At 42.1% G+C, this 72,089-nt stretch overlaps 2 long non-coding RNA genes across 2 annotated transcripts; one reads left to right on the forward strand and one right to left on the reverse strand.

The window, feature by feature from the left end:
• Positions 1–20,655: 20,655 nt before the first annotated feature.
• LOC141579753 (uncharacterized) lies at positions 20,656–26,541 on the reverse strand. Its single transcript, XR_012511675.1, has 3 exons — positions 26,414–26,541; positions 25,851–25,915; positions 20,656–25,736 (listed from the first exon to the last, which is right to left on the reverse strand). It is a non-coding gene; the product is annotated as an uncharacterized LOC141579753 (long non-coding RNA).
• A 5,445-nt stretch (positions 26,542–31,986) lies between these two features.
• Positions 31,987–42,887, forward strand: LOC141579752 (uncharacterized). The gene is made up of 5 exons (XR_012511673.1): positions 31,987–32,120; positions 35,357–35,461; positions 36,767–36,957; positions 37,227–37,303; positions 41,452–42,887. It is a non-coding gene; the product is annotated as an uncharacterized LOC141579752 (long non-coding RNA).
• Positions 42,888–72,089: the final 29,202 nt, after the last annotated feature.

Consider the following 72,089-nt stretch of genomic DNA (forward strand, 5'->3'; position numbering starts at 1 on the left):
AAGTGGGTTTTGGACATGTCTCAGTACCTGTCATCACGGGCTCATATCTTCCATGACATATGGACATTTTAAGATCTGCAAACAAACATACTAGGCAATAAAAGGGCTGTCTGTGAGCTCAGAGTGGCAAATGGAAAATTCTGGGGGATTTTCAAAGTTCTCACATTAAAGGAGATGGGGACACACATCATTCCTTTTTAGTCGGAGCCAACACCAATTTCCGAGGAAAACGGCGTGAACCTCCTAACTCCTTTTATGCTCTCGCCACCCCCACCCGCCCTTCTCTTTTTCTGTGAAATGTAAGTGAATACAGCTTTCCCTGGAAGTGAGCCCTAAGGCTGAATTCTATGCTGCTTATTTGAAACGATTTAAAACAAATATTTTTGTGAGCCTTGGATCCTCAAATTGGGAAGGACTGTTTATAAACAGATAACTGAGATGGTTGATGACATCGTTGGCTTGAAAAATGTAAGCCTTTCTTCAATCCGGCCCCTGAAATAGTATTTGTAAATGATGAATTCATGTATAAAGGAACAATTTCCTGTAAATCAATGTACCTTACTTTAGATTTCAGTTTAACACACACACACACAAAAACAAAAACAAAAAAAACCCCTGTCCTTGGAAAACAAATGGCATATAAACTGTTCTTAATCTTCGTAGGAAAAAGCCATATGTTATTTGGAGTGACTTAGCTGGACTTTCAATTCCTTCTCATTGGAAACCTGTATTTCTCAACAATGTTCCAATTAAGCTAACATAGCAGAGCGACTCAGGGATACCTGTGTTGATGGCAGATGAACACAGGCTGGTCCTTTGGGCTCGCTCACGTACGGTGCTCCCTAATAAGCGAAGAACGACAGATGCTTTTAATGACCCCATTGCCATGAAATGGCTTTTGGTTTTTCCAGTTTGGGACCTTCTCAGAGCTATTTCAGTTATTAAAGAGAAGAAAAATAAACAAAGGCTGCTCGCCATGACTGATGACAGACATGGCGGAGCCAGGGCACAGGAGAGAAAGCCCTATTTCAGTTTCAGCCACACAGTCTGAGGCAACGGAGTTAAAACTAGACGCACTTCTGAGGCGTGTTGGAATAGCAGGTTGCCTCTCTGAGAGGGCTTTTGTAAAAGTGTTGTATGGCTCTGCTTGTCTTTTAAAAGAGGATATGGGCAAAAACATTATCTTCTCTAAAGGGTACTTTTCCTGCAGAAATCAAATTCCTCACTCCATAAAACTCAGGCATTAGGGAGGTACATTGTTGTTTCCCGCATCCCGGGGATTCTGTACCATTTGGGAGGAGCCTGAATGCACCCCAGGGAGCATTCTGACTTCAGAGCACACAGTTTCATCCTAGGAGTGGCCGTCGTTTGCAGAGTTCCCAGGGGCCTGGAGAGCTGCAAGGATCCTGGAATTAGGAGAGGGAGGGCCCAAACTACCGAGCAGAGCGGTGTCTTCCGTTTGTTAGGAGGAAACAGAGCAAGGTGAGCAATGAAATTCAGGTTGCTGCTCTTGACCTGCATGTTTCCATCTTCCAGAAGCACTGGCTCTGCGGTCATTTCCTGGGAATGTTTGATACTAAGAAACACCTTTCTCCTGTAATGTAAATAGGATGACGGCCTGGACTAAGGTTTTGACACTGGTTTCTTTAATATCACATCCTAGCCAGAAGGTCCTGTTCCATGACCATTTATGTGACGTTTGGCAAGTACTTTTATTAAGTCCTTATTTTTGCCTCCAACAAAGTGATGACAATATTTTCTGCCCCAAATAACCTGAAGAAAGTCTTGTTAAAATAAGTGTGAATGTTTATATAAATTACTTCTCCTTGCATCAAAATAAATAAACACAAGAAACTTTATAGGATTTTTTTTTCAGCAACATGAATCCCAAGACAAGCATAATTGTAGCACCACGATTTCACAGTGCTCTATGGTTTATAAGCCATTTTTTACATACACTAATTCATTTGATATTTGCAAAAATACTAGAAGACAAACCAAGTAGATGCTATTTTTCTGTTTCATAAATTAAGAAAGAAGTAGAAAGGTTAAAGGATTTTCTATTTTAGGTCACACAATCCGGAAAAGGAGACTTAAAACCCTTGATTTATAATTTTCAATGTCTTTTACTCCTCTTAGGTGCCAGAGATTTTTTATCAGTTCACTAAATTTGTCTTTACTGTATAAGCCATGTTGCTTAAAATCCCATTACTCTGATTTTTCAAGGATTGCAGTGTTAGTGTAGAAATAAAACTGTGACCAGTCTGTTGGGTTGTGAGTCTAGGTGTGAAAGATTTGACAGTGTGGGAAAACTCAACCTAGATGCAAACCAACTGACTTAATAGAGAGTTAGGGGATTTCTATTTCCAAGTTTATGATGGAATGAAGTATTAGTAGCTAACTATTTTTTTTCTATGCAGACAGTGTTGAATTTTTTACCTAAATTACCCTTTAATAATTCCTGAGTCTGTTTGTACAATAAGCCCACTCTTCTGGCCTCAACGTTTGGTCTCAGTATAGACAGAGCTGTGCAGAGTCCTTTCCTGGGAGTCACGGGCAGAGGGAGACCCAGTCTTCTCCAGTGGATAGGTCTGTAATGGGTATATTTCTGGAGCCATGGTTCTCATCATCTGGATTCCAGCGCAGAAGACTACAGAGATTGAGAAAGGAAAGAGGGGAGAGGTGGGGAGAAAGAAAGAGACAGAGGGAGAGAGACAGAGACAGAGACAAAGATAAAGAGAAATCTGAAGTAAGGCTTTGGGAGAAGAGACAAGAATCAGAGGTGGTCCTGACAGATTTCCAAAGCCTGGTTCCAGGGCCTTCCTGGGGACGTGTGGTATCCCTGCCCTTGGATCTGGGAGACAGCCCTGAAGCCTTATTAATATATGAACTTGGATTTAATGTGCTTAACATCACCTTTCAATCCAACTGAAACAATTGTTCTCAGGCAGAGCATTTCACATTCAGCGCTTTAATCGACGCCATGCGTCATAAACACAGTGAAGCATTGATGTAATTATGTGAAGGACAGAATGGAAATTACAAGGAGGAAATGCGGTCTGGTGGCTGGGTTGGCAAACTAAATGTCAGGAGTTTTGTGTCTGTTTTTGACACGACTCTGAGGAGACACTCAGTCTCAGACTCTCCGCTGTCACCTCCAGAACCCAAGAGACTAGGTCTGAGTCCTACTTAGATGAACATAGCTGCTGATACTCTGGGACCCTCCTGCGGGTAAGAAGATGCCCCGACAGAGTGAAAGGTCAGTTTCACAGTTGCCCAAACTTCCTTGTCTACAAAGCAGAACAGTGTAAGTCATGCTTGATGGGGCCAGTTTCAATTATGGGAATCAAAGTCAAGCTACTTTTTAATCTTGTGACATGGCTACCAGCTCAACCCAGAGGAAATACGGTGTGGTGGGGCAGACGGTTTTTCCCGGGTATTTGAGTAGAGAGACAAGTGCTTGTTTTTGTTTTCTGCTTTGTTTTAAATTCTGCCTTTCTGTTTCCATGGGGCAGTCACTAGTCTTTCCAAACCATGATGTGGCAACACTCTTTAGTCCCAAATCTTTATGTTTTCTATTAGGATTTCTGATTGGCTTTAAAAACCATTGCACAATCCTGCTTACATATGACGTGATTGTCTATGAGGAAAATCCCCCCCAAAGTAAAATATTTACATGTAAATTTTTTTTTAAAAAATGTGCAGGATCTGTATCCTGAGAGTTATAAAATGCTGATAAAAGAAATCCAAAGATACCTAAATTCAATGGAAAGTTATACTGTGCTCATTGATGGGAAAATCTAATATAGTAAAGCTATCAATTCTCCCTAAATTGATTTACAGGTTCAATGTAATTCCTATCAAAATACTAGCAAAGTTTTTGTAGACATAGATGACCTTATTCTAAACTTATGATGCAAACCCTAGAATAGGTATCTTGACAAAGAAGATTAAAGACAGAAGAACTACTGGACCCCTTATTAAGGCTCACCGTAGAGCGATAGGGGTCAAGACAATGTGGTATGACAGATGGACAGTGGAACAGAACAGAAAACCAGATACAGACCCACGTAAATGTGCTCCTTTGATTTCTTTGAGAAGAGTTCAAAACCAGTTCAACACAGGAGAGCCATTTCAAGAAGTGTTGTCGGAGCGATCGGACATCTGTAGGTTAAAAAACTGAACCTCAACATAAATCTCACACGTTATACAAAAATTAATTCCAAGTGACTTAAAAATGAAGTGTAAAATTGTAAAGATTTTAGGAAAAAAAAACGGAGGAGAAAAAGCTTCAGGATCTAAAGATAGGCCAAAAGTTCTTAGTCTTGGTGCCAAAAGCATGATTCGTAAAAATAAAACTGATAAAATGGGCTTCATCAAAATTTAAAAGTTTTGCTCTGTGAAAGACCCTGTAGGGAGGAAAACACAGGGTACAGACTAGGAAAGGATATTTGCAAACCACATGTTGACAAAGGACTAGTATCCTGACTGTATAAAGTACTCTTAAAACTCAGTGGCGAAAAAACAAATAACTCAGTTAGAAAATATGCAAAAGACAGGAGCAGACACTTCACCACAGGGGGTTTACGGGCAAGTGCACGTATGGCAAGATAGGCAGCATCGGTAGCTATTAGGGAAATGAAAATTAAAACCCAAATGAGGTATCACTACATGCCTACCAGAATGGCTAAAATTAAAAAAAAAAAAAGTGACAAAACCCAATGACGGAGATGAGGCTGGGTCATCTGGACATTACTGGTGGGAATTTTAAATGAGGAGCCACTCTGGAAAACAGTTTGGCAGTTCCTTATAAAATGAAATATTCAATTACCATTTGACCCAGCAATCGCAGCCTTTGGCCTTTATCCCTGAGAAGTGCAATCTATTTTCATACCCAAACCCATACATGAATGTTTATAGCAGCTTGATTTGTAATAACCCCACAGGGGAAACAACCCAAGTGCTCTTCGGTAAGAAAATGGATAAACAAATGGTGGTGCGTCCGCACCATGGACTGCTTACTACTCAGCCGTAAGAAGGAACAGACCATCGACTCCCACGGCAGCTGGGTAAATCTCAAGGAAATTATGCTGAGGGGAAAGAAACCCAATATCCCAAAAGGTTACATGCTAAATTAGTTTTACGTTGCTGCTACAACAGATTACCACTAATTTAGTGGCTTAACCAGCACAAATTTATTATCTTATAGCTCAGGCAGTTAAGAATCCAAAATCAGGGTTTAAAACTTTAAAAAAGTCGAAGTATTGGCAGGGTTGGTTCCTTCCAGAGACTCTATGGGAAAATCCATTTCCTTGACTTTTTTAGCTTCTAGAGAATGTCTACATCCCTTGGCTTGTGGCCCTTTCCTTGTATCCCCCCAACCTCTGCCTCCATCATCACCCCTCCTATTACTGTATCCCTGACCTCTTGCCTCCCTCTTACCAGAACTTTTATGATTATACTGGACTCATGCAGATAATCCATGATAACCTCCCACTCTCAAGATCCTTAACACAATCACATCTGCGAAGTATCTTACAGTGTGTCAGCTAATGTATTCACAGGTTCAAGGAATTAGGATATGAACATCTTTGGGAGACCATTATTCAGCCCTTCACATACACTGCTTGATTTGATTTATACAAAATTTTTTAAGTGAAAAAAAAATCACAGAACTGGAGAACTGATTAGTGGTTGCTAGGGTGAAGGGGAGAGGGTTGCGGTTAAAGGGGCAACACGAAGGATGTAATTTGACTTCTCCGTATCTTGACTGTGGTGGGACAGACACATCTACACATAAGTAAATTGCACGGAACTAAATATGCACACAAACACAAATAAGTATAAATAAAACTGGGACAACTTGAACAAGATAGGTGCATTGCATTGATGTTAATGTTCTGGTTGTGATATTGTCCTGTATGGCTTTTGCAAGATGTTATGACTGAGGGAAACTAGGTAAAGGTTGTGTGGAATCTCTTTGTGTTTCTTGTAACTGCAAGTCAATCTATGATTATCTCAAAATAGAAACTTTAAAAAAGCAAAACAAAAACCCCAGAAAGTCAGAGTTATTATTCTAGAAATGTAATAATACGTTAGGTTGGATCCCAGACCCCGCTGGTAGTCAGAATTATTTGGGATGGGGACGGTTATAAGAATACAGACTCCTTGACTCCATCTCACACCTACTTGATTAGAATTTTGCAGGATAAAAGCCAGGAATCTCCATCCTTAAAAACTTTCCAAATTATTTGTTATCAACTAGGTTTAGAAAGCACTGTATTGTATGATATATTGCTTTTCGTCAAACGGTTTTGCCTGTGGTACTTTTTGTTTATATAAAATTTCAAGAAGCATGTAGGTCCTTCGAAACAAGATGATAGTAAAAGACTAGACAGTCTCTCCACGTATATTCTTCAGGTGGAGTTCTGAGTGAGATTAAGGAAAAACTGAGTAAGAATGGGAGAAACTTGAGTTTAACAATTGTCAGTTTGACAATTCATGTCTGAATTAACCTGCGAGAAAGAGGGTGCTTTTGAGATTCTCTCTATCAGGGAGGAGGCTGTTCTTTGGAGGAGCCCCCTAGCAGGGTAGAGGTGACAGGTGTGACATAAAAAGGGGACATACTGATTGGAGATACTCTGCCTGCTGCTTTGGATGTGCAGTTTGCTTTAAAAATGGATAATCCAGTGGGGAGGGTATAGCTCAGTGATAGAGTGAATGTTTAGCACGTATGAGGTCCTGGGTTCAATCCCCAGTACCTCCATTAGTAAATAAATAAACAAACCTAATTACCTACACCCCCCAAAAAACAAAACAAAACAAAATTTTTAAAGAAGAAAAAAATATATATATAAAAGAACAACAACTACAAAATGGAGAAATCTTATGTTACTGTGCATGATTGAACATCTTAATTGTAGCTTTGAGAGTCAGGATATGATGAGAACCTTCATTTTAAGTAGCCAAATTGGTGGGAAAACCAAAATGGCCAGATACAGAGACTGGAGAAGAGACTAGATTAAATGGCAATTCAAAGGGAAAAGGTAACTTAAAAGTGTGTGAGTTGAAAAAAAATTTTTTTGAGTGCATTTGGGTGGGAGCCAATAGAAATGCCTCTTAAAAGATAATGTATCTACTGGGCTTGTCTGACATAAATAGGAGTTGTACAAATCAAGGGGCGAACCCTCCCATCTGTGAGCTGACACTAGGCCAGTTCAATTAATTGAGAAATTATTAATCTGGAAACTTTCCCTAAAGAGCAGGGCCTGTGTCCCATTCACAAATTTAATTAAAAAAAAAAAAAAAAACCCTAACCTGATGGAAGTAAATTAAGACACACAGGCAGTTAAAACGAGATGCTGTGGAAGGAGACAGTGTATCACGTTCCTACACAAGAAGCTTGGGTGTTGACTGATGACCAGCCCTAAGCCAGCTGTTACTCTCCTGGGTGCTGTTCACGTCCCCACTCCTCTCAGCATAAGAGAGGTCTAAGATCCGAGATCAACACAGCCAAGATCTGGAACTTCACCAGAAAAATTTGTGCAATGGGATTATATATCCTGTTACCCACCTTGCGCAGCATTTACCCAATGTTTCCAAGGATGGATAGAACAAGTCTTATCAGAGTGACCCCGTTCCTGCCTAAATCCCTCTGTGTGCAGAGGCAGCCAGCTCTGCACAGAGAACATGCTCTCCCTTGCCCGTCAGATGCTCATCACTTAGTGAACAGGCTCCCTGCTTTGGTACCATTTTCCTAGAGCTGTGGCCTCTGCAGGTAGCACTGTAATCACCGGCCATGTAGGGAAAGAAACCAAGACTTCTGCCAGCAATACTTGTGAAGAGATTCAGTGACATTACATAATACTTATTGTGGGAACTTAATGGGTTCTGGGACCTTAGTCTACCGTAATAGGTCAGCCACAGGGTATGTAATATTTCTAATGTTCTTTTTATTAATAAAATTTTCTTATAATATGCTGTAGCCAGAGTTCTTGAGGAGGAAGCTGTTGTTAGTTTATTGGGCTATTGAAGAAAATGGAGACGGTGTTTGGGTGGGAGCCAGCGGAAGGGCATGCCTCTTGAAAGGTAAGGTAAGACTACTGGGCATCGCTAAGGGAAGCGGGTGAGTACGAATGGAGATGATAGTCTGCAGTCCGTGAGCAGACCCTGTCACAGTCAGTGCAGGGCTAGGGAGGCCTTCGGAGGCTGGGGAGGAAGCAGTCTTCTCACAGTGGAGCCTGGGCCTGGAACCTGCGCATTTTAGAGAGCGACTGTCTCTGGGGGGCAAATATGATGCTCTTGATTCTAGCCCTTGACAACGAATGAATCCAGACTTCAGCAACAGAAATGCGACTTCCTTGGCCAGGGTCATCTCACTCTCCGCCCCGTGCTCTTCCAAGCCCTCCCTTGGACATTCTCAACACAATTGTTTGCACCAAATCACTTGTCTAGCCCCGAAACACTGCCAGAATCCAGCATCTCAAACTCTAATGCCTAGTCTGTAATGCCTTCTAGTTTTTTTTAGTATTTCTTCACATAACTCTCTGGATCAGACCCCCCTGATCTTTGGGGCGTGTGCCTTTTGTGCACTGCTCACTGGCACACTCACGTCAGAACATGCTAGAGTGGAGGGGTGAACCTCTAGTCAGTTAGCTGGAAGGGGTAAATGGCTCAGGGACGGTTGAATCTGTCTACAATTTCCTACAGGTGAGAAACTCATACAATACTGTACTTAAAATTCCGATACCATTCTCCGCGGGAGCTTAATAAACATTTTGGGAGCTAAGCCAACACGACTCTCCCATACCTGCCCTTTCAAATCAAAGGGATAAAGGCCAAGATTGTCCCTCTACAGTTTTATTGTTAGCTTTTCTTTTCCTGGGTCAGGGACTTTCCTTTGGCCTAAGAAGCTCAACCCGATACCATCACCCCAGGCTCACTTTTCCTGACCAACATCCGTACCTGGCCCCTTGGGTGTGAGATAACCTTTGATCGATTCAGTGAAAACTTGGCTGCGATCTGAAACACTTGTGAATACAAGGATTGTATCCCATCCACCTGGCCTTTTTACTATAGGATTAATGTGTTGAAATAAGGCTGGAGATCCCATGACAAAGATCAGATTTACCATAAACACCGTAATTTATTCCTCCCTGGAGACTTCTCATAGACCGGGTATTCTGTTGCTCCGGTGTTTTCATTCCATGTCAGTAGCAGAGGCAGAAAATTAAACGGAGTCTCAGTGACACCTCCAGTCCCCAGCTAGTTCTCACCTCCAACTCCATACTGCCAGTAAATGGCTGGGTTACGTATCACTACTGTAGCCAGGAGCGCCTGAGGGTAGATACTTGTATTCTGAAGGTACTTGCATTTCCAAATGTTTCTGTCAGATCTTCTTTGTAAATCCTTTATGGAACAGCCCTGTGAGGGGGTGTGAGGAACATGTCTTTTGAAGGATGGAATATCACCCTTTGGGTGTACAATGTCTCCACGGGTGTAATGGTATGCACTTGGGGACACATGCTTTCCAAATCTGATCATGGCATTCTCTCTGGGATTTGTCACTCTAGCTTATGTGAGGTCCGCGTTGATGGCACCCATGAAAGATACACAGTACCAGACCAGAGGGTGGAGCCCAGGCCACGGCGAGGCCACCACACCTGGCCTGCTTTACTCAGACTGCCTCGCACCGCTCCTTGCCCAAACCTTCTGGGCCTCGGCCTGCCCCTAGTGCCCTCACACACGTGCCATTTTCCCACTTCTCTTTTTCTCTTGTATCATTTCGTCTTCACTTTGCCCTTTTACCAATGTGAATTACACCACCTTAGCCCCCAAGTGCCAGATCCTCCCCACCATCAACACGCCATTCAGGTTCTGCTTCCTCATTCATCCAACACTCGCTTATTGGCTACCTAGTAAGTACCAATTGCCGTGCTGGGTTTGGGCTTCCCAGTGGTGAACAAACAGATGTGCCCTCTGCCCTGAGGAGCTTATAGCCTCTGGAGGGAGGCAAACAGTTACCTGGAAAAGCAAACAAATAAGCAACAAGTAATGAGCAAGGAGACAGAACAATAAGGAGCACCTACTTAGAGAAGGTGATGACATTTAAGCTAAGACCTGAAAAATAAGGAGAAATCAGGTGTCCTTTGGGAGTGAGTGTGGAGACAGGCACCTGGCGGAAGCATGTGAGGTGATCCGATGTGTGCTTTAAAAAGCTGCACATCGACCACAGGTGGAGGGGGGACCGGAGTTACAGCGGGGAGGCCAGCAGGTGGGTGCAGAAGTAGCCCGGAGGGAAAACGACGGAGGAGACGTGGCAGTGAAAGGGGCGAGACATGACCATGTAGGATTGGATACAAGATGTGGCAAATGAAGAGGAGCCAAGGATGGGTCATTCCACCCACTTCAGCTCCTACTTGCTCTTTCAGACTAGTGCCAGGCACCCAGTAAAGATCACAGCCTGCTCCCTTTCTGTTTTCTTTGAAGACTTAACCATTCCAAACGCCCCTTGTTTGGCAGTAACTCAGGTAATACTCTGTGACATCTCTTCCATTGTTTTAATCAAAGATCCTGGAACACACCATCAGATAAATACTGAAAAGTGTAATATTCGCCATCGTAGGACACAGCCTGCATGGCTCTTTGAGGAAATAATTCTTTCTGTGAGAGCAAGGCCATAATGACAAAAAGGAAGCATCAATTATTATTTCTATTTACAATTTTAATATTATCTGGTATTCTGTGCTTGATTAATTACACACTCCGTTTCCAGGGTAATGTCAATTCTGGACTCTTTTCCGACGGTTCGGGGCATTTCTCAGGCATAACTCTTACTCATGATCGTAGATCAGAAAGCACATGGCAGAACTGCACTGGTGGGGGCTTCTGAGGTCAAGCTGGAGCTGTGTGTCTTGAACAGACGCCACTTTGCAAGTGGTCGATCACTTGTTGGAGGTCGGGGGGAGGAGAGGGACAGATCGGGTACTAAAGGAGGAAGCTGAGTGCAGATTGGTGGCCACCATCTGGAGGTCAGGTTGCTCAGCTGTGCTCTTCTGCACAACCAGGGGAGGTCTGAGAGCCAAAAGAGGCTGGGTGATCAAGCAGCATAGAGAGCGTTCTGAGTGAGGTCCCGCAAGGACAAGTCTTGAGCCTGGAGATTTTTAAGCAGGAAAGTTTGGAAGAACCACATGTGGGTGACACACTGGAGGGGCTGGGATGAGACAGACACTGAGCTGAAGAAATGTGGGAAAGCCCCAGCTGTCAGTCATCAATATTGGGGGTAATTTTTTTTTTAACTGAAATATAGTTGATTTACAGTGTTGTGATACTTTCTGATGTACAGCACAGTGATTCAGTTATCCCTATATGATACCCCTTACGTGTGGAATCTAAAACATAAAAGCAAAAATAACCAAACAAACGATGGGGGAGTCTTTCGTTAAGAAAAAGATTGTCTTCATATAAAATCTTCTACTGTATAAACATGTGCAGAAAGTTGTGAAATCAACTTTTAAACATTCTGCCGCACCTAAAATAGCCAAACAACAAACACAGGTTATTCAGTTTTTCCACTTTGGAAAAAGAAACACGGCATCAGTTCAGCCCCTGATCTCAGCCTGCGATCACCGGCTCCCTCTGCCCGAGACGGGGCCGTGAATGAGTGGCTTTGCTGCGGGCCGTTCCGGCCTCAGCAAGCGCTCCAGCCTGCCGCCCGCTGCGGCAAAGAGCGTGTCTAAGCCACCGCGGCTGAATCAGCGGACAGCCAGCGCAGCTGAACCGAGTTAGCTGTGGCAGGGCGGGCCGAGTAAGCCCCACGGCGGGGACAGCCACTCAGGCTCCGCCCCCTGTCCGGCGCTGGCAGCCCCCAAACCAGTGAGAGCGACTGTGCTTTGCTGCCCTTATCCAGTTCACCCCCAGGACAGACGTATGCCCCTTTATTTTTTCAAGTACTAAAATGAAAATCAGTATTGCCCGTCAAAACCCTTAGTCCCCAGAGGTACATGTACTGGGCTATCATTTTCCTGCACATGTTGGAAAGAAACCAAAGTGATCAGGGGACCTTCCTGAGTTAGGAGTTTCCTAATGATAACAGTCAGTTACAATAGTAAAACGATTTTTTTTTAACCAGTCTATTTGTAGGATTCCCTTTTCTTATTATGTTGATACATTTTTTTTTTTTACAACGGAGACTGCCAAGAAAATTCATTACTGTAAATTCAGTTCTTTACTCTAAAGCATTATTTATGTGTTTTTCCTGGCAAACTCACCGAATGTTGATCACCTCTATTCTTTAAGTTTCAAAAGGAAATACTTTTGTTTCTCCCATGGCTTTTGTAAAAGTGATATTGTGATGGATCCTCAGGCTGGATTTCGGTTTGAGTAGCTGTTGCTTTTCTGTCCAGATGAGTTTCCAGAATTGGCATTCCTTTTAAGTTTCTTACAGGAACCATCCAATCAGGGTGCTGTTTGGGCTGAAGTTGTATAAGACTGAAACCATATAACAGATCATTAACCTGGGCAGGTGTGGCTGCTCTGGGACTTGTGAGCTGTTATAAAATAAGAAAAAAATGCTTCTGGGGGAGTGGATATGGCTCCCTGGCAGAGTGCATGCTTAGCATGCACGAGGTCCTGCAGTCAATCCCTAGAACCTCCATTAAAAAAATTTAATTTAATTTAAAAAAGAAAAAGAGCCTATGCATATTAAAAAAGAGGCCCTTCGAAAGAAAGAAAAGAAAGAAGAAAGAAAGAAAGAGAGAGAGAGAGAGAGAGAAAGAAAGAAAGAAAGAAAGAAAGAAAGAAAGAATGAAAGAAAGAAAGAAAGAAAGAAAGAAAGAAAGAAAGAAAGAAAGAAAGAAAGAAAGAAAGAAAGAAAGAAAGAAAGAAAACAAAGCTTCTGACTCCCATGCTAGGGCTCGCCCACATTTTACTTCTCTTAGGGACCAGGTGGCAGTCAGGAGTCCGTGACCGGGACGGTGCTCTGCACCACGGCTCCTGCAGTGTCACGTGCACCTGCAGGGCGGCACTGGTGCCCTTGAAGGTGGACGTGTTCTCACGTGTTTGTCTCGCCGTGAGGGTTGAGGCAATATGGCAGAAGGACAGCGCTGGGCTCAAATCCCTTTGGGTCACATTTTAGTCCTGAGACACAGATTGAGCCGCATCACCTCTCTGAGTCTCCCTTTTCTCCCTTGTTAAAAAGGTGAGAGTAATACTGTCCCAGGGTTGAATAAGGAATACATGTGTATTTACCTGCTATATATATTAGGTGCTCAAGAAATAAGAACATCCACAGCTAGTTTTCAGACTGTTATTTATCTTATTGTAATCGGTGTTTAGCCCTGTACCCACCCTTCGTACGAGATGCAATAAATGTATGTTAAAAAATAAATTGATAAAAAAAAGGATGAAGAGTCAGAAAAGTTTTGAGAAGGAGGTTTGTCGGGAAGACACTCCATTCTCTTTCCCCCAGTCAGCATCCCTTGTTCAAGTGCCCAACACTCCACCCAGCTGTCCAGGGTTTGTACGGAGTTAGCACAGAGGTGGGGGTGGAAGGGAATGGCAGGGGCTCTGGCCTTTCACTGCCTACTTGTGAGTTAGCTGGTTGGTAAGTTGAGTTGGCCAGAGACCACTGTTCTGTACGTAAGCCTAAATCCACTAAAATGGGAACAAATAGGCATCTCAAAATTCTTGCTGACAGATGTGAAGAAAAGTTTACAGCGTTACAAAATGTGTCCCCGGATAGCCCACTGGTGGTGACCCCCTGACTGGGTGCTGCGGCAGCTTCACGGAGACTGGAGAAAGATGGAGCGCCACTCCCCACCCGCCGTTTTGTGGTACCAAGTACTTTCCGTAAGCACTTTTTTAAGCTGAAAGACAGACGTACACACCCGTCACCATTATTTAATTGGTTCCCCCTTCAGAATCATCTGTTTCTTTCTCTGTCTTGGCCCGTTTCTCCAAAAGCAGAATGTGATGAAAGGGAAGCCTCCTCCAAGAAGATGAAAAGACCCCTTGTTATGAAACATTGCATTTTCCATGGCTAAAGACTCTTCAGAACACAGGTAGGGCCCTGGGCAGTCTCCCTGGTGTTTGCCAAGCCCAAAGCCGCAGACTGTTGGAGGGGCAGAACATGAGCAATGCGGGAATGTGGGCTGAGGGGTTCCATGTTTAGACAGATGGCTTCCAGCCCTGTGTTGAGCCAGAGAAAGCAGGAGTCCACGCCTGGAGCACAGGCCCCTGGGGAGCAAGTGGAGACGTTTGCATCAACCCTGTGAGGTCATGGGGAGAGCCAGGCGTGAAGACAGCATTCTCAGTCATCATCACCCACAAAGTGTCACCAGGAAAGGAGAGAGGTTTTAGTCATAAACTGGATAAATGGCTTATTTTTCTTGACGGAGAGTATTTATGAGAATGAAGTCATATGAAAAGGGATATCAAAATAAGCAGTAGTGACAGATTAGTGTGGGTAGGAGTAGTAAAGGGGTGGTGGGCCTACTTCCTTGTTATCTCCTGACCACTGTGTGTTCTTGGTCTAGAGCTAGTTTCTTAACTCAGTTTTATTTCATGTGTCCACGTGGATCAATTGGTAATGGCTGCCTGGAATGAGGAAAAGAATCTAGTGATTGATTACTAATGTCTGCCCTGGGATGGGATAGAGGGGTAGCTGTATTAATGCCAGTTATTGGCCATCCCTGGCCCAGAATTCAACTTCCTTTAGGCTTTACTTCCCTCATCTTGAAATCCATGCCAACTAGAGTTGTATGAATTATTCTAAGCCTAAGGTGTAACTAATGAGAGTATTATACGAGGGTTATTGTGGTTGTATTAAATGCACTTGCTTATAATATCATTTTTAGCATTCAAGTCAGTCAAAGTATTCAATCTTTTACATTATGCATCATAACCCACTTGTTGTGCATTGGGATCTAGGGTGATAGTTGTCCTGGGCTTATGTTATCATTCATATAATGCAGTGGGACATGATACAGCCTTATGGGTTATAGGCTTTTTGGGCTGGAGTTTTATAGTGAAATGTCAAAGACTGAAACATTGCACAACTTACTATAAAAAAGGATGAAACGCTTGAAGCTGTCTTGGAAATCTGTGTCTGTCTATTTTCAAAACATGGGAAACGGGGCATTAGCGGTAAGTAATTATATGAGCCTACATTTTAAACAATTGCTTCGTAAAAAAATAAGCTTTTTGATTGCAAGATCTTCAAAAAAAAAAGTCCAGTCTCAAGGGTCTGGAATTTACCTAACTTTCTAACCACCCCTTATATTCAGGCAAGACTTCATATAAAGGGCTTCCAGAAGTATTCTGCACAATTTTCTTCTGCAAAGTTCCTAAAGCAGATTTGACAGTCTCCTTGAATAACCTATTACTAGGCAGATCCAAGTTTTCTGGGGCCTGGAGCTCATACAAATTTGGGGGTTCCTTTTAGAAAGAATGGATACAAAAAATCTCTTTTACAAATTTTGCATAAACATAAGACATGTAAACACATTACCAAGCCCTCTGCCAGGGTTTCAGAAGGGGCTTGTAGCCTTAACTTTATCAGCTCTGAAAAGTGAAACTTCATCAGCTTCGTACTCTTAGCAGTCAGTACTTTTGGCTCATTTCCTAATCCTGCTGGAATGGAGGAAATAGCTCCTTATACACTTATCTAAGGTAAGAAAGTATGTAATGGATTCCGATTTCCTGTATCACATTCTTCTAGGAATCACAGTCCAAGGGGTGAAAATGTGTGAGCGGGCACACTGAAAAATTGTGTTTAGAGGACTCCAGGCAAGATAGGATAGTCCTTCATACGCTGGCATGGAAACAAAGAGCAGTAGGAAGGTTTTCTTATGTTTCTCTTTTCTGTGATGAAATACTCTGGCCTCCCCAAATAACTAAACCTTTTATTAATTTTCTTTCCGTTTTTCTCTCGTTGCCTTTGGCCTCCCCTTGTCTCCTCGCCCTTTTCCTTTCTCCTTTCTTCTCCTCTGTCTGCTTCTTGGGTTTTCTCTTTTATTCTTTTCATCGTATCCATTCTTTTCTCTGCCCCCGCCAAATGCTCATGTCTTTCCTGTTTCTCCTTTTTATGCATCCTTCCCCCTTCCTTCTCCTTTAAGCTGTACATTTAAAAATTCCAAAATACCACAACCAAAATGTTGACTGCAGTCAAAAGCTAGGCTCATTGTTCCTGAATATCCTTTTCTTATTTGTACTTCATTTTTTTTAGCGATACTGAACAAACTCAAATAATTGTGAGCCCACCAAAGATCTGAAGACCTAGGAATTACCCAAGAACAGAGTAAGTGAAATAAGGTAGCACTCAGCCCCCAAAGTACAGATATTAGACGTGGACACATTTCTGGTCTCTTGAACTCCAAACAGAGGGTTAAATATTATTGAGACACAAAGAGGAAAAACAAATTCTGTTTTTAATTTTCTTCTTCCAGAAAGTACTTGCTTTCATTTTTTTCTCTAACTGGGTCTGCAGATGTCTTGTTTAGCTTTGCAAGTTTGAGTCCTTTCGAAGTCATCTTCGGAATATGAAAACAAATATATGTATGTATATGTATGATTGAAACATTCTGCTGAAACTGACACATTGTCACTGACTTAAAAAAGAAGTTATCTTCCCATTACGCAAATTAAAAAACATCGTTTTACTAAAATTTTAAAACATGAAATATTTCAAACCTCAGAAAATAATGCAGCAAACACCAAGAGAGCTCATCTATCAAACTGAGCAGATTTACTGTATTGTTTCTGATCTCTAATTTTTTTTTTAAAGGATAAGACATTTTGCATGTATAGTTAAAATAAATGCCTTCTGCATGCTCTCTCTCGCTTTCTTCCCACCTCAGAGTTAACCAGCGACTTGATGGCGGTGGGAACATTGTTTCATTCACTTTCTGATCTGGATGTTTTCTAGATTTGAATTTCATTAAGTTGTACCGAGCATTCATTTTTTTTCTTCTTTGCAAAAAAATGGCTTTAATACCTAGTGTTTATCCATCTGTTTTGGTTACAAATGTGAAGGTACAGAGCAAAACCACTGAAAAGAGACTGGTGATTGATTAATTAAATCAGTTAGAGATTCGATAATTAAATCATACATCCCATAAAAGATTTTTGAAGTGCACAGAGTTCTGGTTCACATTTTTGCAATAATGAGTGTTAAGGACATGTGATGGGTTAAAGATTGGCAATTATGATTCATCCAGTCCTGACACATTCTTGGTATTATTGTCAAAATCATAGATTAATGGGGAGCTGAGACCAGAACTGAGTTCTGACTCTATATTTGGCCAGTGAACCTTGGCATGACCTTGGGGAAGTCAACAGCTCTGTCTCTTGTACTATCATTGGTGAAGTATGGTTGAAATGAAATATTTTCTTCCCACAGAGGCATTTGGAACCTCTGAATAAAAGTTAACTGTATTCTATTCTAAAGATGGAAAAGAGACTAATATTGTTAAATAGAGAACAATGAACATATTATTAACTGGAGAACTTGCTTGTTGAAAATTGGGGAGAACAATCATTTGTTAGTTTAAATGAGGCTTTATATCTTAATTGCAGCCAAGACATATTATGCAAAATATTGAGAGACTGAAAAGGCCAAAAATATAAGACATATTGATGTAGGTTTGGAGTTCCAAGCACAACTAAGTTCTCAGTTTAGTGAAATGCCCCGAAGACCAGAGATTTAAAAGGCTGAATGAAAACAGGAAATGATTGTACTTATCAATATGAGAGTAAACATCACTCCATTAATAAATTTGATAATTATTTCTTTTTTTATCAACCTCACCTTCTAAAGTAGGTAATTCTTAAGTTCCTCTCTAGTACCCTGGCCTGCTTCTCTTTGGGCACATTACTCTTTGGATTCATAGTCGTGATAAATGCATTTGCACAAGATGTCGTGAGAGTTAACATTGTCACCAAAATGTTGGGATGAAAACAAAATTTGTTGCTATTATTTAATACTTTAATGACATAACAAGGATTTAAAAATGAATATTGCCATTTGAAACTTAACTAGTATGTATCTATGCTCCCCCCCCACTTTCTCTCTCTCTCTCTCTCTCTCTATGTATATATATACACTTCCTTTTACTTTTTTTAGTAGCAAGAACTCTTTTGGCATTTGTCTTAGTGACAACAGGTACCTGGAAATACAAGACCTGATTGTGCACTTTTAATCTCACCACCAGGCAGCTGAGCTACTGGGAGTGATACGGCTCTCAAGTTACAATCTTTGGCTCATGGTTTTCCTGAAATAAATCAAAAGGGCAAGTTAGTTATGTTTCCACCGTTACATAGAAGTATCAGTGCTCCGTGGACCACTGTGACTTGAATAACCAGGTCAAAACATAGAAACATATTAAAAAACATGAATTAATAGTTCAGCTTTTTAAAAAAGATTTATACCCTCAATATATTCTTTTTTGGTACATTTATAATATAACAGAGTGGATGATAAAAAAGATTTACCCACTGCCACTATTAAGCAAATGTATGCATTGAATGCCCAAATTCTTTTTAAGCAAGATGATATTTTCACATCAATTAAGTTATTTTCATTAGTTTAACTTTGAAACGATGTCTAAGAGCTGTTTTGATTTTCCCATTGTGCCAGCAACAGCTCCAACACAAAAATACATGGGGACGTATTTCTTGAAAGAAATGTTCAGAAATGTTAAGTATCTTTTGCTGAAGTTCTCAGAGTAACAAATTTATGATTTGGAACAAACTTTCATGTTAAAAGAAATCGCAAACTCAATGATTATCTCATCTAGGTCTATGGACATTTGGAAGTCAGTTAGCAATATGGAAATAGTAACAAAAATGGTTTTTAATTTTTAAAAAATCTTAGCGCATGTGATTTTTCTCAGCAGGAATCATTGTTCAGCATAGTCTAAAACCCACTGAAGGCAGCAGCATACAGCACTACATTGGGCAAGTTATTTAATTCTCCATATTTTGTTTCTTCTTTTATAAAATGAGAATAATACCAGTTCTTACTTCACAGATTTGTTGAGGGTGTTTAATGAACTAATATACGTTAAGCACCTGAAACAGTCGCTGGTATAAACTAAGCATTCAACGATTGTTCTCTATTATTATTAATAATAATATTGTTAAGAGTAGTCATGCAAAAAAACTGGTAACACAAAGACAATTTGGGCTCTTCCCTCTGTCAGTTTTAAAGGTTTCAAGTCTTAATTTAGAACCCTTCTTTACTTCTACTGAAGTCGAAAGCACTCAATCTAAGACTTCTTTTCTCTTGAAAAGATATGATTTTATACGTCAAAGAGAAGGATTATTCAAAGCCTAATTACAGTTTGGATGAAGGAGAATTGATGCCTTTAGGCAACTGGCATTTTTCTCTAAATGCCTACACTTTAAAAATGAAGTGTTAACTCTTTATCGTAGCATCCGCAGTTCCAGGCTAGTCTAAATAACGCAAACCTAGTTTCATTAATTTAGAAAAGACCCCATGAGGACAGTTGGTATGGTCGTACTAGAAACCTCAGGCTTTTATCACTACAGTACAAACTTTTATCGAAGTATCTCAGCAGCTACGATGCTAAAGGAAACAGTGGATTTCCAAGCTCTTGACTAGAAGGAGTGAGTGAACACTTATCTGCACTGTATTGATAAACTACATTTGCTAACAAAGCGTTTTCAGTATATGCTCTAATGAAACACAGGACTCTCTGCAGAAATTTGCTAAAATACCACCAATGATTTGCAAATAAATTTAAGCTTTCAGACACCTCTAACTCAGATCTCAGTTGGTTCTTGGAAAATGGTCACCAGTGAGGCTGTGCACTTTGGGGATTGTCTATAACTGTTTATGAGAAGTTATTCATGTTTTAAATAAAGCACATTTGTCTGATTTGTTGATGCAACAATTACTTTCTGTCTTTTGCTGTCAAACCTAAGGGCATCCATCTGGCAGGTCTCACAAGAAGCTGTTTACTGGCCCCTGGTGTCAACTGACAGCAGTCCAGAGGGCTCTTGGAGGGGAGAACTCTAGAGACCCACCAAGGGAAGGGCGGGCACGTGAACAGGGGAGGAGCTGAGTCTCAGAACACCCAGAGCAATAGCCAGAGTCCAGAAAAAAGCCCACTCTGATGCCGGGATGAAGGAAGACAGGGAACCCAAGGACCCAGAGGTGTGCCAAACCAGGAAATGGAAACCCACATGCAAGCCCTAAGCAGGGGCAGGGACTGGGACTGGACGGAGCTGTGGTCAGTGGTCCAGAGCCGAACAGAATCCAGGGAAGGGGATCTTTAACCACGTAACCTGCACTGCCAGGGGCTCTGTGTGTCTGTTTTCTCCAGTCCTCACACAATACAGATGGTAGATATTACGATCCCCATTGCATCACTTCATCCCAGTAGCCAGTAACACGGTCCAGTGCATCACTGGCTTAAAAATCACTGAGAAGAAATTCAGTAATATTCAAATCCATTTACTAATAAAACTCTAAATTTATATTAATAAAATGTTTATTTGTGGACGCAATAAACACTGCATACTTAAGAGTCACCATTGTACTTAGTGACAAAGTTGAAAGCAGCAGGACCTGAGGGCCTAGCCCACCAGCACTGCTTATCTTCCCGTGAGGTGGACTGTTAGCAACCACTAGTGAAGAAGAGGGAAAAAAAAATGGCAAACATAGAAAAGCATGAATTCATTTTACAAAAGATATAATTGCACGCTTAGAAAATTCAAGGATAGAAACCAAAAATTACTCATGGTAACTAAAAGCCAGAAAAAGAAAATCCACAAAGAACCCTTTAGCTTTATACGTGGCCTTGCTGCCTTTTCATCGCTGCATGGCATAACATATGCGGAATGGGGTACCGAAGAAATTAAATTTCAATAGAATATTGGGCCAGAAACTGTCAAAGGGTCACAGACTTTCAAATTAGTTAATAGAATCAGCCCATTCATTTACTAATTCATTCATTAACTCATTCTTTTATTATTTTTGTAGTTAAAACCACAGACCCTGTGTTGGGAGAGCGAGCCAGCTTCCAGGGTCCCTGCCCTCATGAAGTTCTCAGGCTATTGGAGGAGACCGACGTTGACTATGTTGTTACTATGAAGGTTGGTGAGTGCTGTCATGGGTGAGATGGTGCCAGTGCCCCAAACACTGGTGCAGAGTGGGTTCCGGAGATCATTTTTGTGTCGTACAAGAAAAACAGTTTTGTTAGTTTAGAGGTCTCGCTCATTTACTCAAACAAAACCAACCCAACAAAAAACTTCCTTTTATGCCTTGAATCTACTGGGGTAGCTTTACCAAGAGATAATATCGTAAGCGTTGCGTTTTCTTCATCTAACTGAGCTTCAGGTGACATTTGAATCCTTTAAAAGGACAGAGGTTTGTCATTGAGAATATGTGCAGGCGTATTCAGAGCTCTGAAAGGACTCCCTTAGGAGAAGCGACAGTGCTGAGCGATGTAGCATCATTGCAATAAATGTCAGATACCCCACAGGGACTGCTACGCAGTGGGCAGAGCTCCCTGTGCTGAATCAAGGCACATTGCAAACAGCAGTCTCCATACTTAAATACCGTCCCTTGTGTGGGAGAGCAGGCCCTGGCGGTGCAGAGGTCTTATCGAACCAGAATTTAGTACCTACCTGCTCTACTGCCTTCCTTTAAACACTGAACAATAATGATTTTCTTAAATATCCCCATTAGATTTGGGAACTGGGATCAGATGAAGTGGATTTGGGTCTCAGCCCAGCCTCAGACTGTAACCCAAAGGCAGATTTAATCTTTCTAAGCCTCTATTTTTTCCCAAAACACTTATTAAAGATTTCAATCAAAAGGCAGAGCTGAAAGACTGTTACTGTGAACAATCCCGTCACCTACACGCTACCATCCACCTTTGCTCTACTTCCTTCACCACGTGCCTGTGCACGCACACGAACCCCCATCCAACCATCAATCTATTTTATTTTTGATAGATTTCAAAGTAAGTTTCCAGAGACTAGTATATTTCCCCCCAAATACTTCAGCATATATATTGTTAACTACAATTGGATATTTGCTTCCAGTTTTTAATTTTTGATATAAAATGCACATACATTAAAAAGCATAAACCTTAAGTGTAGGAACCATCTTGTTTTAAAAGTGACCAAGTGGAGTGGAGAGCACCTGTCTCAAAGAGTTGCTGTGGGGATAACGTGAGCTAATGTGAAAAGTTCTTCGTAACTTATAAAGTGAGGTATCAAGGTGAGGCACTCTTTTTATAATTGCAATTAATACGATCATTATCCCTTTGATAAATACTGCTATTAGATGTGAAGCCAACTCCACGAGAGTGGCAATTTCAGTCAGACACATCACCTTAATGAGTATGAAGGCTATCACTGCCCCGGTGTTAATGCCAAGCAATCTGCACACGAGTGCTCACAGAATGCCGACATCCATCCCCGCAGACTGGGAAACTGTCTCTGTGCAGTGTCTGGAATATGTCTGGCCAAAGGATGATGGCAACGTTCCCCCTTCTTGATTCAATTACCATCACTGTATTGCCTTTTCCAAGCTACCTGGGTGGCCCCAGAGGCTGCCTATTGGTTTACGTTCATCTTTGAGTTCTATCACATTTTGTGAATGGTTGACCAGTCAGAATGCTACGTACGGGTCGGAGAGGGAGGTTGGTTTCCTGTCCTCTCTTAACAAAACCACCTATGGCACCAAAGGCTCAAATGTGGACATGTGTCAACCCAGTGCTGACATCCGGTGCCAGCTAATCCTCATTGTTCGTGTTGTAAATGATTAGGTTATATACAATGTATTTGGTTAATAACGTGATACTGTGGAGAAGCTTGGAGAGGGCTGGTCTGGAACTTGACCTGCCTGAAAATATTGAGCAGGTGTTGGAAGTTCATGACTAGATTCAGGTCATGGGAGAAAGTTTTGTCCAGGAGTGTGGACACAGCATGGCTGCAGAGAAGAGGTCATAGAAGCAAGTTGCCAGCATCAGAGCAGAAGGATTCCACAGGGAATAAAGAGGTTACAGCTACAAGTACACAGAACAGGGATTCTAGTTCTCATGTCACTGGTGGAAGGGGCTGAGATTTTTATTCTTCTTGCAAAGTAACAAGCTGGCCTGTCACACTTTCATGCATGTTGCCAGAAGACGTGAGACTCTCGGTCAGAGACAGAGGACTTCATTAAGACACAGCAAGCAGCATGAATTCAGGTTCACACGGGTTCCCTTTATTCCTCAAGTCCGACAGAGACAAGACAGAAAGAAAGAAATTCAGTCTTTGATAGCATATTTGATCTACTAATTTGAAACCTCGGGACTGCTCAATTTATGAGTTCTCTTGTTATGTGAAATCACAAAATGTCCTGATTGTTTAAGCCTTTTGAATTGAATTGAGTGGCCCATAAGCTGAAGCCGGGACTCGGGGATTGGCCAGTTAGGCTAGTCTAAGTGTGGGATGGTGGCAGCAGGGGAAAGAGAGGAATAGAAATATTTGGGCTACACTTTGGAGAATAAAACATTTGCTGTTGAATTGGATTTGGGAGTTAGTAAAGGGAGGAATCAAGCATGACTCCTTAGGTTTCCGGCTTAGGCTGCTGCGTGAATAATGCTGTCCTTTACTGACACAGGGAAAACCGGAGAGAAGCAGTTTCCCAGAGCCTGGAAATGAAGAGTGCCAGTGTAAATGGGAACATCTGGTTGGAGGGGGTCAGGAGGCACTGGAGGAGTGGAACTCAAAGGAGGGATCTGGGAAGGAGCTGTTATTATATACAAATGGTATTTAAAGGGCTTGATATTATTTAACGTTTATAATGGTACTTAACACCGTTTCTTACAGCCTAGGACCAGGCACCAAGGACTCCAATATTTAATGTTCGGGGAGAAAAGACAAGGCGAGAGAGACAGGTAGGCAGAGACAGAGAGACAGAGAACAGAGACAGTAGAGAGACTGTCTGTTTTATAAAGTTTCCTCTGACTGCCCTGGAAAACAGATTCCAGGGAACAAGACAGGACACGGGAGATCTGTTTGGAGGCCACTTCAGTACTTTAGGCAAGAGAGGATGATGGCTTAGACTGGGGTGATGGTACTGAGGGTAGAGAAGGGGCCAGACTCAAGATATATCTCGGGGGTAGAACCTGGAGATACTGATGATTGTTTGGAACTGTGAGTGAGACTGAGATGAAGGAGACAGAGAAATCCAGGATGATTCCCAGTTTCGACCTCAGCAAGTGGTAGATGGTTGTGCCGCTTCCAAAGATGAGAAAGATCAGGAGAGAGACTGGTTTAGGATGCCAATCAAGACTCTGTTCTGGACATTAGACATTTACACAGAGATACCTAGTGGACAAATGGATATGTTAGATGCACACACATGTGCTGGTGGTGACAGGCATGTATTAACTTCTTGTGTCTGTTGTAAGTAATTACCCCAAACTTGGGTGGCTTAAAATAGTATCTATCTTCTCATCGTTTTAGATGTCAGGAGTCCCCATTCAGTTTCACTAGGTTGGAATCAAGCTGTCAGCAGGGCTATGATCCCTCCAGAAGCTCGAGGGGAGAGTCTGTTCCTTGCCTCTCCCAGCCTCTGATGGCCAGTGTTCCCTGTCTGTGGCCACATCACTCCAGTCGCTCCCTCTGTGGTCATGTTGCCTTCTCCTCTTCTGTGGTCTATCTTCTACTTCTTTCCTGCAGGAGACTTGTGGTTGCACAGGTTCCACCCAGATAATCCAGGTTAATCTCCCCAACTCAAAACCCTTCATTTAATCACATCTAGGAAGTTTTTTTTGGTTTTTTTTTTTTTTTTTTTTGGCCATATTAGGTTACATTCACAGGTTGTAGGGGTTAGAATGTGGATATCTTTTGGGGCGGGGCATTATTCAGCCTGCCAAAATATACATATTCAGATACATAGACACACAGTTCCTGACCTCTAAGGGTAAGAATATACATCCCACCTTGCTCAGAGAATTGTCTCTGGACGCCCAGCCCAGATGTGTCCTCTACCTGTCCTGATGTTCTGTGACACCTAAAGCTCTCGTCCTTGGTCTTTCACTCCATCCTGTTTGTCCTGCAGTAAATATTTTCTGTTTGAATGAGGTTCATTATCTAACCAACTTCCACTGTTTGTTCACTGCTGTACTCCAGTGCCTCGGACAGTTCCTGGCATATAGTAGGTGCTCAATGAATGTTGGTTGATTGAATGAATGAATGAATGAATGAGGAGATGTCTCTGAACGGGCAGACATGTACTTGATACTTGAGTTCATGTGATGCTGATTTCATGGAACTTACATCTAGCAAGTGATGCTGGAGTCCTTTGTTTATAATAATAAGTCAGTGTCTAGCCATGTGGCTTTGAAGACAAGTGCTAACGTTCTCTGGAACCTGGCCACGTTACATCAGTTCACTAATGCCCAGCAGTGAATGAATCATTTTAGATTCATATTTCCAAGGAAGTGAATCCATTTGGGGATGCGCTGAATTACTATTTTCTATCAGAAGTGTCCCTCCAGTTCTCACGTCTTTGCAGAACGAGGTTGATGAGGGATTTCTTGGTCTCAGCCGCGCAGCCCAGGTTATCCACTCCTTTACTTTCACAGGTTCTTTGCTGATCTTTGATCCTTTAGGTCACATCTTGTTCTGGAAGGAAATTCTATTCTCAAGTGCCTCGGTGACGTGGGCATTCATGGTCCCAGTAGAGCTTTTTGTTGTTTGTTTTAATCACACTTTTCCAACAACAATAACAAATAAAAATACATTCAAGGAAAAGAGAGTTACTTCTTTTTCACACTCTGCTATTTTTTGGCCACTTTTGAAAAAACACTCATTTGGTAACTTACCTAGCAAGCTAGGAGACTAGCAAAGTGGTAAGATAGCTCCTGTCCGCTTTTGTTTAAAATGTAACCTAGAGGAGAAAATTAAAATTCTGAGAAAACACCTAACACAATAAGGAAAATTAAGCATTCTGCTGCAAAATTAAATATAACATACATCTCAAAAATTTCAAATTATGCCTCCTGGGATACCCAATTTAGGCTACCAAAACATGGCAATTGTTTCTGAATTGCTTTCAAACTTGCGGACAGATTTAGGCATTGCAGCAAACATATAAATAAATGTATCTGTGCAAAGGGCATTCATGAATTGTTTGTTCTTCAAATAAAATGCCAATGTATGTTAAGAAGAGAGGATCGCTTAGAAAAATATTATGCCGCTATGGAAATTGATAATCCACATGTGGTGTCAGCATCAGGGTCTTTTTAAAACACAGTATCTAAAACTAGGTGAACAGAAAAAGAAGCAAAGTAGCACCAAGGGAATGTCTTCATATTAAAGGAGGAACAGAACTGTGGAAAGAAAGACTTATTTAAATAAGCAGTAAATAAAACTTCCGCATCATTACCTCAAAAGAGTATCTTCAAGAGCAGAAATATGTAGTTTTCACCGTCTTCATCCTCGTTATCAGCAGCAGCAGCATCAAAAACCCTCAAGAGCATTTAGCATCAATGAAAACATGGCACTATTAAAAGGGAATTTCATAGTTTTCCAGGAGCTAATATTTTAAAAGTAAATCACTCTTAAATATCTACACGGTGAAATCATCCTGATGTCTACTTAAGTTAAAAGACAGGCTGATGTAGAAGAGTTATAGAAATTCTCATTTAAAAAAACAAATCATGTATGGGAATTTTCTGGGCTATCGTCTTAAGTTTTTTAGTTAATCTAAAAGTCTTCTAAAAAAAATTGTGTGTTTTTTAAAAACCTTCAGTCTCCATACGTGGTGGATGTGACTAAAATTGGGTGTGGGTGGGAACAGGAAACTTCACAGAAGTGCATGAAGACAGGGAGGCAGGAAAGTCCTTGAGTTCTCGCATAAGCAATCCGTTAAAGCCTGATGGAGAAAAACAGGACTTTCACAGCAGTCTGAAGGATGGAACTGTGATGGTTGGAGAGGAGTGAATTTGTTGTAGCCACGTGGGTTTACTTTGAAGGAAGGCTCACAGGCAGCAGGGAGTTGCCTGGACGATGGAGCTTCTGCAGAGCTTAGTACGAGGTAATACAGAGACCTGAGAAGAAAACCCAGGGTAAAGAAATCCTGCTTCCTAGCAACCAACAGTGACCTTTTGGAGTTAGTAAATCGTAAGTCCATTTCAACACTGTGAACTAGTGTATCACAATTGATGAACTAAATGAAAATGTATTTATTTCTTAATTACAAGATCATAAGGGGACTTAACATTTCTAATTGCCCTGACCTTCTGAACAGTTTGACTAGCTTTAAGTGGAGCCTGGTTTTAGAGAGCAGACCAATGTCTGTGCTAAAATTATCTGTTTATGCAACTGGAGAGAGCTAGATGCAGCAGGAGCTGTGAAGGAAGAGCTGAAAAGGTTTGCCAGGACACAGTATCTGGTTGAGAGGACAGAAGTCTATCTCACACCTTATTCCAATACAAATTCCAGATTAATTAATAATTTCGATGTGAAATGGAAAGAAGACAAATATTAGATTTAAAAAATCAGTATATGATCTTTGGAATGCAGAAGCACTGTTTGAGCATATGAAAAGCAAATACAATTTTAAAACAATCAATAGTTTTTATCATTTTTAGTGTGAATAGCCTAAACAACGTTTTTAGGCTTAGAGCACTGGAAAAAATATTTGTTGCATATATGTCAGATAAAAGGTTAAGACCCTTCATATATAATGAGTTCTTAAAAATCAATGATAAATAAGTAAGTGCACCAAAAGGAAAGCGGCAAAGACATGAATGAGCACTACCCAAAGAAGGAATACAGATGGTTAGTACAGTCTGACACAACCTTTACTCTTACTACAACACAAAGAATTTCAAATGAAGGCAAGAATAAGGTACAGAGTCTCCTCTATTAATTGGTAAAGATTAAAAATGCTAATACCCAGTGCTGGCGAGGGTGTAGGGAACTGAGCCAAAAATGGTGGCAGAAGTATAGATTCATCTTTCTAGAGGACAATTTGGCAACTTTATTAAAAATATTTAATATTTATTAAAAACACTCCTTTTGTCAATGGAATTCCAACTACAAGAATGAGGATGAAGATATAAGCATATTCATCTCAGGATTTTTATGTTAAAAAAATTGTAACATCTGAGCAGTTACAATCTGAACAGCTTTCCAACTTTACGAGAATTGAGAAATGAGGTAAGTAAATTATATACCTTATATAGCCATTAAAAATTATATTGTAGACTATTAACATGGGCAAATGTTCAGGCTATGTTGTTTAAAGGCAAAATAGCAGATTTTGAAACTGTGCATTATATGATCTTATCACTGTAAAAAATGTTCTGTACACATGGAGAAACTGCAGAAGAACAAACAATAACATGTTAATGAGAACTATCTTTTGTTGCTAGGATTCTAGGTAATATTAAGCAATTGGATTGCAATGTTCTTTACACATTGCCAGCAAAACCTGCTTTTGTCACCTTTCGTGTGAGTTGGTAATAGAATTTTGAGTCGGTATTATCTTGTTGGCAGACACTGAATCAAGGACAAAACTTAGGTGGGACAGCTAGCATGATAAATGGGAATTAAATGACAAAATGATGTGTTAATGGAATAATCTGAAATCATTCTGCGTAGCTTAACATGAGACTTTTGGAGCAAAAAAAAAAAAAAAAAAAAGGAAGGTATGAGAAGTGTAGCTGTGCTGGTGGCAATCCCTGCTGTGGTTTGGATCCGCTCCTTTGGTAGACTTCTCAGGAATGCATTTGCATCGAGTCCTGAGCAGCCTCTGGGAAGGAGCCTCTCAGGTCAAGCCTCATAGCAAAGCATCAGAGCGAGAGGCTAAGTGGTTCTGTTGTCCTCCTGCCTGTCATTCACATGTGTCCCAGGACAACCCTCCAGGATTTCCTGAGTCCTGGGAGGGGAACTGATTCCTTTAAAAAAAAAAAAAAAAATGGCGAACCATCAGGACTCAGTACGCAGCCTTGGTACCAGTCTTGTAGAAAGTAACCCCAAAGGAGAGAAAGGCACCCCGCCAACTGGCTCAGCTTGTAGCTCATGGACCTGCACCATCCTGCGCAAAAGCACGGTGGCGCCCCTGAGCCGTGCCCCACAGCCTCACCTCTCAGATGGACCCTGGCCGGGTGCTTATGCCCTGACAGCTTCAAATGAGTTCTGACCAGCTTTTAGTGGGGAATGCCGTGGGAAGGGAAATTGGAGTCTGGGATACTACTGAGACCCAGATAATGCTAACGTGGAACTGGAGTCTCTTTTTGGTCCAGTGGTTTTTAAATTTTTCTTTTTAACAGTAAGATAACTTTTTGTGAATTAAAGATTATGTATAACCCGAAGTGTAGTATCAATAAGACAGAACTGATTGACATAGGGAGGGGCCAGACACCCAGCTACTCCACGTCACCCCCTCTCTAAGCTCGGGGTGCTTCCTGGAACCACCAGGGCCAATGACCACAGATACATCCAACTTCCAGGGATGCGCAGTGGCTTGGGCAAGTGAGCAGCAGCAGAGTGAAGGCTGGATTCCAGACCTCCTTCCCCTGGGGTGTTTCTCCCCCCACATCACCTCCTGCACCACCGCAGTAGAACTTCTTCCCTAAAACACCGAAGGTGTGTTAACTAACCTTCTGGTGGTAAATATTCCACAGCATCTATGTGTATCAAACCATCACACTGTACACCTTAAACTTACACAATGTTATACGTCAATTATATCTCAAGAAAGCTGGGAAAAACAGAAACTGAAAAAGCAACAGAAAAAGCCAGAGAAAACGTCCAAGGTGCCGCTTTTAGGAGAAACAGTCTAAATCCTGCACATAGCAAGGGAGAGGAACAGAGTAGGTGTCCCATGGCGGGATGGCCCTGGGGCAGACACGACAAGCTACAGAAACCCCGTGGTAAAGCCACACAGTGCCTTGACACACCTGCCTGGGGCCCCGGGACAGTGCAGCAGAGACCTCCCTCAGGCCGCTTCCCGGAGGGCGTGAAGGGGCCCTGATCCGAGTGGGTTCTCCGCGGGCGTCCCCTCCTGCTGACATCCTTCAATGTGGCTTGAATCTGCCGGTCTTCCAAGGTCACTGCGGGCCTCTGAGGGAGCCTTTGATTTCCCATGTAAGGGAATTCCCACTGGCTGATTAAATATTTTTATATTTTATCGCTTTCCTGCAGCCAGCAGCTTTTGGCATGCAGGGTATTTTTATGAATGTTAGAAGTAAATATTATGGGGTCAGTCACAGAGACGAACATGGGCTCGCAAGCCTGGGGCTGGAAGATATTAGGCTCCACTGGAAAAAAAGAGTGGGACTAGAAAAAGCAAAGTATTGAGATCTTCAAAATACTTGTCAAAGCGCTGTAGCTCTGCACTGTGCCTCCAACGTCCAGCGCCAACAGAATTAAACCAATAAAAGCAAACTGACTTTAAGCAATATATCTGGATATCCAAGGGGGTTACGTGCTTTTGCTGTGAGTTTGGGGCATTTGTTAGAAGAAAGAGAGTAAGTTGGGTTACACTTTCACATTAATATCCGTCTCTTTTGATTTCCAGACTGAAGCTGACCCTTCCAGGGCCTTCCACGAGGCACAGCAGACAGCACCCTAAGATGCCAAGCCACTACTCAGGGTTTCCATGGGTGCTGGGCCACTTTCGGTCAAAATGTCCCTTAATACCCCCAAAATAAATAACGTGTGGGCTCTGGTGGTGTTACACTCCAGTGCCCTTTTCAGTAGTGAAGTCTCAGGGAGCCGCTTGGGAGCTGAGGTCAGGAAAGTCCTCCTCGATGCTGGCTGACTCACTGCAGGAAACCGACTCCTTCCTAGGAGACCGCTAAACCTCAGGAGGGGCTGGGAATCCCGGGAGCCCACGTGGGCTGCAGTGCTCAGCAGTTCCAATGTGGCACCTGCCTTAAGACCCCCCCAAGCATCTTTTCCACTCTTCTCTCAGCGCCCACAGTCCTTGGCACAGCTCAGAACGAATGGGAGAGGCATATCAGCAAACACGTTTGATGTGATTTGCTGCGCTCTCTCTGCTCACTCGCTCTCACTCCACCTACTCTCAGTGGTTTGCTGTTTGCCCCGGTGCTACCGTTAAGTCTAAACTTATCTGAGCCCAAATCATTTCACAATTTTTCTAACTAACTCCGGTGCGTTTATTCAACACTCCCACAAATTTTCTTCCCTTTCAAGGTGCTTTCAACACTATTTATTGTCATCTTTAAATTTAAAAGCTTAGCCTAAACCCAGATAATTAACAAAGTCTTAGTGCCAGGCATATAGCAGGCAGTCAATACACATATTGGCAGGAATGCAGAGAGGAAGAGAAGGAGGGAGGGAGGGAGGGTCGTCCTGGAGCACAGCCTGCATTCCTCTAAGATGATTTTGAAACACCTGGTGAACATCCTGATTGAAGGTGGGACCTGGTACAGCCAAGGTAAGCACCCTCGTCTAACACAGAGGTGCAGTGGAGATAACATGACAGAAGGGCATGGCAGGAGGAAAAGTGGTGAAAGGTCAGATTGGGTATGAGCAGGGCTTGGGGGCGGGGAGAACGGTGCTAATGCTGACCCGGCTCCCGGGAGGAAGGCGAGCCAAACATCCTGCCACACCCCACAGCACCCATCTCTGTGCTCCGTAGGATCCCCCATAAGCTCTGTTTGGGAAACACGGGTATAGATTAGGGTATCCCTTCAAGGTGATCCAAATGGAATGAAAATCCTCCTGGAGTCTAGTCATCTTCTGTTTCCTGCTTGCCTACCTGGCCTGTCTCTGGAACATCAGGAAGAGATCACGCTGGACAGGAGCCAGCCTCTCACACCCACCGTCCTTCCACGTCTGCTGGCCGGCCACCCACGCTGACACTTGCCACGAGAGCTGGGTTCTAGGGCCTGTGGAAGAGGATCACAAAAGGAGATTCTCTGCCCCCTAGAAGGTTTCACTTTTTTGTTTTCTCTGGTTGGAACCTATAGGACCAACTGACCACCTGGGTTTAGGTCATCCTTGGAGAACGTCTGGTGGGATTTCGGAAAAAGATCTTCTGAAAATGTGTGAGGAGGAACCCATTAGGAGACACACTTATTTCAGTTTCAGGAAATGAGACTTCATTTACATCCCAGGTAAATTCTTCAGTGTCAGAAAATAGCTGGGGAGGGAATGGAGGGGTAAACAGACAGACAGGAATTTTTCAAAGACTTGGCAAATCACAGCAAATTAAGTGCAAGATTTATGGTCTAAATATACAATGTAGATCAATGATGGTAACAGTAACATTGAACGAGATGAAATACTTACTAAGGGCCAGGCAGTGTCAGTCTTATCTCACTGCTTACAAGAAGCCTATGAATTAAGTCCTCTCACATCTCCATTTTACAGATGAGAAAACTGAGGCTGACAAAAGTAAAGCCAAGTGCTCCAGGGCACACAGCTGGTGGAAGTCCAATCACCGAATTTGTGTTTCTAGTTGATATCCTGTGTCTTTGCACTTTGGGCCACGTGTATACATACAACAAATGAGTAAATCCTATTAAATAGATCCTATTCCAAGATTTAAATGACAGTTGCTTCTCCCCCCAGGTTTAAAAGCGTTCGCACTACTTGAACATGCCTTGCCTACCTCTGGGGCAGGTTTGCTTACCCACTAAACGATGCTACCCTGTCCCCTCCTTCAGCTCTGCCCTGGCCCCCCAAGGCCCACAGCACAGGCGTGTGCGTGCTCACAGAGGTCTGCTCTTTCTGGTGCGTCTGGGACCCTGGACTGAAAACTCCAGTTTCTGCTGATTGACTTTGTTAGTGCAGCTCAAGTCTCTTGGTTTTCTTTTCTTCCCAAAGATGCTGCAGGGCCTTCTGGTCCACATGCGTCCACGCTAATTATTGTTTCCCGGGTAGGGGAAATCTGGATTATGGAATTCTTGAGCCATCTTCCAATTGGGGTCCATTCTTTCTTTTCTTTTTTTTTTTTTTTTTTGGCATTTGTGCAGGGAGCTCTTGAAAGGAAGTTTAGGTTTTGTTCAGCTGTTTTTCTTGACTCTACCTTCTTATTTCTGGCCTCTGTGCAAACCAGATTGCAGACAAAACTCAAGGCCAGGATCACTCTGTGGCTAACCACAGTCCTTCACCTTCAGTATGTGAAGACGGTTCTCAGGATCTCAACAACACCCATCCTACGGCTTCTAGAAAAGTTTCACTGAAAGAGAGGAGGGGTGGAGTGATATGGAGGGTGGAGGGATAAACTCGGAGTTCGGCATTTGCAGATACTAACTACTATATATAAAACAGATAAACAACAAAGTCCTACTGTGTAGCACAGGGAACTATATTCAATACCTTGTAATAGCCTATAATGGAAAAGAAAATGAAAAGGAATATATATGTATATGTATAACTGAATCACTGTGCTGTACACCAGAAATTAACACACTGTAAACTGACTATACTTCAATTTAAAAAATTTTAATAAAAGAAAAAGAAAAAGAGGCGTATTCCCCAAATTTTAGCAATTGCCGTTTCTTAATGGAAGTAATTGGAATGCATACTTTGTTCCTGTGTTGGAAGTTACAGAGAAACCAGCCCCCCACAGTGATAGTATTATTCTGTCCTAGCCCACTGTTCCCGCTTTCAAAATATGCTGAAACACTGATAATAATAATAAAGCTATTTCAAATATGCCAAATCTAAGAAATCTGCACTCCCAGACTCCACTATTGTGACTGTGTTTCTAGTTGATAGTCTATAATCTTATCACTTTTGACCACACATCCACATACCATCCTGGCTTATTTATGAAGATAAATCCTGTGCTGAGATCAAGATCGACAATCATTTTTGCTGCGTCTAAATTTATTTTTGCTGCTTTAAAAAAAAAAAGATTTTGAAAATATTTTCCAATGGGTTTATTTGTTTTAAAAAGATTTTGGTAAAGAAACTACTCTGAACAAAAAGCAACTCTTGGGGTATCAACTACCAACCACCACATATTTGGAATATTTTGAATTATTATTATCCAGGAATAGACAATTCGGTTTTAGGATTATTTGTATCCTTGGCGATGTTACTATGTTTTAATGTTTTCAAGGCTTGTCTGTCTACAAATATAACTCCAGTGATTAATTTCTGCTGCTCGTGAGCATGGGTTTATTAGCTGATTGAACCGTACGTTACTCATGCTCTCTGAGCTTCGATTGCCTCATCTCTGAAGGGGAAAGAGTAACACCCACTTTATAGAATTGCCATGAGATTTCAGTGATGTAATCCAGGTGAAATGATTTCCCACCACACAGTAAATGCTCAATAAAAGGTTTTAGATGAAAATATCATCTAAAGAGTGAGGTTTAAGATTAATAACTGGGTTACAACAGTTAGTACCCATCTTCTGTTCCCACAAGCCTGCGTGCTCTGGGAGGCAGTGGCGTCCCTTTGTCTCCATCCCTCCCCAGCTTTCAGCTCAGGCCTGACGCAGACCAGCCTCTCCATGGGTATCAGGGAATGAAATTCACCCCTGTATGAACTTGCCACGCTCTCTACTCGCCATTGCACGAATGAGTCATCTATGGTTGACTATATTCAGAATTGGTTTCTCTTCTCTAAATGCATTTAACATTTTTCAACTCTGCTTTTAAAGGTGCTGTTTTGTTTCACTCTCCTGTTTAAGAAACTGAAGTTGAAATTCTAATGTAAAGTCGGCAAATTGGGGTTAATAGGCTTACCTGGAAAGGCTGCCTGAAAAGAGGGAGCAGATAAATGACGTGATTGGCTTTTCCAAGGAGAGTAAAACTGAGACAACTTGGGGGATCGGCGGGAGTTTGGTGTTTGCGTGGGGCTTGGAACGGTCAGCTACAGTCTGGAGAGCTGCCCGACAACTAAGAAGAAATTTGACCGCACGTGTGAAGGCGCTGGTCACTCTGCTGTGAGAGGCCCCGTGTCATCAGGGCCATCCGTGTGAAAGGGCAATTCAAGCCATGCTGGGCTTGAACGGGTAGCTTGTGCTCTATCAGGAATCTATCTCCCAACGGTTCATCGAAAAGACCTTTTCTATTCCTCAAATACATACAAATAAATGTATGGGCAAATGCTCCGAGCCAATTCACAGCTATTTCTGGTGCTGCTGCGATGTTTTAAACATACTTGGCTCAGATTTAAATGTTAGGTGTGTTTAAAGAGAACTTTATTTCGTAAGATTGTATCAATATTAGTCTAACAAATGTTTCAGACATCCAGCATGTGCTATGAACATTGCAAAAGACTACATGCATGGCACAAAGGAGGAAGAGGAAAAATGCCACGATGCTAGATGGAAGACTGGGGCCAGACGGTGTAATGCTATGCTTTAGAATTTGGAACCTATTTTGTCTTATAGGACAAGGTTGGAAAATATGCTTACCTTGGATGAAAAACTGTATGAGTATTGGGTACCTGGAAAGCTGTGATGGAAACAGTTCTATGGCTTGAAAGCAGCTTTGGGGTAAGTCATGCCAGGGGAGGTGGCAATGGGAGTGACCGCCCACATGCTGAGTCTTTGTCATTCTTTGTCTTGTGATTAAGGGCAGCCACTGAGGTGTCTGTCAAAGGAAATGGGTCTCATCAAGTCTCTGCTTAGGAAGACTGCGTGCGAACAGTGAAGGGGTGCCATTTAGAGAAGGAGCAATTAATATATTTGATCTCACCCCCTAGGTCGCTCATTTCTAGACACAGCAGACGCTAGCCATCTCCCTGGGCCCTTATCTTCTCAGTCTGGGGGAAAGCAGGTTACACCGCAGGACGGGTATTGGGATGGGGCCGGCGGTGGGATAGCTGCTCTGCTCCGCTCTGCCCATCCCTTTTCACTCACTCGTCTTGAAGGAATTGCGCCACGCGTGTGTTCACATTTCAGATACAGGACCAGGGCTGTGTGTTTAATAAGAGGCATCTTCTGAACCCCCAAGTTGAGTATCATCCTGATAAATATTACAAATTTGTTCAGGAAAGTGAATTCCTATCTGTTAACCCAAAGTAGCCTCCATAATCTGCCGGTATCTGAGCACATTTCACCAGAATGAGAAGCATTTCTGAGAAAGAGAAATAGCAGCCAGTCGTGCAGTGTGTTAGAGTTCCAGCAGGAAACAGATGGCACTCTCAGACTGAGTAAGTGAGGAGTGTTAATAAAAGAGTGATCTACAAAGATATGGAAAGATTTAGAGACACATACAAAAGATGTTGAAGGACGTTGGGGCTAAAACAGCAGGTGATAGCGATGGGTAAGATCTCTGTTTCTGCCAGGTCAGAAGGAAAATGTGCCAGTTCCAGATCTCAGGATAGGTAGCTATAGGGAGAGGGTCAGTGGATCAGGGCTGTGACATTTGATGGAAAGATGCAGCCGACCTGTGTACACTGCAGGAAAAGCATTACGTGCACAACCTTCCTCTCCTCCCTCTGGGGCTGAGAACCCATTGACATAGCCTGCAGGGCACAGACTGGAACAGAGAAGGGTGGAGAGTGGGTCTGGAAGGCAAAGAGAAAATAACCAGCTCAGTGCAGTTTTTGGTATGTGATAAATTCACAGAAGACAATAATGATGAGACATGAGCAAAATGGTGAGCCGGGACGCTCCAAACTCCACATTCCTCCATAACGTCATCAACAAAGAAAGAAACAAAAACCACAAACCCACACTTGCCAGAATGGAAACAGTCTTGGCCTTGAGTGTGGCGACTCAGTTCCCAGCTTCTCTCTCTAAGCCAGAGGGAGAGAGCAGAACTTATTTGCAAATTATCGTGTGCATCTGTTCTAGCCTGGCTGGGGACACCTGAAGATCCGACTCGCTGTCTCTCTCGTGACTCAGAACATATGCAGGAAAGTTGGGGCGCTGTTTGTAACAGCTGTAAGGGGGTCACACACTGCACACACCCCCAGAAACCTGCAGCAGTGAACGCCCACTGGAGACATGCAACTGACTATCTAAGGTCCGGAGGAGAAAGCGAGGTGAGACTCTTTGGGAAACCAAGAGATTCAAAAGCAGCCATTTGTGTAGTGGAATTTAGAAAGCCATGTGCATAACCAGGTAAGACATATGCTCAGGAAAAAAACTAAGAAGACCTTAAACTTTCACCTAAAGCTGATTCTTAGTGTCAAAGTAAACTAAATGGCAGGAGTTCCCCCCGCCCCAGCACAGAGTCAGTCTACAAGACTGGGAGTGGTAACCGCACTCCCCCTCTTTCTTGTTCTCTGTGATTTTTGTTTATCTGTTTCAGCTCCTGGCATTCAAGGAAATTTCTACCAAAATATTAGCAGAACACAAGCTTAAAGGAGACTTTGGTGAGCATCCATGGTAAGGAATACACTTTGCAAAAATGGTTTGGAAAAGTCTCAAAACAAATGAACTATCACAGCCTTCAGCAATCAAGCAAACAATAAAAAATCAAATTCTGGGGAAGCGGGGAAGTCTGATTCCCAGACTTACCACATTATAATCATCAAGTGCCCGGTTTTACTGTATCTCTAAAGACAGAATTAGGTTGGAAAGGAAAGGATGAAAAAGATATTTCGTGCACACAGTAACTAAAAGAGATTTGGGGTGGCTATACTAGTATTAGGTAAAATAGACTTTAAGTCAAAAACTATTACAAGAGACAAAGAGGGGTATTATATGTTAATAAAAATACCAATTCATCAAGAAGATATAACAATTATAAACATATACGCACAAAACATCAGAGCTGCAAAATATACCGTGCAAACACTGACAAAAGTGAAGGGAAACATAAATAGCTATAAGATAATAGTAGGAGATTTTAATACCCCCACTGTCCATAATGAATAGAACGACCAGACAGAAGATCAATAAGGAGACCGTTGACTTGAACAACTGTAGACCAGCTGGAGCTATCAGACATGCACAGAACACTCTACCCAGCAACAGACTACACATTTTTCTCAATTGGACATGGAACAGTCTCCAGGGCAGACCCTATGCTAGACCACAAAACAAATCTTATTAAATTTAAAAAGATTGAAACCATATAAAGTTTATTTTCTGATCATATGGGAAAGAAGCTGGAAATCAATAACAGAAGGAAAACTGGAAAATCCACAAATATGTGCAAATTAAACAACATACTCTTAAAAACTGTTATGTAACCAGTGGGTCAAAGAAGAACTCACAAGGGAGATTAGAAAATACTTTGAGACAAATGAAAAAGAAAAGAAAAACATAACATACCAAAACTTACAAGATGCAGAAAAGTGATGCCAAGAGGGACATTTATGGCTATAAATGCTTACATTCAACAAAGAAAATTCTGAAATCAATAACCCAACCTACTCTTTAAGGAACTAGAAAAAGAAAAGTAAACTGAACCAAAGGAAATAATAAAAATTAGAGCAGAGATAAACAAAACAGAGAATAGGAAAACAGTAGAGAAAAATCAATGAAACCAAAATTTGATTCTCTGACAAGATCAATAGCACTGACAAACCTGTAGGTAGACTGACTAAGAAAAAGGGGAGGAAACTCAAAGAGCTAAAATCAGAAATCAAGTGGGGCATTATGACGGATTTTACAGAAATAAAAACTATTTTATAAGAGAATATCATGAACACTTGTATGCCAACAAATTGGATAACCTAAATAAAATGGACAAACTCCTAGAAACACACCAAATCTACCAGTACTGAAGCACAAATAAATAGGGAATGCAAGTAGATTTATACCTAGTATGAAAATTAATCCATCATCAAAACCTTCTAACAAAGAAAAGTCATGGGCCACATCGCTTCACTGGAGAATCCTACCAAGCATTTAAAGAAAAATGCACACTAATCCTCAACTCTTCCAAAAAATTGAAGAAGAAAGAACATTTCCTAACTCATGATATGAAGGCAGCATTACCTTGATAGCAAACCCAGCAAAGAGGCTATAAGAAAACTACAGGCTAGTATTCTTTAGGAATATTGATGCAAACATCCTCAAGAAAATACTAGCAAACTGAATTTAACAGTATATTAAAAAGATTATATACCATGGCCAAGTGAGATTTATTCCTGGAATGCAAAGATAATTCATTATACAAAAATTAATCAATGTAACACACCGCATTAACAGAATGAAGGAGAAACCCCTACGTGATCATCTCAATGGATGCAGAAAAAGCATTTGACAAAATAACAATTACGGCTTCTCTTTATTTGGGATGTGCCATGTGCCAAGCTGTACAATCAGGCTGTACAATCATTTCATTTGGAAAGGTTTGAACCCTCAAGGCAACATCCTAAAATATGTAATATTATGTTATCACATTCTTTGTACGTCTGAAGATACTGAGGCTCAAGCTTCAAAAACTGGAGTAATTCATCAAATCGTATGTATAGTGAAAAGTGGAGCCAGTCTGTATGTCCTAGATTTCCAGATTACAAAGCCTAGGACATTTCTACTGTGTACTGTGTCTTTTGCTTCTGTTTATTTGTTTGATCAAACTTTTTTATTGAGGGAGATCAAAATGAAGTTACCAAGAGCTGATCTGAGAAAGTCACTACCCAACTGATGGATGTAATAAAATGGGCTTTGGTGTCTTCACCCCTGTCCCCATCCCCACTGGTAATAAGGTGCTATGATTTTGATCGTATATTAACTCTCATTGCTGGAAAAGGGGTCTGGCCTGTCTCACTTCCAAACTGAGTTTGGGCGGCTGGATGTTGTCCCTTCACTTTCCACGGTCTCCCTAGGGAAAGAACGTCCACGTGGAACCAGTGGCCCAATGATAGAGCAGCACCCGCCGTGGCAGCAGAAAACCAAAAGGAAGCTCATAAATCAGAAAGCTGGAATCAATTTGGTTTTGACTCAGAGTCATACTGTGTCTCTCTTGGGGAAAAATAAAGTCTCTCTAAGAGATTGGTGCCAGCTCACTGCACTGGAGTTATAAATAAAAGTCAGAATTAGAGTTTCCAATTTTTTAATGAGTTTTAATAGGTATATTGTTTAGCTTCCTGACAAACTGATGAACTGCAGACCTGCTAAATTGCAAAAATGCCTGTGACATTTGTTTACTTGGACTATTATAAGAAAAGAGATCATTTGTGATTATATCCTTTGTGCAGTGAAACCCCAAAGTCTGCTTCTGCAGGCTTCGGAATGTGTACATTTTCAACTTTGAAAATCGCTTTCTGACAATTACCTTGCTTTTGCACTGCAGCTGGGGAGTGGGGTACCTCACCAGGCCAGATGTTCCCGCTCCATAAGTGACATTTCCAGACTAGGACACGAAGAGCAGACAAGGACCCAGTTTTTGTGACACAGTCTGAGGTGAAGGGGCGTTCGCTTAACCTAAAAGCCTGAGTTTTTCTCAGACTTAGAGATTGGGGATTTCTGGAGCAGCGGAGCTGTCACGTGAGCTGCTTTTTACTGGAATTACCCCCAGAAGCAACCCGATGTTTTCATTTAGGTTCCATCGACTATCCTCTGCTCTTTGATAATTTTCGCAACACCCCTTCTCTGTCACTGGCCATGTGCCTAGAGTGACAATGACAGGACACGCACTTAATCAAGCAACTGAAACCCTTAAACGCTACATGCAAAACCAATGCTGGATCCTCTAAGAAGTTATATGATGCTTTAATACTGTACAACATGCCAGTTTCATTATTCCAACCGGAGTTGTCGTCTATGAACCTGGTCTATCAAAGGTAAAGCCAACCTCCCTCAAGAAAATGGAAGCTTAAAAACGAGGAGGAAAAAAAAAAAAGAAGAAGAAGAAACCTTTCATTTATACTTCACACCAGGTCAGGTGATTTCTGTTATCTTCTCTAGCTCGAATGCTGTAACCACGGGAAATAGAGTGGCATTAAGCAAGAATTTTCCTATCTCTGAGAAGATCTGCTTATTAAGTTCTCCAGAAGCGGTCCTCCCTCCCAGCCAAAATGACAGGCTTGTGGATCCCGTGCCAGGGGGTGTGGGCAGCTTATCGGGCGCTCATCTCTGAAGGCGGAGGATACAAGTAGGTCACAGGCAAAGGGACTGGTGGCGTCCTTTCAGTCCTGCCTTCCCAGGTTGAGGTAGTTGGGGTTTTTAAGAAAACATCTGGTGTGGAGTTGGCAGAGGGAAATTAGCAGGTCCGGGACACCTGGGGACCAAGTGGCCCTGATAAGCAAGGCTTAGGAGGAGAAAACCCACTCAAGCTAATTAGAGCCTGTGATACCATCCCCTTCCTGCCAAAATATTTGCTAAACCCTTAAACAAAAGACTGGCAAATCCCCAAAGATCAACTCCGCCCTGTTGGGTGTGTCGAAATCCATCCCACCCTTGTGGGTCTCAGGGGCTGTCTTCCCTGCCTGGGGTCCATGCACTGCCTGTCTGCACCTCTGACTTCTGGCCATTAGTTAAGTCTGCTGTCAGCAGTCACTTTTGCTTTAGTTCAAATCTGGAAATTTCTTCCCTTTATTTTTTGTTTTCCCTTCCGCAACTGACTGCACACCCCCCTGTAGAAGAACATCTCGGTAGAGTTAGAAGTAAACCGCTGCTTCAGAACAGTGGCCGCCTCGAAGAGGAATGTGGCCTTCGGCTTGGATCACTGTCGTGTCTGAAAATAGCAGAGACGCCCCTCACCGAGCTGGTGACACACAGACTCCTGGGGGATGACATAAGCGTACCCACCGTCCTCTGGGGGAAAGCAACAGAGAACAAGGAGCACAAACGGATCTCAAAATCCCAAAAGGAGTATCACCAACTTCAAAGGGTGTTTTCATTGTAAACTGGGGTTTCCTTCCTTGAGCAATGCCTCTGCCCTTTTCGTCTCTGTTTCTGAAGCCTGAGTTTGCCCTTGTTCTCACCGTCTATTAAAAAGGCTGCTACAGGGGAACATTCACGCTCCACGGAGCTCTCTTTAAGGGGTCTGGCTGCTGCCAGGCTAGAAGAGGAAGACAGTCCAGCATCAGGACCTTCAGGAAGAGTTGTGAACCCCATCACCCCGGTAAAGACACTTCCCCTTCACTTCCCAACGATAAATCCACTTTTGCATTATGTGATTTAGATTTTCAGGTGATTCCATAGGCAGCCATTTCTCCGTTGCAAGTGTAGGGTACTCTTACTAGCAACATGCTATTTTCAATAAATGGTAAAATAAAAGCAAGAACCATTCAATTGGAATGATAAACAAAGTACATAACTTGACTTTTTTCCTAGTTCCTACCAACCTGTCTTCCCCCCTTCTCCTTTAGACTGTGTGCATAAACACTGATAGAGGGCAAGTGTCCTGTGTTTCAGAACCAGAGTGTTTTTGATGATAACAGGGCACAGAACCCTGGGGTGGAAAATCTTAGCAGCAGTTAAAGGTTAACAAGATGAGCAGACGTGCCCATCAGTGTCTTTGGAGAATGGCTGAATTAAGTAAGGCAAAGCCAAGGGTGAGGTCTATGAACCTCCTAGTCTCGCTCTCCAAACTTGCTGACTCAGCAGGTATTGCTCCAAGTTGCCTGGAGCTGGGCGGACGCTTCACAGGGTCAGGGAGCAAAGGAGGCTCAAAGGTGGAAGGCACATTACAGATCATGATGGCCAGTTTCCTTAATTGACAGGCTATTTAACTATGACTGTGTACAAGAGTATCTGCAAGTACTCTACACCTCGTGAGTCATTTTCATATACATTATGCCATTTGTCCCTGAAAATTTGATGTCCAGATATTTGTGGTTTTTTGCAGTGGAGGAAACTGAGTTTTGGAAAGGTTAAGGGACTAGTTCCAAGTCATAAAACTGTGAGTAGTGGGGCTGAGGCTGGGGCTCGGTTTTATACATTCTGTGCTCTTGTCACTAGCTTACGTCACCCCACCTACAGCTACAGCAGTACATCCTCCAGCAAACACGTCCTGTGTGCTTTCTGGTTGCGTATAACACGTAGCTCTGTAATCCGTGTTCCTGCTGCATCTAAGCCGTTAATAAAATGATGCCAATTAATTGGAATAAACTTTATCCCTTGGTCATTTTTATTTCATTAGGGAAGTAACTACAAGGTCTTTTTTTTATTCTAATGTAGAATGTTTTATTATAAATCTTGACACATATTTCTTTTTTTTTTTAATTGAAGTACTGTCAGTTACAATGTGTCAATTTCTGGTGTACGGCACAGTGTGTCCCAGTCATGCATATACATACATATATTTATAGTTTTCATATTTTTGGGTTTTTGGGTCTTTATTTTCCTGTGCAGGTAAGGAGTCTCATTTCTGCTTCCCTCATGAAGGTGGTACGAACGTACCTGACAAAGATAACCACAGAATTTCCTGGGAGTACCTAATCCAACCTTGTCACTTTTAGAGGTGAGAGGATTAACAACAGAGACTTCAAGTAAATTTTCCAAGGCCACACAGCTAGCTAGATGCTGAGCCAGGACTGAAAACCAAAATGTTGGATTGATTTCTCCTAGAAAATGAATTTTAGTTTATTTCTCCTAGAAAATGAGTGGTTTTTAGCCAAGAGTAATTTGACTCTTTCATATTAACCCTTCTTTTTTCCAAGACAGCTTTTACAAAGGGATAGGATCAAAGGGACATTTTTAGGTTTCAGGTTATGTATATATAACACATATAGATCCCGGATACGAGCATACGAGAAAATGAACAATTAAGCACATTCATCTGAAAAAAAAGATGAGAAAAACTAGGAGCATTTCTGTTCTCGGTTATATTTGTCCTTCCTAATCAAAACCATGTGAGAAGCTAGAAAAGAACCCAGAGCCCAGCGTGATTGCCAAAGACGAGGAAGGGACTGGAGAAAAGGAAAACCGAGGGACCCGGGAGCAGAGACGCGATGCTGTTTCCAGCGTTTCAGAGCACAGTCACACTTCCAGCTCTTCATCAGATAAGAGCGTTTTGCGCACTTTGGGCCAATTTACGCTGCACAGGAAAGCCTGCAGCTCAGCTTTCAGCCCACCACTTCCTGTGGGAGGGAGCGAAATGGGCTCAGCCCTTCCATTCCTTTCACCAACAGGCTTCCAAGTCCGAGGAAGAACCTCACTGCTCAGCCTGCCCTTTGGGGGGAAGCGTCCGCAGTCAATTCCTGATGGTCATCAGAAAAATTTTGTCCATTTCTCGGGTGTCGTTATTCCTTTCTTGTGTGTGTGTGTGTGTGTGTGTGTGTGTGTGTGTGTGTGTATGTGTGTGTGTGTGTGTGTGAACGCTGAACCTTCTTTTGGCTCAGGGCACTCCAATTACTCACTATTCATGGAAGTTAATTCTTTGCAGTTGTGATTGTAAGTTTCCTTTTTCCATGACAATTCAAGTAACATTAGGTCCAGGAAAGGGCCTTCTAATCCTTCGGAGCTGACCTCCATTCCACCCCTCCACTACCAGTCCCCCTTCAGCAGGGTTCCAGAACCTTGCCCTGGGGCACAGAGAGACACACATTGTTTCTTTACAATAAGACCTCCTCCTAGAGGGGGAAAAGTTCCTCGCGAGGCCGCATGCTGAGATTCAGTCTTTTGGATTTTCATTATTAGATCAGCTTCTCAGGAAGCCAAATGGCAAAGACAGATACATGATATGGGCTCATATCATTTGTTTGGAAACAGTGTTCAAAAATTTTTGTCCATGGTCATCTTCAAACGTCTTCCCAGGAGTCCTCTTCCCTCTTCCTGCTCCCCTCCGCCCCTGATCACCCCTATGCGGTTAATAAGATCCTGCACTTTGTTCCCCACGTGCCACCACTACCAAGCAACTGTTAAGAAATTCTGCCCTCCCAGTCTCCCTCTTGGTGTCCCAGCAGGTGTGATGTGGAATGGGAAAGAAAGTGCAGCTGGCTTATCTTGTTCAAACCCCTGTCCCCGGAGCGCTGCTTTTCTGGTCTGGCTCCCCCTGGAGGGTTTTCCCCATGGGCTCCTGCCCCTCAGCCCAGCCCGAATCTACTCATGGGAAATATACTGTTGAACTGGAAGGTTCTTTAAGTCCAGAAAGAGCCCCCAGAGTCTGCTCTCCTGCAGTAAGGGCGTTCATCTGGGAGCCGATTCTAGGCTGGCACTCTTGAGTACAGGAAGCAAGATAGTGACTTGTCAATCCAGGGATTGAGCCCCATGAGATGAAATGACATGCCCCCCATCCACACAGTTAGTGCTAAACTACTCAGATCTGAGTTTCAGCTCAGTTTTCTTTCCAGCATCCCAGTGCTGGCAGAGCGAAGCATCGGGGACCATCGGCGGACAGTCAGCTGAGAACACTTCCTGCTCAGAGGACTTGATTTTTTGGGTTTTGATTACATTTCTTACTGAGTAGAAGGAATTATTTATTTTCACTAGGAAATTTGAAGGAGTAGAAGACCAGAAACCCTGGGTGGGGACTGTATAATTTATAGAGAAGTCTGTGGAGGGCAGTGCAGAGGAAAAAAGAATGAATGATGGGACCAGAGGTTCAAGAAATGAAAGGCACCTGAAGCTCTTCACAAGTGTCAGATTCTTGGATATTTTAAAGACACTCTTGCTCAGTGTTTTCAACATTTTGCAACCCATATTCTCACTCAATGCTTTTTAAATGAAGCCTCTATGAAGATTTTGAGTAATTTCACTTCATGTATTTGGGATCATGAAACTAGGCACCCTTATGGACTCTCAGGTGTCCCCAGGGCAACTGGGTACTTCCCCTCCCCACGTCCACTGAGATTGCCTGTAGCACAATCCCACAGATGAAGAAAATGTCAAGCGATGACCTGCCTAAGATCGGAGAGCTGGTTAGCTGCCTGCCCAAGATAAGAACATATGTTTCCTGTCTTCTAGTCAAGAGCTTTGTCCTCTATGATGTCCTGTGTCCCAAGAGTTCAAGTGTATCAAGAATGTGAGATGGACTTAGAGTTTTCAATTCTTCAAATTCTTTAAAGTACTCAAAATATTTCCTTGAGGAGAGTTATTCTAGGCATCTTCTGGGAAACGAGCACATGGTATATCCATTATCCAAATGGCTCTTTAGTGAGAGAGAGAAACATTGATGTCAGAAGCAGAGAAGAGAGCCCCAGCCAAAGTCTCGATCTGCCTCTGAACAAAAGGGAGGGGAATGAATGGGAATGAGGGTCCCAGGAAAGAAGGCACCAGTGGCCACTTGAATTTGGCATCATCAAACCTGATGCATGCATAGCCCAAAGCAGTGCAAGTCCTCATTCCTAGACTTAAGTTTTTAAGAATAAAACTAATCAGCCAAGAGAAATGAGAATTATTAAATGCTTGGAAGTGCCTCAGGAATCTCTAGAAATTCAGCAACACTCTGTAATTAATACATATGGGATTTTTTTTTTTTTAAAGAAAGGAAAAGTGCAGCTGTACTGTGGACTCACAAAGGAAGGTGAAGGATTTCATCCTGAAAGATGCAAAGTGATCTCTCTCTGAGAACATGAAAGCAGGTGGACTCACACTGGAACAAGCCTGAGAACAGCAAGGGACAGGAAAGGACAGCAGTCCCTGGAAGGAATGCGTGGGCAGGAGGATTATCAGAACTTTCAAGGCTTTTATAAAAGGACTGAAAAGAAAAGAAACAGGAGGCCCATTAGCAAGTCAGAGGAAAGATGAATTTAATGATGAACACGACATTATGGAGATAATGAACTGCATCATTAAATTCATCTTTAAAAAGAAGAAAGAAAATATGTCCCCAGGAAGCTTCTGTGTTGGCAGGGGGAGTGGCGATGAGGATAAAAATCTGAATCTTTTTAAAATTAGCCACTGGTAAACAAGCAAATTTTAAAAGAAAATGAATTCAAAAAGCAAGCAAAACTTATCAATGATGGGAGAAGTTCAGAGAGGGATAACCTTGGAGAAGAGGGATGGAAGGCTTCTGGGATGCTGGTGACGTTCTATTTTGATACCTGTGTGGAATTCTGGGGGTGGGGGAAACGCTCTTTATGAAAATTCATTGGGCTTGACCCTGTGACCCATGTACTTTTATGTACATGTTACACAGGAATAAAAAGTAAAAATAGAAATGAAATGAAAAGAGTTTTAAAATAGTAATTATTAAAATTATAGTGATGTGTAAACCAGAATCAAAGTTGGGAAGGTAAGCTAATGGAGTTATAAAGTAGCACACAGGTATTTTCAAAGATCCTTAGAGAGCTGAAGATTAATGGAATAGCAATCAGTCAGGGTCCAGCCGCTTTCTACTTTTGCAGTGTATTCCTGTGCATTTCTATACACGCATTTACACATTTAAATTTTGTGGTGGATCATTCTCATTAATGGGAATCTTATATCCTATTTGAAATTAAATCACCACTTTCTAATTTTTCCTTTTTAAAAGCAAATCCAAGTTTCCGTATATATAATTTGTTTAAGTTGAAACGTATCCAAATTTGCAGAGAGGAATGAAATCGTATAGCCATATGTGACTTTTAAGAAAAAGACTAATCAATCAACCAAAAATAATTTGATTGCTAATTATGTGGCCAATCCAACACTAGTTATCAGTGAGGATACAAAGCAGTAAAAGATTTCATTTCTGCTAAGAACTAAGAATGTAGTTGGGGAGAAAAGGCTAATAAATACGAATGGCACAGAAATGCTACATTGTTCACTGCTGTCTCTATATAAGTAATAATATGAATGTGATAGTATGAACACATGGTATCTTAAATAAACTGATTTTGACTCTCTTTTTTCATATAAATATGTTGAAATAAGAACTACTGTAGAGACCGAAATTTGTACAGACACGACATTGAAGACTCATTTATTTCGTAGGAATTATCTAATGGAGATCAAATTAGATGTCATTTTATTAAGCGAGTTGGTTAAAATTTTCTAAGAAATTATTTACCACAATAAAATATGCAGTTGTAACTAATGCACAACACTCTGTGAAAGCCCTAGAATGTTTAAAAATGGGGAAGGGGGAAAAATCAAGAGGGAAGAAAAGGAGAGGAAGAGGAGGAATTAGGGACATCTCTCAAGTCAAGTGCCAATACTACTGGGGATCAATTGCCAACATGATAACGTGGGAAGAAATTGGTCTGGACTAAATGCCAAAAGCAATGTTGAGGTAAGAGTGCACACCAACCTGCATTAGAACTGCGAACATGACTTAGCCAGACATGACTAAACAATAACCAGAGTCTACGTCTGTCTCTGCAGCAGGAAAAACTCCCATGCTGAGCAGGGGAAAAAACAGTCTAGTAGAATGAGCAATAGCTCATCTGAATGCCCACATTTCAGCCTTGTTTCCAACCACATCTGTGAGTGAATCAGAATTTTCCCTCCTTCGAGCTGACTTCTAGCTGAGTGCAACAGGGCTGAACAAGGGCCCCCCAAAATATCTTCGTCCTAATCCCAGGAACCTGTGACTCGCACCTTATATGGCAAAAGAGACTTCAAAGATGTGATTAACATAAGGTTTTTGTTATGGGAAGAATCAGGGGCCCAGTGCAATCACTATGGTCCTTATAGGAGGGAGGTGGGAAGGTCAAAGGAGGACCTAGGCGATAGATGACAATGGAAGCAAGAAGCTGAGCGTCTAAGGAATGGGTTGTGCAGGAACCAGAGGATGCGGGCAAATTCCAGAAGCCAGAAAAGGCAAGGAAAGGGATCCTCCCCCAGACCCTCAAGACAGAACCAGCCCTGTGGACACCTGGACTTTGGCCCAGTGAAACAGATTTCAGATCTCCTGCACGTGAGGGAGTAGATCTGTGTTGTTCTAAACCACCACATTTCTGGTCATTTTTAAAATGGCAGTTTGAGGAAATTATTACATTGACTAAGATATTGGTCCAGTTAGATCTAGTTTTCTCTAGGATGTCTCTCACGTCAGGCATTGGATTGGAAGGTAGCGTTTGTAGAATGACAGATAGTTCACAGAGAAGCAAGGTTTTCTTTCAGAGTATTTCTTATGTCATTTTCTTTTTTTTTTTTTTTTTCTGCTGTATTTGTGACTTTAGAAGCTCTAAGCTTGAATTTTAAATCCAGAATGGAGCCGTTGGTATCATCAGCTCTTTGGATTGTTACAGGAACCCATTCACTGAGCCAGTTTCCTGAAATTCTGATCTACCAAGGCCATGGTCCACATCCAGAATGCATGGGACTGGTGCTCAGACTCCAAGAAAAAAGAAACTGGCCACACGGCTTAAGAACGATTGTTACAGCACACCTAAAACTAATATAATATTGTACATCAACTGTATTTCAATTAAAAGAAAAAGAAAGATTGTTACACTTGGGAACACTGTGGAAGATTAAAGCCTCAGCTCTGAAGAGGAAGTCCTAATGTGCTTCTGTAGGGACCCTTCGGCTCAGATGTCTTTTTGGCATGTGTTTTTTTCCCCTATCTACACAGCAGCAACAAAAATGTGAGAAGGATACTTTTAAAGAAAGGGTTTCTCCATTAGCACATTTTCCTCCCTTACTGAACCATCAGCTCCCTGAGGACAGAGTCTATGAATAATTACTCTTTGGCTCCACAGCAACTAGTTGGTGCCTGGTGAACAGTTGCTAATGAGACATATTTTCCAAAAAAAAAAAAAAAAAAAAAGAAGAAGGGAAGAAGGAAGAAAGGAAAAAAAGGAAGCTTTAAAAAAAAAAAAGAGAGGTACTGGGGGTTGAACCCAGGACCTCATGCATGTTAAGCATGCACTCTCTACCATGAGCTATTACCTTCCCCAAGAAGCTCTTTTAAAAATTATTTTTCTTGAAACTGTGAATTGGAGAACCAGAGTGAATTTTATCAATCGGTAGATACATAATTGAAAAATTAATTGATAAAAATACGGGTTTACTTTCCCACCAGTATCAGCCTCCCAAGTAAGCTTACCACTGAGCCTAGATTCGGTACCATGGTTTGGGTATTGAAAAATGATAGAAAATAGTAATGTTGGTGAATGAAGTTTCAAATGGAATTTGAAACGAATAATTTGGGTATTTTCACCCTAAATAACTAGCTCTATGGTGTGTATGTGCGTGTTTTTGTGTGTGTGTGACATCTGTTGTAAAACTCAGCTACCTGTAGGCAGAACCTTAGGGAAGATTTCAGATATTGTACAACCACGAAAATATTGGCATAAGAAAGACATTGGCAATATTTCTGAAACTTAAGTAGAATGATAAGTTATACATTGAAAGAAAAAGGTTAGTGCTTCAATAGGAAGGGCTCAACATACATTTATTGTTTGACCGAATCTTTAGCAGGGATGGCAATAAGAAGAGAAACAATTTAACGTGGATACAGGAAGTGCTCGAGTTACTTGCTGGACTGATGAAGAAACAAACTCTTACTAAATGTCGTAAGCTTTATTCAACTCTTCTAGGCTTATGGTTTCTTAAGTGGGCTCCAGAATTTGCAGTATCCAACCCATAGTGACAAAGATGGTCTACATTATCTGCACGTGATTTGTAGATGGTATGGCACTGGGCCAGCCTTGCGCTGGACCCCCGGGAGGGGACCCTGCACTCTCCGCAAGTGAAGGCATCTTCCCAGCAGAGAAGCAGCGGGAAGTCAGGAGACCTGGACTGCCATCCAGCTGTGGACCTGGTGAAAGCGACTTGTTATCTCTAGACTTTGGTTTCCTCTTCTGGAACACGACAGGGTTAAGTCAGAGGACCGCCAAGGTCCCTGCCTCATCTGAAATTCTGTTCTCTTACACTTGGCCTAGAGAACAGCGCTATCCATTAAAAAAGGAATTTTGTCCTCTGTCAGGTTCTTTTGCCCCAAATATTTCAGGTCTTGACCTGTGCACAATAAGGAGTAAGAAACACCTCCTTTTGATCCTGCGGTTAAAAATATTTAGTTCTTTGGTGTTTGAAACATTCTCTTTAACTAAATACTGTAACCTTGACATAGCTGGATTTGTGCTTAACTATAAACACATACTATCGGCAAGACCCCATGAAATAACTGACTTACAGTGACCTTGGGGCTGGCAGCATAATAGCTCATTGTCATTCTGTGCCAGATAAGAGAGTTTTCCTCCCATTCAGCTGATTTTCAGCCGTTGTTGGGCGGTGGGTAGTGGGAGCTTTAAAATGCTCAACGTCATCTGCTGGGATGTGAATTTCAGCTGCCTATTTGGGGGAGCTATTTTTAACCTCTTAATACATGATTAATGTGACCATTTTTCTCCTTATCACTGCCTTAGATTTAATTAACAACTGGTGTGATTACTGTTTCTGGTTGTGATGCCAGACTATTAAGACTTTGAATCGTGAATACAGCCATGTAGGTTAAAAATCCAACAAAGCTGCTTTTGATGGGACGAGATTATGAGTGTCTCTGTGGGCTAGTGAGTTCTGAAAGTCTGTTTGCAAGACCACAGAAGTTACTGATTATAAAGTAAGTGTAAGTGGTCCTGCCATTCAATTGGAAAGGACTATAACAAAAATGAACTGTATTGCTTCACAAAACCTCATATAGAAACTTAATGAGCAAACTTAACGAGCATTCCCACTAGATAGAATAGGACTTGGAAAGGTTAGTGTTCAGCCCAGGTTTTTCTCTTTCTTTGTGTTTTCCTTTCCATATCAACTATGTAACTGAGGAAGGAAGGTGCTGACTGCAACCCAGTATATGACTGTTCCAGGTAAAGACTATTTGTTCCTCTCGAGTTAGAATCTGGTTAAGTGGTGATCCTATCCTTGGGGATAGGATCTTGATTTACCAAAACTGATAAAAATGTGTTTAGAGATCTCTGGGAAACCACATGACAAAATAGGACCTTTTAATCAATCTTCGAAAAGTAGATGTTAGCAGGAACTTACCATCTTTCCTTACTCCTTCCCACTTGGTTAGTCTCATCACAAATTAAAAACAATGCGTCAACCAAAAATGTTTAATCCCCTTCTCATTTACCCACACTAGCCCAAAGTGGGCATTCCCAGGAGGTCAAAGTTGCAGGACCTTGAAAGAGAAAAGAGGTGAGAATAAATTCATGGGAAGAGCTTAGTACAAGGTCTGATAGATTTTAGATGCTCAGTAAAAATGGGAACTGTTATTAATAGCATAACATCTTTGACTTTGCCATTTGTCTTTCTGTTAATTTATTTCAGAGCAATCACACACCAGCCTTGTTTTCTCTCCTCTTCTTGCTGCTTAGGAATGTGATGCCTAAATTTAATATTCACTATAGCAAAATTCCTCTGCAAGTAATTAACACATCCCATAAAGTTAGTTATAATGGGATTTTGACTATATCTCTGAAAACTGTACTGTTACATTTATAAATTAAAAACCAGTTTTGAAAGGGGATTCAAAATGGAGTCATTTATAGAATCAAAAAGCAGGAAGCTATTCAGAAGTTGATCATTTGGGCTTTGAATGAATTTTAATCCAGACTCTGTAATAAATTTGTTTTGATAGTTTAGGAAACTTAATCATCTACATCTGTGAGAATTATGGTATAATACAAGATTTGTTTTTTAAAACTATGGTAGAAGTGTACATTTCTGAAAGAATAACTCCAAAGTAACGTTTATCCCTTCTTAGCGTAATGATGTAAAGTCGCTTCTGGCCCAAAGCAGGCAGACGGGTGATGCGGATTTTCATGGTGCATGTGTCTCTGTGATTCTGTGATTCTGTGATTCTGTGATTGTCCCAGGTTGGGTAATGCCACTAGTTCTGAGTAGCTAAAGTCTAGAGGGTATAAAGAGAAGGAATCATGGTTATGAGAGAAAAATAATCTAAACCTCCATTTTACCTTTCCAGAAGCTGATAAAATTTGCTTCTGTTCAAACATGAGAGAGTCCATAGAAACCAAAAACATTTACTGGCTGATCACCAGCTCTGATCGTAGTGATGCCAAATCAAACTGGATACATGTTGCCCAGGACATAGAAGGCCTTCAGTCAATGTTTGTTAAATTAAACCTGAGTATAAATGATGGCAAGGTCTTTTGGAAATAAAAAATACTTATAAAGATTAGATATCAATGATATGAGCCAAGTATTATTCAGGAAAAAATAAAGATTAAAGGGTAAATGGTTAGATTCCTAATCAGTGATTCATGTCATAGGGATTTTCTCAGAAATATGTAATTAATGAATATAAAGACTTTGGTTTTTAAAATGTTTTTTGAGTGCATTTTTCTGCCTTTTAGCTTGTTTTGTGAGTTTGTACACTTCAGCTCTTTATCATAAATATCAAAATATTTGTGGGGTGACCACCAGGTGTCAGATACTATTCTAAGCCCTGGGGAAGCAGAAGTGAACAAAACAGGAGAAAAATCATAACTTCGTGAAACCTACGTTAGAGTTGGGGAGACAAATAAATATGTAAGTGACATAGTATATCGAAAGTAACAAGTTATACGGAGACAAGCGAAACAGGAAAGGAGGGTAGGCGAATGCTTGGAGATGCATCTGAGCAAAGATGTGCTGGGGGAGGCAGGAAGTGAGCCCTGGGGGAACCCGGGGGACTGGCATCCCAGCTAGAGTGAGCAGCAACGTCCGCAGAGGTGCCATGCCCCAGGTGTTTAAGGGTGACAGAGGAGGTCACCATAGCTGGACTGGAGTGAGCGAGGGCGTGTAAGGCACTTAGATGGGGGTGGGGGTGGTGATGTGGAATCAGATCACATAGAGATTTTAGGTCCATGTAAGAATTTGGGCTTTTCATCTGGGATGGGTGACCATTCAAGACTTTTTTTTTAATTGTGGTAAAATAGACATAACATAAAATTGACTATTTTAACCATTTAAAAATGTACAGTGCAGGGGCATCAAGTACATTCACATGGCTGTGCAACCATCACCTTCATCCATCTCTAGATCTTTTTCGTCTTGTCCAGCTGAAACTCTATGCCCAGTAAACAGTGACTCCCTCTTCCCTCCCACGCCCAGCTCCTGGCAGCCACCATTCTCCTTTCTGTATCTATGAATGTGCCTACTCCGCAGGCCTCACATAAGTGGAATCTTACATCTGTCCTTTTGTGACTGGCTTATTTCATCCATAGACGGACACTTGGGTTGCTTCCTTCTCTTGCCTATTGTGAATAACTCGGCTATAAACATTGACATACAAGGATCTGTTTGGATCCCTACTTTCAGTTCTTTTGGGTATATACTCAGAAGTGGAATCATTCAAGGTTTTTGAGCAGAGGAGTGACAGTTTTTTTCCTGTATTACTCCGGCTATTGTGAGGCAAATAGGCTGTAAAAAGACAAGAGTGAATTGAGGTGACCTCTGAAGAAGATATTTATTATTGGACCTGGATTACCTTTTGAAGGAAGAGCTCACAAGATTTTCTGGCAGTGAGGCTGCTGGGAGTGAGAAAAAGAGGTACCTCAAGGATGATTCCAAGATTTCTTTTCCTATTATAATACTAAACATGTTCTTTACAAGCCATTTTGGAATAAAAAATTGACTAACGAAAGTTTCTTAATGGCCATATCTCTGCACATTTCAGTGGCATGATACATTATTTCCAGGGAAGAGTCAAGTGAGTACAAAGAAGCCTATGCGTGGACGTGACTCTCCAAAGGCATATACTTGGTAATGGATATATCACCACACATCATATATCACCAAATATATATACACACAAGTATACAGTAGGGCCCACTGAGGTTTTACGAGGCTTATAGGAAGCAAGGGGAAAATGCTGTGTTCAAACATGACAAAGTTTCAGCAATCATGACCCAGCATGAACGCCTAGGGGTCTGACATAAGTTTGGTTTATTTTTGAACAAATATAATAGAGCTAATATCTAAATGTTGATTTCCAATTTAAAAAAAATTCCATATTTAATGTTAACAAGGTCACACAGTGTTTTAGTAGGAAAATGCTAAGGGATGTGAATCAATCTGAGGTTCACTGGCTAGGCTTTTGTTTCTCATCACTACTACTGTCACACATATGCTCCGTAATTATTATTTGTGAAGTAAATGCAACTAGAAGTTCAAAGAAAAAAAAAAAAACACCTCCATTTCTTAAGCATCTGTCGTGTGCCAGGCATTGGTCTCAATCCTTTGCACGTCTTTTGTATTATCCCGAAAGCCCCTGGAGTCTACATGATTATTTTATAGATGGGGAGACTGAGTCTCTGAGAAGTGGACTAACCTGTCCAAGATCACAGAGCTAGTAAGTGGAGAATATTTTTGAAACTAATAATCTGAGCTAATCATTTGCAGACTGGTTGAGAATTCAATGCCATAGTCTCCAAAGCCTGTTTATTGTACGCACGACGCAGCCAGAAGGCAGATGGGGAGGGAATTTTATCAACCCTTGTACCTACTTATGCCAGAGCGTCTTAGAATTGGGGGCTCTGGTCCATCCAAGCACACATCAGCTGAAAGAATGGCTTTTCAGAAGCCTGTGAGTTTTTGGGGAAAAAAAAAAAAATCTCTCCTTCCAAATACTCAATGTCACCACAGTTTTTCCAGAAAGGTTACCTGGGGATGACACGTGAGGCTGCTAGTTTTCACCATGTGTGAGTCCAGGGTGAAATATGCAATGTGAGACTGATCGTGTCACTCACTCAAAATACATCCAAACTCTATGTACAGGCGCGAGGCAGCCAGGTGTCCAGGCAGCTAGCTTCTCTGGCTTGGCTTATCGAGGTAACTGCCTTCGTAGGGCGTGGAAAACCCTCCACACATTATAATTGGTGACCAGAATTTCAGTAGTTTATTGACGGTGTTGTCAACTGCTGGTCCATTATTCTCTCTGGAATCACTTTCTCATGCTTTGGTTTCAGTGATCCTGCACTTGTGCTCCTTCTCTTACTATTTTATCAACCTCTTCTTAGTCTGCCTAATGTGGACTCGCTCTTACTCACTTCTTAAAGTAAGTATTCCTAAATTTCTGTTCTTAGCTCTCTCCCTTGGCCCACTGGATGCTGCCCAATGACGACTTTCTTCATTTCCAAGGCTTAAACTTCAAATCTGTCCCTTAATTGATTCCTTAGTACCAAGCATTATTTTCAATAATCTTGTCACTATTTGAACTGTGATGTTATACACACCACGTTGCTGATTAACCCAGAGAAAGTCACACCTCTGACACAAACTCTCCTCTTTTGTGAGATGAAAGGGTTTATCTGGTCTCACATGTACGTAGTCAATCAAGGTTCTTGGTTGGAGAAGGAAACTTGAGCAGAAAGTGATTTTCTCGTAGGCTATCTGTGAGATCTTTAGAATTGCTAGTCAGGCTGAAGAGACAGACTTAAGGACTGGAGTTCACATGAAATTACAGCCAAGTCCTGCTAACGGGAAAGTTGAGCGTTGCTGACAGCCTCGCTCGGCAGGCAATGCAGCCACGACCCTGGACACCGCTGCCCCGACCACCATGACTATGTCTCATGTGAGAGGAACGGACTCTACCTGGTCATCATCCTAGTAACACCCGCAAGACTCAGAGTCTCCGGCTGGCACATCATACTGGCTAATCCTGGCTCACGTTGCCGGTGCCCTGGGAGCCGGCAGAGGAAAGATCCAGCTGACCCAACATACAAAAGGGATTTCGCCCCTTCACCCATTCACAGGAATGGGGATTGGATGTGGGACAGACAGCAGATCCCTCTCCCAGTAAGAAACGTGCACCACGGATTTCTCACAGCTACCTCAAACTCAAGACATTTAAAGCAGAACACGGTTACCCAGGCAACTCGTGCCTGAAACTTCTGCCTCATGCAGTCAGGATAAGGAATCTTGCTTCAATAAATCAGGCTTTATTTTCATAGTTGCTTGGTTTTATTCAGTAATTGCATTGATCAGATTGTTCACTTTCCGATCACTTCTTTCTTTTCTTTTCCAGTCCGAGCACACAGATTGCTGTGAGGACACGACTCATGAAGGAGTGATTTAGGGACTCAAGGCAATAAAAGCAGATCTCAAGGCAGAACATCATTGATCCGGGACAAAATAACCTTGACTTGAATTCTTGCTCTTCTAGGTGATTTTCATGACTGTTTCTTCCTGGTAATTCTCAATGAGCTTCAATTACCAAGTAATGCTTTCTCAACCCCCGGAGCGGTGATGACAGAGAGCAGAACGTGGTGATTAAAGGCTTACCTTCTATTAGAAAAGGAGAAACACTTTCTCCAGTCTTTTATTCTTTCACTGTGAAGCAGATCACAACACTCTCAACACTCCGAATCATCATAATCTTTTGAAAGTATATTTAATTCAAATATTTAAACATTTTCATGTGTTGATGAGGGAAACATTCACTCAGTTAAGGCTGGTGTGTACCTATGGAAGTCTACAGGTGAAGAGGAGGTGAAGGTGTGTCATTGCTCGAATAGACGTATTTTCCTTTGCTTTTGATCGTGAAACTCAGCCTGTCCCCTGCAATCACGAAACAATAAAGGAGATAATGTGATGTTATTTGAACATCTATAAATATCCGCAGAGGAGAATAAACGCCTTCACTACCTCTAAGCCCATGTGTGATGTGAATTTTCAGTGTCTAGCGTTGTCACAGATGCACTTTGTGGTTTTTAAACTTGAGATCTGATGACATACTCCCTGGGCTCGTCACTGAATTACCTATTTGAAAAAGCAAACTATCCGTCATATTTAAAATTAGAACCTGCCCCTACCACCTAGGCATTCTTAATCCCTGACCCATCTCTGCTTTTTTTTTCCCCTATAGCAACCTGAAGCCTTCTAAAATACTAGATTTATGTGCTGTTTATTTTTCTATCTGTTTCTGCTAAAGGGTAAGCTCCGTGAGGACAAAAGACGTTTCTGTTTGATTCATTTATGTCCTAAGAGCTTCAGACAGTACTTGGCACATGCTAAGTGTGTAATTAACGTCTGTTGAATGGATGAACACACAGTGCCCAGATGGCACTGAGCCCGGCTGTGACACCTGAGACGTGTGTCCCCGAGGTGTCTCCTCGCTGTGCTCAGTTCCTGGTGTGGTCCCTTCCCCCATGAAAGTCTGCTCTTCCAAAGGTCTAAAACCCACCCACAGCAAGCCTGCAAAGACTGCTCAGTTTGACGCACTCCTGTTTCCTGCAGTAATTGTGTTTTAGCAAGGATCACAAAATCAAGCTAAAAGAATACAATTTGGGGGAGACTTTATTTTTTTTCACAGCAGTTTTGTGTTCACAGTCAAATTGAGAGGAAAGTACAGAGAGGTCCCATAGGCCTCCTCTCCCCACGTAAGCCTAGCCTCCCTCACTATCAACAGCCTTCACCAGGGGGGTGCGTTTGTTACAACTGGCAAACCTACACTGACACATCACAGTCACCCGAAGTCCACAGTTTACACAGGGCCCACTCTTGGTGGTGTATGTTCTATGGGTTTGGACAAATGTATGATGGCATGTCCATCATTATAGCATCAAACAGAATTGTTTCACTGCCCTTAAAAATCCTCTACGCTATGCCTGTTCTGTCCCCACCCTCCACAACTCCTGGCAATTGCTCATCTTTTTACTGCGTCCATAGTTTTGCCTTTCCCAGAATGTCATAGCCATTGGAATCATACAGTATGTAGCCTTTTGAGACTGCCTTCTTTTATTTAGTAATATGCATGTAACTTTCTTCCATGTCTTTTCATGGCTTCATAGCTCATTTCTTTTTAGTGCTAAATAATATTCCACTGTCTGGATGTACCACACTTTATTCACTCACCTACTGAAAGGCATCTTGATTGCTTCCAAGTTTTGGCAACTATGAATAAAGCTGCTATAAATATCTATATGCAGGTTTTGTGTGGATATAAGCTTTCAACTTCTTTGGATAAATACCAAGGATCACAACTGCTGGATCATATGGTAAGAGGATATTTAGTTTCGGAGGAAACCAATTTGTCTTCCAAAGTGGCTGTACCATTTTGCATTCCCAGCAGCAGTGTATGAGAGTTCCCCGTGCTTCCATTTTCATCAGCATTTGGTGTTGTAAGAATACAATTTCAATTCCCAAATTTCCACCACAGTTTTGTCTTTGTGCTTGGCTTAGATAGTCTAGCAGGGGTAATTTTGGGTTGAAGAGAAATAGACTCAATCCCTAGGATCATTAAATAGGATTCCTAATTTATGCATTTGTTGTGAACAGATGTTTGTCCAAAGAGAATTGTGCCCTCTTTTTCAAGATTTTGCTGAAAACTATGTGTTACCTAGAAAACAAGATAAGCATAAATCATAGTTTAATCATAAGGTGCTCTTGTATTTTCATCAACTGCTCTGAAGACCTAGCCTAACCATCTTTATGTGAATTGCTTTTTATTTTGCTTTCTTTTTGGAATCTATAAATCATTTACCATCATCATCACCATAATCTGAGTCATCACTATCATTAGCATCAGTATCACCACCATCAGCATTATCAGCACCACCATCACCATCACCACCCCCATCATCCTATGGCGTTCACAGTGTATTGTTTTAAACTTAACCAAATACAGTACAATCACACTTGTCTGAAAGTCATAACTGGAAACCTCCCTTCTTCTAGGTCAGGGACCAAGTTTTCATTGGTTTTCTGTGTCCCAAAAATTTGGTAAAATCTTTCATGCGCTCTAGCTTTCTCTTTGCTCTTGTGGAATATAACTTTTTTTAAAAAGCTCTGTGCTATCCTGCTAGTGGGATTTCAGAAGGGAATTCAAAGTAAGAGGCAATCTGCCATGTTTAACTGGAACTCCAACCAGTACTTCCCCAAACGCTCCCTCTTGGAACCCTTGGACTCCACTTCAGTCCTGCTGGTTGATGGGAGTGACAGAGGGGAAGGTGGCAAGACAGTGAGTTTCTAATGATGCTTCAACTGGCATAGTGCTGCTCTGTCGGTTGTATATACTGGGTGTCTCAGGGTCCTAGCGTCCTGGGCTGCCTTCACAGAATGCTACAAACTGAGTGGCTTAAACAGTAGAAATTTATTCTCTCACGGTTCTAGAGACTACAAGTCCGAGACGGAGGTGTCGGCAGTGTTGGCCGCCCACAAGGGCTGCGGGGGAGAATCGGTACCCGCCTCTCCTGCAGCGGCTGCTGCTCTGCCGTCCCTTGTTGGCCTTGGTGTGGAGAGCATCACCTGACCTGCGCCCTCATTTTCACCTGGCGTTCTCCTTGTGTGCATGTCTGTCTCCAAATTTCCCCTTTCTATAAGAATACCATTCGTATTGGCTTAGAGCCCACCCTAATGAACGTAATTTTAACTGGAGAACCTGTTACGGACCCTATCAGCAAACACAGTCATATTCTGAGGCCCTAGGGTGAGGACCTCAACATATGGATTCGGTGGGGGACACAGTTTGACCCCCCGGCACTCAGGAACCTGGGTGTCATTCCTGGTACCTGACTCCTTTCCCGCTCTGCATCCAATCCATCACATTCAGCTGGTTCTACCTTGAATATACTGAGCGCTCCCCAAAGTGCATATTTGATTATATCTCTCCTCTTCTTACATCCCTCTATGGCTTCCCACTGCCTAGAGACACACGTAGGACACCTTCAGGTGGCTTACACGCAATTTGGCTCCAGCCTTGTCTCTATTTTCTTCTCCCAGTGCCCCGAGCAGGGGCCAAATAGGAACTTCTTTCAGTTCTTTGACTGCACCATGCTCTGGCCTCTAGGCTTTGAACATGCCGTTCCCAGTCTGGAACCACCCCCAGCCCCAACTCCCCGGACACTGACTGATGCTTTTGGGTCTCAACTTTAATGTCGAGCAGCTTCAGGAAGGCCAGCTCTCTGTAATAAGGCTGAGTGGTGGCCCTCAAAAAGATGCGTGTCCGTGTCTTGATTCCTGGAACCTGCCACTATTACCTTGTTTGGAAGCAAGGTCTTTGTAGGTGTAATTAAGTGAAAGTTCACGGCGATGTCCACCGTGCCCGGCCCAATGCCTGTGGCACATCACAGGTGCTAATATTTAATATTAACACTGTGAATAATAATAACTTTTCTTGAATAAATAAATGAATGAATCAGTCAATGCTTCAATCTAGGCACTGTCCAAATGGTAGAGACTTGGGGGGAAAAATCCGAGGTCTGGCACCTGTGAGCACTCCACAGTTCTGACCTTCCTCGTATTTTAAGAAACTCACAGTCTCCCCAGCAGACAAAATGCTCCCATCTGGTGAGATGCTTCAAAAGGTCCCCAAATGACACCACTCCCCCAAAATGAAAATAAATACAATCTAGTTTGATTTTTACAAGGATTGTAAGGGATCCTTTTATAAAGACATTTGTTGAAATGTAATTTTTATGGAAAGCCACGTGAGTTATTTAAAGCTGCTTTTAAAGGAATGATGTGGTCTTTAACCTAGAGAATTCCAACTCTACCCAGAGGAGAGAACTGTAGTTTTCTTCTCATATGCAAAAAATCAGAAATACATGAAAAGATATGTGTTATCAAAGACTAAAAGAAAGCTAACAATGACAGGAAGGAATAATAATGAGTAAATTCATGAGTTCCGTGTCTGTTTACATCCCATTCTTAGAGCCGAACGTCATAACCACTGGTACTTCCTTGAATGGCCGGCTGCTTTTCCGTTCAGAAACTGCTCTTTCCCAGATTCCTGTTGAGCAATCACTCCCACAACCCTGCCTTTTCTGCCATGGGAGGGGCTGACCAGAGTATCCCTTATTCCTGAGTATAATGATTTATTCCATGGTGGGTGTGCATTTCAGGGAAGCTGTCAGATTTATTTTCAGGGATTGCTGTGGATTTCAGGAAAAAGGGGAGATTTGATGGTTTTCTTTTCTTCCACGATTGCTGGCTCTAAAGACAATGCAGTCCAGCTTCTAATGGCCATCGTACGGAGCCAGCGTGTGGTGACTGCCGGCCTGAGAAGGACACCGACAGAGAGGAAAAGCAAAGGCAGGAAAGAGAGACAGAGCCTTGCTGGAGCTGCTGACGCCCTGGGATCCAGGAGTTCCTGTGACTCAGTTTACCCTTAGACTACCCTTATCTTCAGATTGAGATACAAACTATGAAGGGAGCTGGGCGATGTGATGGAGAGAAGAGGGGTGGAGGGACTTAGCGAGGTGCTTTTAAAAAACTAATGCTCGCTTCCATGGCGGTGGGGTTGTCACTGGGTGGTGACTGTCTGGTAGGGACTACAGCGCCCAGCCCCCTGGCGGCTAAATGACAAGCGACCTGTTTTTGCAAGTGGAATGAGGGTGGGAATGAAGTGTGTCCCTTCGCTTGTTTCTTTTCTATGAATAGACTATTAAACCTTTTTGAGAGTCCATATGAATCATGCTGTTAACATCATAAAATTAAGCAACTTTTTCCAGTTTTTTCTGACATATAATTGACATATCACATTGTACAAATTTAACAAAGTGTGTCCCTTCAGAGCCATGGCCTGTCAGACCTGGGAGTGCCTTCTCGACCTTCTCCTGCCCTCTTTTGTGGTTTCAAGGGCATTTTTATTTAAGATCAATAGAAAAGGGATTCCTGAAAATTAGCCTGAAATGCAAAGGAATTTAAGACTAAACTAGTTTTTTTTAAAAAAGGCATTTAAAAAATATCTCTGTGCCAGATTTTGAACTAAAATCAGGTTAATGGTGATGATGATTAAATGACCTACCCAATCATGACCTATGACTTGAATACCAAGCATCAAAACCTCACTTTCCTGGTCTGGAAGCTTTCTCACTCCCTGGCTAAGCGTTTGGCTTTGGTCACTTCTTAAGCCCTCGGTTTCATCACACAGACCGCTGTTGCCTTCCAGCCCTGAAGCCCTGATTTCCATCGTCTCGTTGCCTTCTTGGAGCTCCTGCAGCCACCAGCTATCACTTCCTGGGAGACTTTTCCACCATGCCTCGGTGTTGGAGCCAAAGGGTGAAATGGCCAGGCCTCTGTAGTTGACAGGCTGTCTTGTCTGTTTAAAAACTTGGTCCCATTATATCTCCAGCAAGGCCACCTCTGTTCGGCCCATGCTGTTTGACTACTTTGATCCTTTACTCCACGTGTGTGCAAGTTTGAAATCTAAGCTCAAATGGGACATGGATGCTTGAATTGCATCCTAGAGTCTCCGTGAATATTTGAACTTTTGAGTAAGAATTAGTCAGTGAGCCACCAAAAGAGAGGAAATGTTTCAATTGTTTTGAGATAACAATAATCTTATTGTTTTGAGCTGGAAACTTGAGCTTTGAAGGAACCTTAAAGAATTTGAGGATGCGTCCACACGCCGCCGCGGGCCAGTTTGCACCGTGAATGCCAGCTTCCTGGGATATTCATTAAGCTTCATGAAGCAGCAAATTACAGGTCCCCTGGAGCCAGGACTTTCCTCTTTTATATTGTCCATGTGCTCACCTATTCCAGAAGCATCCCTGGAGGTCATGAACGTTGTATGATTGAGCAACGCGCTTTCCTCCTCGCTGAGTCAGTTGGTGGTAACCGGGTTATTATTAGAAGACAGGTAGTCAGTGGGGGGACCACTGCCGGCTGCTGGCAGTCTCTCCCCGGGCTCTTTGGATGAGCGAACATCCTTTTTTATTGTCTTGTCATTGTAGACATGCCCTGAACTAGTTTGGAACAGGAGTGGAATGAGTGAGGCTTGGTAGATAAAATTGGTGTGGGGAACAACAGATTGAAAAGAAAGATGTGTCCTGAGGAAGTTTACGGGGATGAGAGAGGAGAGGAAGGAAGGGGAGGTGTGTGTGTGGGGGGACTGGTCCAAAGGCTGCCCAGCTGGGATGATAGCATAATATTGTGGGAGCAGCTATGTTGGCTCTAAGGAGTTCTAGGGCTGCCCGCGTGAAGACTATGGCAAAGCACATTTGGATCACCCGTCCACTCATCATTATATGCAGAAGCATTTATTGAGTTGCCCACCATGTGCCAAACTTCACATCGGTAGCCACATCTTATAAAAGAAGGGCATTGTTTTTTATCAGTGTTTTGCAAGTGTTTCATGGTCATTTCCCTGCTTGCTGATGATGCTAATGTGCACATTTTGCAGATGAGGGAATGAGAACCACTGTGAGGTTAAGTGATTTGCCTAAGGTCACAAAACAAAGCACTGGCTGCCTAGTGATTAGAAGAGAGAGACTTGAAATTTCAAATGTGTCGCCTCTGGCTAGATGGTTACTAAGGTTTAATTTCTCTAATATGATTTTCTGAAATAATTTTCTTCTAAGAGATATAAGACCAGGCTTATCAGCAAGTAGAAAGCTCATAGTGCTTGCCCTTTTCGGGGACCATTCCCTCGTGGTGTGAAGCAAAATTATTTAAGGCTAATAATTCATTTTATCTCTTTAAAAACTTGTTATCAGATGATGTCCTTGGTGTAGAAAAGGCTTTTCGCTTTTTTAATGTGCTTTTGCAAATCAGTGCAAGAGCGGTGACACTAGCGTTGGGGCTTTCTTCATAAACATCAGCCCTTTGTGACTGTCATCGCGTCTCCTAGACTAAAAGTGCTCCTAAAATTGGACTCAAGAGCAACGCGTGCCAGAGAATGGAGGGACAGGAATCCAAAGTAACGTGAGAGAGAAGAGAATCATAAATCAAGGAATGATAACTTTAAGAGGAACCAAATAATTTGAACTCTTTAAAGTATAGGAAATGCTCAGGTCCAATCATACTGCACTCAGAGCTAAGCCAATGGGCACAGGAAGAAGTGAGAAGAGGGCAGGAGAAAGGGTGGAGGGCTGCAGGCTGACCGAGATCCCATCTGCTCCAGCCTGATGTGGGTCATAGATAAAGAATTCGAATCCTCGCGGCTCTGCTCAGCATTATCCTGCTTGTTTTAGACCTCAAGGCTAATGGCCACCCTGTCCTGCTCAATGAGTAATGATGGAAGCCAGTCTCTCTTGGTTGCTGTTCAGCAGTAAAAGCACGTGTCTTGATTTACACACCCTCTGAAAGGGACAGAACCTGACATCCTGTTTGTTGTCACAGGCAGCTATAAATTGGAAATTAGGTGACAGCCATACTCGTCTATTTAAAGGACATCCTCCGTTTTTTAAAAACAGTCTTTTCTGTCTATTGTCCTGGTTTTATAGCCTTTCGAAGCAACCATTTGCAGCGTGAGGGTTTCCCGCAGTGAATGCACCAGGCCTCATGCCAAACGCCACCCTGTCTCCTTGACCAGAATGTACCGTAGAGCGGACGGTAGGTGGTCGTTAGAAACTGTTTCAAGTCAGACAGGAGCTTGAGAAGTGTCTTTGCAACAACTCAAAGTTGCCTATTCTTTATTTTGGAAAGGGAGAACTCACATTCAGTGGTTAAGAGGCCATACATGGGTCCACATGCCCTGGAAATTTTAAGCCTAACTTCCTTTCTGCTTTTCTCTGAGACAGAATTCCATTGTTTCCAATAAAGTTATGTTTTATTTTTTTTTAAGTCTAGAACCTCATTGTGGTGGTGCATACCTACTGAATTTTACATTTTGGATTCTCTTTAGCCAAGTCTGATACACCATATATTCAACTAGGGGGCCAAAAAGTGAGCGCCAGCCTAGTCTTTATGTCTGCTTATACCTGATCATTTTAAGTTAAGTATAACCAATGTAAAAAGTTCCCACGCCAATGGAAAGCAAAGATGTAAAGCAAAGATGTAAATAATACAAAGAAAGGTGACTAAAAATGTGATACTGTCTCTGGAACTCCATGGGAAGTTCACATCGCATAAGACATACAATCAATATGCTCATCGTGTTTCTTATTATGTTCAGCACAGTTCCATCTCATCTCGAACGTATCTTTGAACGTCTGTCCTGGTGGGTAGTTGAGGGGGTAGACCTTATGTCCTTATGAAGAATTCACAAAACAGAAACTGTTCTCATGGTTGATGGAGAATTACTCAATTCTTTTCCTTGGTGCAGTGTGGTCCCCGTCACGTCTGCTGGGATGGGAATCAGTGGGTTCTACTGGGGGGAGATAGTCCTGGCGTGCATGCATTAGAAGGGATTGGAAAGAGAACTTTGGAGGAGGTGACCCTTCTGCCCGAGGAGGTGCTGTGAAAAGGTATACAACTGACCATGACCACTTCTTTTGTCAACAAGAGGTGGCCTATTAAATGTCTGCTTTTTCACACGAGCCAGTCTTCTGGAGCTCAAGAAAGAAGTGGATGGGGAATGTACTGTTCTTATGGTTTAAGACAAATAATTGAGACCATTGAAAGGGATCACTTATTTTTATATTTTTCCTTGAACAATTCCAGACTCTTTAAATCATAATTCATCCCTACATTTTCCTTCTCATATGTTTCATTTTAATTGTTTCCAGCAACTTCCTCTCTACTATATATAATCGCGTAACACTCATTCTTCTCATCCCAGCAAATGTGTGATCAGAGCAAAGATGGTGAGATGGAGCTCAAAGCTGGGAAAGAGAAGGGAAGCTGGTGCTTTCTAACAGGTGTCAATCAAACCATGTCAGCCTGTGGCCAGATAGTTGAGGAGGGCGTGTGGGCTTTGGAAAGAAAACGTCTCTATACTTCCGCAAGTTTGTTTTGGCCTTTTGATGTGTTTTCTCAGTATAGACTCTTGAAAAACTAACCTTGACTGTATTGAAACTAAGAGAAAAGGGATTTTCCCACAGCCTGTCAAGAAGAGTTACAGGCTTTACTGTCCGATGAGGGGGAGCAGCAGAAAAACCAGCTCTGATGGCAGGGGAGTCAGTAGAACCAGTGGGATGCAGCTGGGGGACCGCAGGGAGTGGGGACTGCAGGGGCGGGGAGCCAGGATGGACTCAGGCAGGCACAGGTGGGTGTGCTACCTCCTTTTCTAAGTCTTTGAATGAAGGCTCTTTCCAGTGGTGTGAACCCTTTCTCCTTCTCCAACTCATTAAAAATAGTGCACATCATGAATTACTGCAGGCTTTCCTCTTAACAGTTAGGACCAGATATCCTGGTGGGGCTTGGCATCCTCCTCCAGCATTTCAAGGTCCACTGTGTTCCATTTCCACTTCCTCCCCAATCCCAGCATGCTTTGGGGAATTTGGGTAGAGATGAGGTTGTCCCTTTCTCTGTTTTGTCCTTCTCCATCTTCTTTCATTCCTTAATACCTTCTAATGTAACGTATCTCTCCCTCATGCTTATCCGTGAGTCTCCTTCCACGATTCTACTTACACAGATTTTTAAAGCTTTTGCTAAAAAGAAAAATCAAGATTATACTTTCACATGATTTGAATAATCAAATGTTTTTTCTTTTTTTTCCTTATTTTTTTAATTGAAGTAGAGTCAGTTACAATGTGTCAATTTCTGGTGTACAGCATCATGTCCCAGTCATACATATACATACATGTATTTGTTTTCATATTATTTTTTATTAAAGGTTATTTGCAAATCTCAAACTCCCAAATTTATCCCTTCCCACCTCCTACCCCACAAGTAACCATAAGATTGTTTACTATGTCTGCAAGTCTGTTTCTGTTTTATAGGTGAGTTCACTAGTGTCTTCTTTTCCCTTTTTTTTAGATTCCACATGTGAGTGATATCATATGGTATTTTTCTTTCCCTTTCTGGCCTACTTCACTTAGAATGACAATCCCCAGGTCCATCCATTATTGCTGCAAATGACATTATTTTATAATGGAATACTATTCAGCCATAAAAAGAACAAACCTTTAAAAAAAAAAAACAGCAATTGCATCCTCCACACTTTCCCCTTTCCTCTGTTTCTGAGAGGCTACCATTTTCAATTTTAGTAAGTATTTACCTCTATATCTCCAAATGACATATTTCGTGGTTTTTTTAGTTTTAGGCCTTTTTTGGCCTCCTGTTATAGGTGAAGATTTACCCCCTTTTACCTTGCTTGGCCTTCATCCCCTCTGCGTGTCTTACACAATCAGTGATTCATAATTATCACTATGTAAATGCTGCTTATAACTGAATCACATGAGAAATGTAAGTTTTCTTGTGTAACTTTATACCTTCCCTGGAATTTTTGTCCAGTTTTATTTAGATAGAATTGACCTATAATGCGGTTAAGTTTAAGGTGTACAGCATAATGACTTGACTGATATATATCGTGAAATAATTACTGCAGTAAGATTAGTTGTCATCCATCATGTCATACAGATTTAAAAAAAGTGTTTTTTCCCTTGTGGTGAGAGCTCTTGGAATCTCTTAGGATTGAATGGAGGTGATCAGAAGGTACGAAGTCCCAGTTACAAGATACATAAGTACTGGGGATGTGGCCTACAGCGTGATGACTGTATTAATACTGCTGTCCGGTATGTTTGCAAGTTAAGGCAGTAGAGCCTAAGAGTCCTCCTTGGAGTTAATAATGGCCTTGGTTTGGGTTCCCTCGGTTTTCTATGTCCTTATTACTACGCATCCCTGAATTCTCCCCCCGTCTCTCCATTGTCTGTCCTAGAACTCCTAATTTCTGCACGTTGGCCATCCTGGACTGACCCTCTCATTTTCTCCTTTTTTCCTTCCTATGTCTCTTTTCTTTTCACTCTCTTTTTCAGAGGTTTCTCAGCTTTGTAGTCCAATCTCTCTATTGAGTTTTTCATTTCTTCTAGCATATTTTTAATTTATATTCTTTTTTTGCAGAATGTCTTTTTTAAAGAGCTAAGTCTTCTCTGTCCTCTCTGAGAATATTGATAGTTTTTTTTTTTTCAACTCCCTGCATAAGTTCTGTGTCCCCAACTTGCTTTTCCCTATTTGTGACTGTTGGTCTCTGTTATTCATGTTTGAGACTTTTCTCAGATACCTGGGGATCCTACATTGTCTGCTTATATTTAAGAAAGAGGTCCCCCCAAAGCTGAAAGGCATCCCTGTGTGTGGCTCTACCTTTAGGACACAGACGAAGATGATCCAGGAGCCCTAGATGTCAACCTCTTTGGACCTTTTCTCTTGGGATTTTCAGATCTGAAGTGAAGAACTTTTGTCCTCAGTAGGATATGAGCTTGGCTGCCAGTGTCCTGGAAGCTAAATGGGAATAGAGATTTTATAGTCCCAGCATTCAATAGCCAAGTGGACTTTGACTTGATTACCTGATTTCAATAGGCACCCCCATCTTCCATTGTTCCTGTTCTCCCACATTCCAGAGACCCCCCGTTCATCCTGTCCTGAGAACAAACCTCCAGGCTTCCACCGAGGTGGGAAACTCTGAGGCCGAGCTGTGTTGAGTGACAGCTACACAGGGAATCTGACAGTCTGCGTGTCTCTTATACAGACTTTCAAGTAACCACCCTGCTTTCAGTCAGTTTGCTGTCATTCTCACGTTCATAGGTACCTAGTGCTGCCAATTTCTAATCTTTACGGGGGCTCCACACTGTAGGTCACACTCAGCTTTTACCAATGCTAAGTTTGGTATTCTTCTTAATTCCTGCTGCTCCACTTATCATCCACCCTTTTGCTTTTTAAGCTTTTACAATTTTACTGCCATTTCTTTCTCTCCTACTCTTTGACCTTGGGGGTGAATGCCTTAGCCTTTTTGTCTTTTACTTTCATTTCAGTGAGGTTTCAGGAGAGTGAGCAGTTGTTCAACCTACTATATTTAACCACAAGTCCTCTTGAGAGCTCTAAAAGTAGTTTTCTCAGGAGCAAGAGCACAAGAGCTGGGTCGTCATGTACGGTGGTATAGGTTGCACAGTGCACAACTCTAAGGGAAACCATTCCCACATGTGTTGCACATTTCCATAATGATTTTGACAAATGTCTGGCAAATGACAGTAAACTGTCTTGTTCTGTAAAAATAAGTATAACATAGCAATTTTTTAAAACATAGAAGTCAAGTTTCGTCATGAAGAGGTAACTTTTTCTAAATTCATGCAAAGGAGCCATATGTGCTAATAGCTGTTCTGAAAGATATTTGAACTGAGACTCCTGATTTCAAGGATGTTTCTGAGTCTTTTAGTTTAAGTTGGACCAGCTTGAATTCCACAAATGGACTGAGCAGAGAGTCTTCTAGTGCCAAGTAAATAGGGAGCTTCAACAGGTGGCCTCCGAGTAGTCTGATCAGGATTTTTTAAATGTCTGCTGTGAGGGAAATAACTGACATTTTTCTTAACATGGTGAAATAAGATCTTCCTAACTGGTAATAGTTGTAGATAAAATTGTATTTAGAAATAAAATCAGCAGTAGGTTTCTGGTTTGAAGTCCGTTGGCTAACAGATCTGGACAGAACCTTGCCTCTCTTCCCACTCAAATAACCACAAAGACAGCAAAAGGAATGAACACTTACACAAAACCAAATCTCACAGCCGGCACACGGCCAGAATCTGGGAAGAAAGTCCCCCCCAAAAATGAGGTCTGTGGAGTGGAACTAGAAATCGAAATTATTGCCCTGGTGTGCTTTTCCAGCTGAAATGGAACTCAACTGGCTGCTTTAGATGAGGGCGGGAGCTCTGTGGAACCTGTCCCAGTGCTGTTCCCTGGCTCAGAGGTCTAAGGTCCACACAAAGCCCAAAGCAGGGTGGCCACTATACAGGCTTTGCGTGGATACTTCTTTTTGGTTCACAGGACTGATGTCTCCATATGCACCTGACCCCCATTTGGAGGTTTTAACCCCTTGGGAAAACACATAGCAGGAAGCGTGTCTGGAGGGAGAAGAGAAGAGAAGGCCGCAGGAGATGGCTCTGCAGTGGTGTGTTGCATTCTGCAAGTTGAAATCCCAGCAAATAAAGAGTTAGAGGTGAGAGCAGATACAGAAAGCGCATGCTGGGATGAATGTGTCAGGATGAGGAATCAGGCACTGGGTCTAAGAGCACATCTGAGTCCATGACAGTCACGCTAGTGGATGTGGGCCAGTCACTGGGAATTAGGCTAAAAATTGTGCACCTTAACTTGCCCTCCAATTGGTAACCATTTCCATTTGTAAATGAACAGCATACGAGTCCGAGGGCAAGTCACAGACCTTGTCGGCTGGAGAACACTAACTTCTAAGATGAGCAAATAAAAAAGCCTCAATAGCACAAGGAGTATGTGAGAAAAATACTGCAGGACAATAAAGCGGAGACCTGGAGAAACTCTCTTGAAACATCACAGAACGATTTCCTAGAGGTTTGGTAAAGTTGGTATCAAGATTTCAGGTTTTATACACACTGTCACCATACCGGTAAGAAAAATCAATATTTAAAAAAATGGAAAAGCCACAGCTGTGGCCACCCAGAAGGATGCACATCTCCGTGGGCTAGAGGTAGGGCAGAGGTTAGAAAGCGGGCAGGGGCTGTGTAAGCTCTCATACTAGACTCGATCTAGGCACCTGGGGGATTGATTCCGTTAGCAGATTGGAAACACAGGATGCCCCGTATGTGTCAGCAGCCCAGCGCCAGCCCACTGCTGAAACCGGGCTTGGTGTGTGGGGTACCTCAACTCTGAAAGGAAGTGGAAAAACTTAAAATTGCTGTTGAGACCTTCGGCTTGCATAAACCTATTACACACGCTGCACAGAAGGAGCAGAGATAACTGCATAACCAGGACCCGCTCCAGCTGCCGCCGCAGGCTCAGGAACCGGATCTAGGATGCACCCCAGTCTCACGATGGAGAGGAACCCAAGCACCAGTCCAAAACCTGGTTTTAGTTATGCCGCTAGATGTGTGCGCGCGCGCGTGCATGTGTGTGTGTGAGAGAGACAAAGAAATGAGATAAAATCACTGAGAAATAGGAACAATAAAACCAACTAGAGAATAAACTCCTGAAGAAATGCAAATAATAGAGCGATATGAAAATGACGTTATAAAGTTCTCATAAACTGTATCTAAGGATGTGTAGCTTATAATGTAATCCAACCCTCTAAACCCAGCTCCATGTCTTATTTGCCGTGTGACCTTGAGCAAGTCGTTTGACCGGACTGAGTCTGGGTTTCCTCATCTGTAAAATGGGGATTAAAATAGTACCTATTTCATTGAATTATCGGGACTAGTAAGGTAATTATAATTGTGCCCGCCATATAGCAAGCCAAAATGCAATGACGGAATTGAAGTCCTCATTAGAAATGGTAAAAAATTCAGAATTAGTAACACAGGAAATCTAATCAATAACATAGAGGATAAACTTGAGAAGTTCTCCAAAAGTTTCTAAGAAAATGAAAAGAGATTTAAAAATGATAGAAGTGGGGAGGGTATAGCTCAGTGGCAGAGTATGTGCTTAGCATTCACGAGGTCCTGGGTTCAGTCCCCAGTACCACCATTGAATACATACATAAACCTAATTACCCTCCCACAATTTTTTTAAAAAAGATATTAAAAAATGATAGAAAATAAAATAAGCGTAGAGGACATAGAAGAGCACTCTGACATTTAAATAAGGACATAAATTTTTGAATTACTGTCGGTAACCTTGAATTAATAACAGTATATAAATCTATATGAAAAGGTAATGTGCCTTCTTTTCAAGGATT

The sequence above is a fragment of the Camelus bactrianus genome, chromosome 14, assembly GCF_048773025.1.
Source record: "Camelus bactrianus isolate YW-2024 breed Bactrian camel chromosome 14, ASM4877302v1, whole genome shotgun sequence".
Classification (NCBI taxonomy): Eukaryota; Metazoa; Chordata; class Mammalia; order Artiodactyla; family Camelidae; genus Camelus; species Camelus bactrianus.